General features: G+C 41.7%; 1 protein-coding gene across 1 annotated transcript; it reads left to right on the top strand.

Moving 5' to 3' along the window:
- Positions 1 to 25,313: 25,313 nt before the first annotated feature.
- Positions 25,314 to 65,710, top strand: LOC126144720 (dehydrogenase/reductase SDR family member 11-like). The gene is made up of 6 exons (XM_049915507.1): positions 25,314 to 25,546; positions 29,591 to 29,753; positions 38,827 to 38,956; positions 49,076 to 49,205; positions 52,721 to 52,864; positions 65,303 to 65,710. The coding sequence occupies exons 1-6, from the start codon at positions 25,409 to 25,411 to the stop codon at positions 65,342 to 65,344; spliced, it is 747 nt and encodes a 248-aa protein (XP_049771464.1). The 5' UTR covers positions 25,314 to 25,408; the 3' UTR covers positions 65,345 to 65,710.
- Positions 65,711 to 69,704: the final 3,994 nt, after the last annotated feature.

The following is a 69,704-nucleotide window of genomic DNA, read 5'->3' as shown; positions in this document are numbered from 1 at the left end:
ACTTTACAATTACAGAGAATATACAGATGTAAAACATGAAGTAAATATGGTGCACATGACCGAGTACAAAATATATCAGGCAAAGACTAATGAGTAACAAATGACGTAAGTGCATACGCACCGAAGTATTGAACATATCAGGAAATCACAAAATGTATACTGAATGAGTACAAATCATACTAACAAATGATGAAAGTGCACACGCACTGTAATACAGAACATATCAGCAAATCAAAAAATGTATAGACAATGAACACAAGTGCACATGCACTGTAGTTTAGAACATATCAGCAAATCAAAAATGTACATACAATGAGTAGAAATCATATTAGAAAACTGACAAAGGTGGACACGCACTGAAGTAGTGAACATATCAGGAAATCACAAAATGTAAAGGCAATGAATATAAATCATACTAACAAATAACACAAATGTACATGTACTGTATATACTTTTCTTTACTATGTTACAAGAATTAGGATAGGAAAGGGAAGGATTGCATCATGGTTGTAGCACTTTAGGTTGCACGCAGCTGCACTGAAAGTCCATATCTTTCTACTGTAGCATAACACCAAGTGAAACAATATGCAGTTCTTTTCCCAAAAGTATTTATCCGCGTACCCAAGACACTGAAATGTTATAGTAATATTCCATGTTGTCATTTTGGCAGTACATTAGGTTCACCAAACAGTGGGACCATAATAACATCTCCATCGCTTACAGTGGTGGACAGCATGTCGTGTCAACACCACGTTCTTGTAAGATACACCAACGTAGAATTAGTGCAAAAACCAAACATAGTGCTCCATGATCAAGAGGATATCCAGGACAAATGGATATTACAGTAATTCAGGGTAGTTAGGTCAGAAAGTGAAGGACATTAAGTCACATACTAGTCTTCATTGGGAATTACATTAGTCGTTTGCGGCATTCATAACCCAGTTATTGAACATTTCTGTACCATGTATGTAGTATTACAGAAAAATGTTCATTAATTGATTTACAGACAACATTGTCATTGGTCATTTCAATACCGTAATCAGTAGCGTTCATTTCCCAGTTACAAGGCATAATCAGTAGCATTCATTTCCATGTTGCAAAGCATTATTAATCATTGGTCATTTAAATACAGTAATCATCTCAATACAGTAATCAGTAGCATTCTCTTCCCAGTTACAAAGCATACTTAGTAGCATTCATTTCCTTGTTACAAAGTATTATCAGTAGCATTCATTTCCTAGTTACAAAGCATTATTAATCATTGGTCATTTAAATACCGTAATCATCTCAATACAGTAATCAGTAGCATTCTTTATTCAAGTGACATATTATTCATAGCTGATCAGCATTACTCAGAACTCTCTTAAACTGGTATCATTATTTGGGACTGGTAATACATTTTTTTTTGTTAGGAATGCATTGCTTTGGGTAATTATAGGGGAAAGCAAGAAAAAAAAATTGCTTCTGGGTTGTTGCTGTAAATGAAAATGTGTAACGTCATTCGTCATGCGTCCACTGTTGCAAGATTATGAAACAAGTAGAGTATATGTAATCACATTCATAAATGATATAGATTTAATGAACAACTGCTTATAGCACATTAATCTCATAAATAATTTCTCCTGCGAAAATATATAAAAAATGGATTATTAAGCTGAAAGAAGAAATGCATTTTATGCTGAAAAGTAGTGAACTTCGAATTAACAGGTAGTGAAATGTGTATAAAAATGTGTTCCATAGCTGTCCTTTTCAAAACCTTCCATCATTATACTATGCAATATAACACCTGCTGTCAAAGCAAACTGCAACAAATACTTAAATAACTACATAGCATAAATACATAACTTCAACAATATCCTCATCGGTAAAGAAAACTTCATTATCCATCACCTCATTATCATAACTCCATTATTATCATCACCTGTAAAGAAAAACTTCATTATTCATATCCTCATCTGCAAAGAAAAACTTCATTATCCATATTATCATATTCTTCATCATTATTCATCATCATTCATTATCACCTGCAAAAAATCACTTCATTACTCATTACACAACTATTCCTTATCTCTAGTATATTCCATCACTAAAACTAAGATGTGTAGTTCTGTCTGACAGCCTGCATCAATCGCCTCGTATTCTGAAAGAAAAAATTAGTTAAGACTGCTATTCTACGATGTGTATAGTATATTCTTGTTAATTCTGATCCATTTACTCTTCCTCATAAGGTTTTTTGCATCTTCTTTCGTCTATTCCGTAGGTTAAATTCCCATTTCTGTTTAATTTACTTCCTTTACACGTTATTTCTTTCTGAAAATGATGAACAAAGATTAATGTCTTGCATTTAAATCATATACCCAATAAATAACGACTGGTTTATGGTAACATAATTAAGCATACAGCATAACATGACAGAAAACGTAATATGTCAGAAACGTAGACAGTGTTCAAAAGCAAAATGTACACAGAATATCATAATACAGCAGCAAAAAATGTAAAAATAGTCACGATGTTGAGATATCTTAAGGCAAAAATGTCAAAGTCAACTGGTGTTTGCTATGTCTTAGCTATTTCATAATGCATACAAACAAAACAGGAAAACAATCATACATACAAAAAAATGGAAAATGTGCACGGTCTGATGTGTAACGACAAGTAAAGCGACCTGCTAACCTTATCTTGCCGGGCACTTGCCAAGAAAAAATACGATCATCAGTAAGTAGTCACATAAACATAATTGCATAAGTGGTCATAAAATGTGTAAGTACGTCTGGAAAAATATTCACGGTCTGATGTGTAACGACAAGAAAAGCGACCTGCCAACCTTACCTTGCCAGGCACTTGCCAAGAAAAAATACAATCATCAGTAAGTGTTCATGTGAGTATAATTGCATAAGTGGTCATAAATAAAAAAATTAGGAAATGGTATTACAGTGTGATAAATCATAAAGTATGTTCACTCAATAAAAGGTTTAATGTTTGAGACATGGTGATTGCCTTTACTTTTTCTCATTCTCAAAGTTTCGACGTGTACAACATTGGGGTGAGGAATGCTGCGAATCCGATATGGACCTGCGTATAAAAGTTCAAATATACTGCACCTACCTTTTATTTTGTTGGATAAATAGTGTGTTCGTACTAATATCTTCTGTCCAACGTGAAAGTCTCGGCGTGTACAAACCTGTTTTTGCTGTCTTCTCCGGCGCTCTGCGGCACGTTTGATGTTGTTCAGCGCAATGTCAATTATTTCATGGTGTCGTAATCGACGAGATGTAGGAAAAATTACTAATTCTGTAATTTTGTTAGGTGGTTCAATATTTTTTAGTATAACAGACGGAGATAGCATAGTAGATTCATTTGGTATGGAATTAATTACATCCTGGAATGAGTGTATGTGTGTGTCCCAATCAATATGTCTTTTATGGCAGTAAATTCTACACAGTTTACCAACTTCTTTCATTAATCGTTCACAGGGGTTCGAAGAAGCATGGTACCTGGATATATAGATCGGAGAAATGTTTCTAGCTCGTGAACACATACGTGTTTCATAACCCTCCACTGGGGGGGCAAAAATTTGGCAGCGATGGTGAGTCATTTGGACTTGCCATGAGCAACAAATTTTTTCATAATTAATTGACTTTACAATTAGAGAATATACAGATGTATAGGTGCATGAAGTAAATATGGTGCACATGCACCGAGTACAAAACATATCAGACAAAGACAAAATATATACAATGAGTACAAAACACATTTACAAATGGCAAAGGTGCACACGCACAGTAGTACAGAATATATCAGCAAATGACGAAATGTATATACAATGAGTAACAAATGACATAAGTGCATACGCACTGAAGTATTGAACATATCAGGAAATCATAAAATGTATACAGAATGAGTACAAATCTTACTAACAAATAGCGAAAGTGCACACGCACTGTAATACAGAACACATCAGCGAATCAAAAAATGTATAAACAATGGATACAAATCATATTAACAAAATGACACAAGTGGACATACACTGTAGTTTAGAACATATCATAAAAAATGTACATACAATGAGTAGAAATCATGTTGGAAAAATCAGCAAATCACAAATGTATATACAATAAGTAGAAATCATGTTGGAAAAATGACAAAAGTGCACATGCACTGAAATGCAGAATATATCAGCAAATCGAAAAAAATGTATACGCCATGAATATAAATCATGTTAGCAAAAAATGATTTCCATTATGTTACAAGAATTAGGATAGGAAAAGGAAGGATTGCATCATGGTTGTAGCACTTTAGGCTGCACGCAGCTGCACTGAAAGTCCATATCTTTCCACAGAAGTACAACACCAATCTGAAGTTCTTTTCCCATAAGTGTTTATCAGCGTAGCCAAGACACTAAAATGTCGTAGTAATATTCCATGTTATCATTTTGGCAGTACATCAGGTACACCAAACAGTGGGACCATAATAACGTCTCCATCGCTCACGGTGGTGGACAGCATGTCGTGTCAACACCACGCTTTTACAAGGCACACCAACGTAGAATTAGTGCGAAAACCAAATATAGTGCTCCATGATCAAGAGGATATACAGGACAAATGGATATTACAGTAATTCAGGGTAGTTATGTCAGAAGGTGAAGGACATTAAGTCACATACTAGTCTTCATTGGGAATTACATTAGTCGTTTGCGGCGTTCATAGCCCAGTTATTGAACATTTCTGTACCATGTATGTAGTATTATAGAAAAATGTTCATTAATTGATTTACAGACAACAATGTCATTGGTCATTTCAATACCGTAATCAGTAGCGTTCATTACCCAGTTACAAAGCATAATCAGTAGCATTGATTTCCTTGTTACAAAGCATAATTAGTAGCATTCATTTCCTAGTTACAAAGCATAATTAGTAGCATTCATTTCCTAGTTACAAAGCATTATTAATCATTGGTCTCAATACAGTAATCAGAAGTTTCCCAGTTACAAAGCATAATCAGTAGCATTCATTATTCAAGTGACATATTATTCATAGCTGATCAGCATTATTCAGAACTCTCTTAAACTGGTATCATTATTTGGGCCTGGTAATACATTTTTTTTGTTAGCAATGCATTGCTTTGGGTAATTATAGGGGAAAGCAAGAAAAAAAAATTGCTACTGGGTTGTTGCTGTAAATGAAAATGTGTAACGTCATGAGTCAGCTGTTGCAAGATTATGAAACAAGTAGAGTATATGTAATCACATTCATAAATGATATAGATTTAATGAACAACTGCTTATAGCACATTAATCTCATAAATAATTTCTCCTGCGAAAATATATAAAAAAATGGATTATTAAGCTGAAAGAAGAAATGCATTTTATGCTGAAAAGTAGTGAACTTCGAATTAACAGGTAGTGAAATGTGTATAAAATGTGTCCCCTAGCTGTCCTTTCCAAAACCTTCAGTCATCATACTATGCAATACAACACACACTGTCAAAACGAACTGCAACAAATACTTAAATAACTACATAGCATAAATACATAAACTTCAACGTCATCCTCATCTGTAAAGAAAAAACTTCATTATCCATCACTTCATTATCTATATTATCATAACTCCATTATCATCATCACCTGTAAAGAAAAACTAACCTCCCAGTTGACATTACTTAAGGTCAATAATATAGAAAGTATAACCTCCCAAGAAAAAATAAATAGAAAAGACTATGATAATGAAAACGTGCCAAAAGTTATTTCCCCACAAGATTACTGAATAATAATGACCCAAATGTTGTTGAGCTCCCACAAAACATCGTTAAATTGAAATAAAAGCGACTGTAACTTCGCTACAAAAATATTGAAAAATAATGGCCCAATGTAAACACGACACAAAAATTGAGAAATGAACATTCAATTGTAATGATTTTTTTTAATAACGATTGCTTTGAAAACAGAATTATTATTGGGGCATTTCTTGAACAAATTAATTACAATTACAATACATTATTAGCTGAGCGCAATGCTGCTTCATTACCTTATTTAACAATATACCTCGTCCTGAATCGTGACCAGAGACCCATGTCGACCCCCGCCGACTCCTCACACACTACTGTACTGACTGAATACTGCAGACAGACTGTAACTTGCAACAGAACTACATGCTCTCGCGACTCGGTACGTACAGCTACTCCTGCCGGCTCGCTACACGCAACTGAACTGAACTCTCGCGCGGTCAAGCGCAGACTAGCAACGATAAATAACTCTCTGGTCAGAGATTCTGTCATGCCTCGCCATCGCTGGTACTGAATACATACGTGTTTCACACTCTAATCACAAAACATCACCACACTGTAACACCACCTCCTCTGTACATGACTGTTGGCACTGCACTTGATGGCAGGCATTTGCCAAACCCAAGTCTTTTCATCGGATTGCCGCAGGATATAGTGTAGTTCCTCGAATCACTCGCTTCCAGTCACTCATTGCCCAATGGTTTCGCTCTTTACATCATTTCAAGTGTCGCTTAGCATTCATTACAGAAATGCGTGGCTTATCAACAGCTGCTCTACCACTGTACCCCATTCTTTTTAACTCCATAGATACAGTCACTGCGTTAGCTGAACGTTTTACAACCACCCTCCACCATTCTTGACGATTTCTGCCTGGTCTCGGTTTAGCTGTGGATGTTCCTTCGCATTTCCGCTGTACAATCATACCACCAACAGCTAACCTGCGGAGCTTTAGAAGGGTTGAATTGTCCCTACTGTATTTTTTACTCAGGTGACAGCCAATGGCTGCTCCACATTCGAATTGCTCTCCTAAGTGACTCATTATGCTGTTACTGCTTCTCTACTGACAATAAAATATCCCCGCCTCCTTTTACAATGGCGGCTTAGTGTCTGGTGGATGTCTTCCGATCAATCTCACTTTCAGTAGTGCCCACATACGTTTGATCAGACAGTGTAGTTACTCGTTCAGAAGCATGTAATTCGGAATCCAATCGCAAATATTTTGAAGGCATTTCCTCCAGTGTCAGTGGTAAGTTAAACATTTAAAACTCGTTAAATCTGAAAAAGTTATGAAAATCGTTAACTGTTTTACAAATCCCCGTAAATGAATAAGGAAAAGTTCACGTGCACAACAGCAGTCTATCAAGTTACTATCGAGGCCATTATGACTGCAAGATCATTTCGTGTCCATCAGGAGACCATGAAGGTCGTACACGTGACCTTCACATACACACACGACACCATTAATGTCGCTGAACGCATAATGTCATCACTTCCATCAATGATGTCATCATCCTTATCAATGACCTAATCAAGAATCAGCATTTACCCCCTCCCTCTACCTCACCCCTTTCCAGCCAGTCACAGCCCCCTGTTTAAGGAGCGATCAAAATCTAAGATAGGGAAATTAAACCCAGCTGTGCAGAATGGTAAATTTAAAACCTCCTCTCTCTCCAGCAAATCACATTTTAATGCTTGTCTGTGCTCAAAAATATCTGTGACATGAATTACTTATCAAAACATTACATATAAAATAGGTCATCAAAACACGCATACACTTATGAAATATGAAACCTCCACTGAATTGCGTAAAGTAGTGTCAAAAAATGTCGTCAACTATGTTTTCAATTTTAGAAAATGCAGTCATTGCTTACAGGGGAATAGTGATTAAAACTGCAGAGCACCCACAGATTGCATGTAACTTTTTCTTCTTTTCTTTATTTTACGACATGTGGCGGCTCTGCAATCTAAATTTTATGTTTTCATTCATGACCGCAGAAAGCTGTTTATGGACTGCTTTACCACTCACCTCTGTTAATTTCATTGGAGGTTACATATCATTCAGTACAGAATAGCAAAATGAGTATATAACATACTGTATTTAAATATCTGAAAACCAAAATTTGCTTATGCAAAGTAATTAACGAATTAGAAATACGTAGTTGTTGAAAATGAGTTTTACTTTAAGTACTGTCCCAAAAATGTCAAAATACGAAGTAAATATCAACTGCTGATTTATGCTCCTGTTGCCTGTCATCACAAACAGATCACTGCTCTTGAAACGTCCCAAGTTCGATTATTGTACCATAGTGCAAGGTACAACGAGTTAATTATTTTACACATCTATGTACTTGTAAAGTGTCACAATGTTAATTCAATGTTTAAAATGTCTGCAGATATACGTCACTGATGCAAAAAGTGCAATATTTATGTCAAGTATCACAATGTTATTTACCATATACACACATATATCCGTCATACTGGTGTTAAATCATGATTGTGAAATCAAAGTATATGCCCAATGCAATTTTCGAGCGTAAACACATGTGGCTAAGAAAATAATGTAATAAACATACAATTGACATTTCAAGTTTGGCCTAAAAGATCATGTAGTAAAACTAATGTGGCCAGGCAGAAAATACATGTTGGATAAAACACATTAACAAATAGACATTCTGAATGTAATTACTTTTGTATACATTATGGGAGTGACAGTGATCAATGTGTTACAAATATTTACTATCAAAAACAGTCTTGATCACAATATATTCGGCCACTACTGTGGTCATCTTCAGACCAATGAGTAAGAACCTCCTTCTGATGGAGAATCACTAATGATTCTCCACCTCCTGAGGCCGTGTGCTCAGCTAATGCGCTGCTAGCCACTGACCGCAACAAAATGTTTCGACTGCTGTGCTGATTGTAATGAATAAACTGGCTACTGTTTCGTCACTACTTCTATGACCTTATGGTAGCCGTCCACCTGGCTCGACGTGACTCCTGCGCAACATCCTGCATCGTCATCGCGACCTGCAAGGAGGTCAATAAAATATACAAGCCATCCTGACCTCGTTGCAGACCAGTCCGCTTATCCAAGTGGCGGTAAATAACGTTTCGACAATAAGTGCATCGGCTGCGGCTCGCCAATGGCTTGACATACCAGGTCTCCCAACTAGCACGCGTTGTACTTTTTTGAGTTGGGTTATTTGAGCGTTTTGATTTTTTCCAGCCAGGTTGATAGTGTCGATAACCTCTGGGAACGCATTGTGGATAGATGTCAACACAAAACTCGCCTGGGATTTTTTAAAATGTGGGGGCATCAATGAGGAGAGGTGCTGAAGCCCAGCTTCCTGTGAACGGTGCCTGCTTGGAATACTTGTTGTGTTTATCCTCGAGCGTATATCTACAGTTTGGTTCCTTGTCAACTGTGTTACAAAGTGTTCATATACTCAGTAATAACACGTCGTACCAGGGACACCGTTGTTTGTGGGACTATGTTTATTAGATTTATTTTTAAAATGTTGCGGTAACCACGAGCTTGATGGTGAAGTGATGACGGCCTAGATTAGCTAATAAACACATTTATTACAGAATAAATTTCCCAGAGAATAAACAGGATCTTTATTATTCCTTTATCTGATCATGTCCATAATGGACTTAAAAAAGCATTACAAAAAACTCAATCACAACTTCTCAAATAAATCTTGAACGCTCAATTAACTTTAAACTCCAGAACATCGCTGTGGCTACAAGGCAAAGAGTTCTTACAGTGACAAAATTTACTAGTAACCAAAATTGCAAGACACTTATAAAGCTGAAAACTAATTAAAATTTTAGACAACCTTCTATTAAATGAACTACTTTCTGACCCACTTAGAGAATTAAACTTCACACGCCATTAACGCTGCAAGTTGTCTCAAGAATTACAGTAATATCAGACTCAGGCATCATGCCCAGAACGAACGCGCGTAGCTACTGGCATCATGTGACGGAAAAACTACACGTAGCGGTAACAAGGAATCACAAGCCATGACACACATAACACTCGTCAGACAATAGTACAAGCTATAGGATTCACAAGCACATTATTATTAAGCTACCTGGAACACATGAAAGAAATACAAGCACAGGCTCAGAGCAAATGAGCACACACAGTTTAAAAGGAACCCGTTCAGATTTTCGCAAATGAACAAAATTTAACTGTACTTTGCCTTTAGCAGCTACCGTGCTGGTTAAGGAACCGAATGAAAATATCCAGTTAAATGAAACAACGGCTCCAACCAGTGTCTTACACAGGTTTCATTTAACCACTATGACAATCTCAGTCACCAAACTTGCCCGCTCTGAGCACACTTTACTTACTTCACAAGTATTAGGACAAATTTTATCACAGCCTGGATAACTGCACTCAGCTCATTCCCGGACTCTCTTCCTTCAACCCAGCACCAGTCTCGTTTTTCGTTCCTGCTCGCCCCCCCCCCCCCCCCCCGAGCGAGCGAGGATTACTGAGCATCCTTCCCCTCCATCATACCCTCTGGTCGCAATCAAAGAGTTAACCTCTCACGATATATGAGGCAAAGTGGATAATCGGAAAAGGTAAATCGAACTGCAGGGCCACGGCTCAGATTTGTTATTTCATTGGCCTTTACTCGACCTTTTCATTTGTAACCATTATAGTCAAGCCGCCGTATTTTCGCCGCGCGCGGTAGCCGCGTGGTCTACGGGCGCGCCGGCCGGAGTGGCCGAGTGGTTCTAGGTGCTACAGTCTGGAGCCGCGCGACCGCTAGGGTCGCAGGTTCGAATCCTGCCTCGGGCATGGATGTGTGTGATGTCCTTAGGTTAGGTAGGTTTAAGTAGTTCTAAGTTCTAGGGGACTGATGACCTCAGAAGTTAAGTCCCATAGTGCTCAGAGCCATTTGAACCATCTACTGGGGTCTTGCCACTGTCCGCGCGGCTCCCCCCGTCGGAGGTTCGAGTCCTCCCTCGGGCATGGGTGTGTGTGTCGCCCTTAGCGTAAGTTAGTATAAGTTAGATTAAGTAGTGTGTAATATTGAAACTTTTCTGAAAGATTTTAAGTTAAGGTTCAGAACAGGACCGAGGGACCGAGATGTAGTCCACCATGTGGCGGAGATCTCAGGGGCTCTTTGGAATAGGTTAACGACAATGGGCAAGGTATACATAGGCTTTCATGCCATAAATGTTAAAGACTTCCTGGTGGTACCTCGTTGCCACAACTGCGCAGATATCGACCACAATCACAAATACTGTACTAGGAAGCCGGTTTGCTCCAGGTGCGGTTCTGAAGATCACCTTAGAAAAAACTGCAGCAAAACAAGCATTTGTGTGCCATGTACATGTAGAGGTAAAAAGTCCTGCGGGGCATCTGGCAGGAACTGCCCAACTTACAAGATGGTGGAACAGCGCTTGATAGCCAGAACTAACTATGGCTGACGCTGTAAATCAAAGCAGAACAGCTACGAAAAGGAAATCCCCCAGTAAACAACGAAGAGACGCTGAAAGAGCACGTAAATTCAAAGAATTTATAAATCAAATACAGAACACCAAGAAACAAGAAATAACCGTGACAAGTGTAAATATTCTGACAGAACCAGCAGAAGAAGCAGATGAACAAAAAACATCCAAAATAGATATATCCATACAGACTGAACCCGTGAATCATGCTCCTCCAGTTGTCACCTCCACACTCAACCCTGAAGCGGCAAATTTTGTCGCCCGATCAGCAACAACAAGCCAAGCCTACCCCAACACCAAGCAGCCACACGCCGTTAATGACCCAGAATCCCATAACACAAACACCACAATCCCCACACAAGACGACACCTCCAAAGCAATCCTACAGGATAGCTCCGCCACAAGTACAACGCAACTGGAGGCAGCAACAACAAGACCCACGGGAGTAGACCCTAGGAGAATCTATCCCAATCTAGAATTCGCAATGCAGCTCTCCCGCCTGGAGCAGCCGGCTGTCCTCACTACAGCACTCAGGCACGTCGTACGTGTAGGGCATAAATACGGAAGAAGGGTCACCTTCTCCACAATGGAGGCTGTAGACAGAATACAGTTAAGGTCAATGAACCTCCCCACCGAATTCGGAGTCCTGCGTGACTTGCTCAAAAAAGTGTTTGAAAGGAGAGGGGAAAGATTCGAAATGGACGAAATATATGCACAGTCTGTCCTGGCTAATGAGCGAATAGCGTCAGACTGGAATAAACCCTGGCCTGAATGTACTTCCATACATACTTCCCATAATGTCACCGTAAGTAACAATTGGACAAATCAACACCCACAATAGCCGCCTTGTCATGCAGGAGCTGCGAAGGATAGTGGAGGAGTTGAGACTGGATGTAATCTGTCTGCAGGAGCCATATTCTCTGGCTGGGCAAATCCCCTTCATGTCAGCCTCCTGGCAAGTCATCTCCACTGGGGAAGAACCTCAAGCAGTTTTGATCATCACGAATAAAGGGCTGAGGGCAACAACAATAACGCAGTTGTCAAACAGCCACTGTAACGTCGTGGAATTACAGACGCCTCTTGGCTTGGTATACATAGTAAACATGTACTTCCAGTACGGAGGGAATTTTGAAGACCACTTAGATCATCTCGCAGAAACGACCACGGCGTTACAGGGAAAGAAGGTTATCATCACGGCAGACATGAACGCGAAATCCCCCCTATGGTACAGTGGCACCAGAGATGCAAATGTGGAAGAGGCTGAAGTGTTGATCATAGCCCAACAGCTTGTTGTGGCCAATAAACCAGGAAATCCCCCCACCTATACAGGTGGAGGTGGTTTAGGGACCAACATAGATGTCACCCTGGCCACATCTAACATCAATAGCAACATCCAAAATTGGGTAGTAAAAGATCAAGTCACTACAAGTGATCACAATCTGATCGTCTTTCAACTCAGTCAGGAAGAGTGCCGCTGGGACCGGGGGTGGGAAACACAGTACAACTTCAATAAAACCAACTGGGAACGCCTGGCTCGAGAGTGTTGTATTCCTCCATTGCCCGAGGGTGACCTGGACGTGGATAGGTACGCCGAGGAACTGGTGGGATCAGTAATTAGGGCGGTAAAAGCCGCTGCTCTGACTAGGAGAAGGGCCGTAGCGGCCTCCCCATCACCATGGACTGCCGACCTCGAACGTCTGCGCCAGTCTGTCCAACGGGCGAGGAAGTATTACCAGCGAAGTGCTGTCTGGCCGGAAAAACAACACTGGTTTCAGCAATACAGAGAAGCGAAGGAAGCATTCCAGAAAGAGTTAAAACAGGTAATGATGGAGAGCTGGGAGGACTACGTACTAAGACAACTTGAAACTGACCCGTGGGGAGTTCCCTACAATCTGGTCAGGGAAAAGATAAGGTCCCCAGCGGTCCTCTCCACTGTCAGAGAGGCTGGAAGAACAACAGAGTCCTGGCGGGAGACCGCCGAGGTCCTCCTGCGGACTCTACTGCCAGATGATGAGGAAAATGGAGAAACAGAGACCCAACAGGAAATCCGCAGGGCAGATCAGCAGGAGTACACCAACGACACCAGGGTGTACCCTTTTTCCGAAGAAGAAACTGCTGCACAGATAAAGTCATTAAAAAGGGGGAAAGCACCAGGGCCAGACGGTATAGTAGCGGAGGTGGTACAGTTCCTCGCCCCACAGCCAGTAGCACCTCTTACAGGTTTATATAACGAATGTCTAAGGACCGGTAAATTCCCGAAGATCTGGAAAAGGGCAAATATGGTCATCATCAAGAAAAGCAAGGACAAAGATCCCATGGAGCCAAAGTCTTATAGACCAATATGTCTCCTAGACATCATGGGGAAACTGTTAGAGAAGCTATTGGCTGACAGACTGACTGCACACAGGACTTTGTGCGGGATGAGCGACAGGCAGTTCGGCTTCCGGCCGGAGCGATCGGCGTCTGACGCAATCGCCCTAGCGGCTGAGGTGTGTGGCTCTGCCCCGTACAAATATGTGATCGGCATCATGGTGGACATCAGTGGCGCCTTTGACAACCTGTGGTGGCCTTCTCTCTTCTCCCGCTTGCGCGAGAAGGAGTGCCCAAGGCCCCTCTATGGCTGTCTCAGGAGCTATTGCATGGACAGGGAGGTCTGGTTATCATCGCCTAGCGATAAGATAAGCAAGACCATTACGAAGGGGTGTCCACAGGGCTCCGTACTGGGGCCACTCTTTTGGGACGTAAATGTAGAGCCACTGCTAGAAAAACTACAACTCAGCGAGGACGTGCTAGACGTGATAGCCTACGCTGACGACCTCCTCCTGTTGGTCGGCGGCCGTAGCCGTGAAGAACTTGAGCCAAAAGTAGAAAGAGCAATAAATATACTAACTGAGTGGTGTCAACAAGCCAAAATGAAAATCGCACCAAACAAATCAACATACCTTCTCCTAAAAGGCAGTCTGGTCAGGAACCCACGGTAAGAATAGATGGAACACCAGTTCTTCGGCGTCGCGAAGCGCGATATCTCGGAGTAATCATCGACGAAAAATGGAGCTACACATCTCATATCGAAACCATTACATTACGTGCCATAGAAACCCTGAACAATCTCATCAACATTGGTCATAAAAGATTTCACCTGCCACCCGCTGTCATCAAATTATACCATAACAGCATCCTGTCATCAGTAGTAGGTTATGCGTGTGGGGTCTGGGCTCACAGGCTCACGAGGGTAATGCCGGCCATGGCCGTGAGAAGGGTGCAAAGAAACATGATAATGCGGTCTGTAGGGGCCTATAGAACGACTCCTGGGGGCGGCTCTACTGGTGCTGATGGGATTATGTCCATTAGACATAAAAATAAGAGAACAAGTCGCATGGTACTGGATCACTAAAGGAAAGATAGATAAAACAAGGGACATTCTGGGGGTTCAGGTAGGAGATAAACCTGCCATAAAGAGAAGGGGGGAGGAGTTATGGCAAACATCTTGGGAGAATGAAGAAACTGGCAGAAGGGTCTTTCAGCTGCTAACGAATATCAAAGAGCGACTTGGGATGACACACTTCGAGCCAAGTAGGGGATTATTGAACTTTCTCACGGGACATGGGCCATACCCGACATATCTATGTCGGCTTGGGAAAAGAGCTACACCATCGTGCGACTGTAGCGCTCAAGACGGAACACCTGAGCACATCATCTATGACTGCCCGTTATACGATGATGTGGCGCATGACCTACGAGCACAATTACCCGACAACGACACTTATGCCCTAATACGACGTGCCGATACCTTCAGTATTCTTAACACACTGGCAAACGAGGTATCACAGAAGATCTTGCGAGACTGTTTAAAAACCCAAGAAAGATGACATCGAACCCGGATTAGACTGAGACGTACTCGCCATACCGCCGGGTGCGGAGCAGGCCAGTCTCTCTTGACTGGAATCCGCCGCACTACTGGACCAGGCCAGCGAGTGCATCACCCACCAGGCTACCACAACTGCACTCTACTTTAGACATAGGACTAATTAATTAGCAGTAGTAGTAGATTTAGAACACTAACAAATACTAACAAGTAGGGACTGCAGCGACAACACAGACTTGGCCAGCCCAGTGCCAGGGGCACGCTCACATGGGTTTAGCTCAGTGAGCAGGCCTTAAAGCAGTAGGTTTGTAACACCAACTGGCACACCTGTAATCGCTGTGCCGGCCGGAGTGGCCGAGCGGTTAAAGGCGCTACAGTCTGGAACGGCACGACCGCTACGGTCGCAGGTTCGAATCCTGCCTCGGGCATGGGTGTGTGTGATGTCCTTAGGTTAGTTAGGTTTAAGTAGTTCTAAGTTCTAGGGGACTTATGACCACAGCAGTTGAGTCCCATAGTGCTCAGAGCCATTTTTTTGTAGTCGCTGCAGAATAGACTAGAAAAGTACGATAGCCTAATAGATTAACTTTGTCCACAATTAAGCCAGTTAAAATAATGAATTGTAGAACTTGTTGTATTTTGTACTAGTATAATACATACACCCACTAATTATTGAGGTGGTGGGTTATTTTTGTATCTTCATGTAGTTGTTGATGTATTGTGTTAATAAAGATTTAAAAAAAAAAAGTTGTGTGTAAGCTTTCGGACCGATGACCTAAGCAGTTTGGCCCCATAAGACCTTACCACAAATTTCCAATTTTTCCGCCGTATATTTTCAGTATGCTCACTTGTGTTGAATCAGTTCTGGGCTTCTCTCCTGCTGTTAGTATAAGTCTTGTAGAAAAATATTTAGAGGTAACAAAAAATGTCGCGTGAGCTGGGCCTCCCATCGGGTAGACCGTTCGCCACGTGCAAGTCTTTCGATTTGACGCCACTACGGCGACTTGCGCGTCGATGGGGATGAAATGATGATGATTAGGACAACACAACACTCAGTCCCTGCGCGGAGAAAAACTCCGACCCACCCGGGTATCGAACCGGGGCCTCTAGGATTGACATGCTGTCGCGCTGACTACTCAGCTACCGGGGGCGTACTATTTAGAGGTTACTCATAGTCAGTGAGTACCAAACAAGGTAATTCACGCTCATTGCTCTGTTCCACAGTTTTGTTTACGCCTTACAATTCGACTTTCGTGCTATAACCACTTCCAAGGCCAGCCCGTTCCTTTGTGTAATTAAAATCCTTTTTTTTTTTCGCGTCGAGGACGCCATTGGCAAAGGATGGAACGGTGGCCGACCGCCATCGCGTGGTTCTGTGGACACGATCACAGAGTCACTTCTTCATTTTATATCTTACGCAGTCCCCCCTTGAACCACGGACATTGCCGTTGGTGGGGAGGCTTGCGTTTCTCATCGATACATGCAGCCGTACCGTAGGTGCAACCACAATGGAGGGAAACCTGTTGAGATGCCAGACAAACGTGCGGTTCCTGAAGGGGGGGCAGCAGCCGTTTCAGAAGTTGCAGGGGCAGCTTTGGCTTTGTAACTTCAACCAAAACGGCTTTGCTGTGCTGCTATTGCGAACGGCTGAAAGCAAGGCGAAGCTACAGCCGTAATTATTCCCGAGGGCATGCAGATATATTGTAAATGATGATGGCGTCCTCTTCGGCAAAATATTCCGGAAGTAAAACAGCCCCCCATTCGGATATCCAGGCGGGGGCTTTACGTCGTTATCAGGAGAAACAAAACTGGCGTTCTACGGATCGGAGCGTGGAATATCAGATCCCTTAATCGGGCAGGTAGGTTAGAAAATTTAAAAAGGGAAATGAGTAGGTTAAAATTAGATATAGTGGGAATCAGTGAAGTTCGGCAGCGGGAGGAACAAGACTTCTGGTCAGGTGAATACAGGGTCATAAATTCTAAATCAAATAGGGGTAATGCAGGAGTAGGTTTAACAATGAATAAAAATAAAAAAAACAGGAACGCGGATAAGCTACTACGAAGAGCGTAGTGAACACATTATTATAGCCAAGATAGACATGAAGCCCACGCCTAAGACAGTAGCAAAAATTTATATGCCAACAAGCTCCGCAGACGATGAAGAGACTCGAGGAATGTATGATGCGGTAAAGGAAATTAATCAGATAGTTAAGGGGGACGAAAATTTAATTGTCATGGGGGACTGGAATTCGAGAGTAGAATCAGGAAAAGAAGGAAAAGTAATGGGTGAATATTTACTAGGGTAAGGAGTGAAAGAGGGAGCCGACTGGTGGAATTTTGCACAGAGTATAGCTTAATCATAGCTAATATTTGGTTCAAGAATCATAAAAGAAGTATGTATGCATGGAAGAGGTCTGGAGGCACTAGAAAGTTTTAGACAGATTGTATAATGGTAAGATAGAAATTTAGGAACAAGGTTTTAAATTGTATGACATTTCCAGCGTTATGAACTGTAGATTAAAACTGAAGAAACTGCAAAAAGGTAGGAATTTAAGGAGATGGGACCTGGATAAACTGAAAGAACCAGAGGTTGTAGAGAGTTTCAGAGAGAGCATTAGGGAACGACTGACAAGCACAGGGGAAAGAAACACAGTAGAAGAAGAATGGGCAGCTTTGAGACGTGAAATTGTGAAGGCAGCAGAGGCTCAAGTAGGTAAAAAGACGAGGGCTCCTAGAAATCCTTGGATAACGGAAGAGATATTGAATTTAATTGATGAAAGGAGAAAATATAAAAATGCGGTAAATGAAGCAGCGAAAAAGAATACAAACGTCTCAAAAATGAGATCGACGTGAAGTGCAAAATGGCTAAGCAGGGATGACTAGAGGACAAATGTAAGGATGTAGAAGCGTATATCACTAGGGGTAAGTGATATGCTTTGCTTATAGCAAAATTAAACAGACCTTTAAAGAAAAGAGAATCATCTGCATGAATATCAACAGCTCAGATGGAAAACCAGTCCTAAGCAAAGAAGGGAAAGCAGAAAGGTGGAAAGAGTATGTAGAGGGTCTATATAAGGGCGATGTACTTGAGGGCAATATTATGGAAATGGAAGAGGACGTAGATGAAGATGAAATCGGAGATATGACACTGCGTGAAGAATTTCACACAGCACTGAAAAACCTAAATCGAAACAAGGCCCCGGGAGTAGACAACATTCCATTAGAACTTCTGATACCCTTGCGAGAGTTAGCCATGTCAAAACTCTTCCATCCAGCGAGATAGATGTATGAAATAAGAGAAATACCCTTAGACGTCAAGAAGAATATAATAATTACAATCCCAAAGCATGCAGGTGTTAACAGGTGTGAAAATTACCGATCTATCAGTTTAATAAGTCATGGGTGCAAAACACTAATACGAATCATTTACAGACGATTGGAAAAACGTAGAAGCTGACCTCGGGGAAGATCAATTTGGATTCCGTTGCAGTGCGAGGCAATACTGGCCCTAAGACTTATCTTAGAAGATAGGATAAGGGAGGGCGAACCCACGTTTCTAGCATTGGCAGACTTAGAGAAAGCTTTTGACAAAGTTGACTGGAATACTCTCTTTCAAATTCTGAAGGTGGCAGGGGTAAAATACAGGGAGTGAAAGGCTATTTACAATTTGTTCAGAAACCAGATGGCAATTGTAAGAGTCGAGGGGCACGAAAGGGAAGCAGTGGTTGGGAAGGGACTGAGACAGGATTGTAGCCTATCCCCGATGTCATTCAGTCTGTATATTGAGCAAGCGGTAAATAAACAACAGAAAAAATTGGAGTAGGAATTAAAATCCGTGGAGAAGAAATAAAAACTTTGATGTTTGACGACGACATTGTAATTCTGTCGGAGACAGCAAAGGACCTGGAAGAGCAGTTGAACGAAATGGACAGTATCTTGAAAGGAGGATGTAAGATGAATATCAAGAAAAGCAAAACGAAGATAATGGACTGTAGTCGAATTAAATCAGGCGATGTTGAGGAAATTAGATTAGGAAATGAGACACTTAAAGTAGTAGATGAGTTTTGCTATTTGGTGAGCAAAGTAACTGATGATGGTCGAAGTAGAGAGGATATAAAATGTAGACTGGCAACGGCAAGGAAAGCGTTTCTGAAGAAGAGAAATTTGTTAACATCGAGTATAGAAAAGCGTCAGGAAGTCTTTTATGAAAGTATTTGTATGGATTGTAGCCATGTATGGAAGTGAAACATGGACGATAAACAGATTAGACAAGAAGAGAGTAAAAGCTTTTGAAATGTGGTGCTACAGAAGAATACTGAAGATTAGATGGGTAGATCACGTAAATAATGAGGATGTACTGAGCAGAATTGGGGAGAAGAGATATTTGTGGAACAGTCTAACTAAAAGAAGGGATCGGTTGGTAGGACACATTCTGAAACATCAACGGATCACGAATTTAGTACGGGAAGGAAATGTGGAGGGTAAAAATCGTAGAAGGAGACCAAGAGATGAATACAATAAGCAAATGCAGTGGGATGTAGATTGCAGTAGTTACTTGGAGTGAACAGTCGTGCACAGGCTAGAGTAGCTTGGAGAGCTGCATCAAACCAGTCTCGGGACGGAAGACCAGAGCAACAACAACATCTTACGGAGAGGCGGCTGATATGTCTGCTAGGTGGTCCGTCTCCTTTCGAGTCACGGAGAATATTTTACAGCATTGTTCCAGTTTGTGGACTCTCGTCTTTCTCAGCAGACGTTGTGTAAACCGTTTTGCAAATTTGACTTATATTATCTTTTCTATCGCTTGCCAAGTGTGAACCCGTAAATGTACTCCATAATTTGTTGTTCTTCTATTGTTATCATCACTGAATAATTAAAATGCGCGTTTTCATTGTAATGCAGCTTGAGCTTGATGAATCATTTCTGAAAACAAACTATGCGTAATAGCAATTCTACTGTATAAAGAACGTGACTGGGAAACCGAACTTCCAATGCGCTGTAATATGAGATTCTTCTTGCTTTCAGATATCTGTTCTAGTACGCTCCCGCCGGATTTCACGTGAGAGTAATTAATAACATGTTCCTCATTAATATTTCGATCGACTGCACTTTTGAGACTCTTTGAAATAAGCGGATGATAGATGGTCGCGACTCTACGCCTCCTCTGCAAGAGTAGCCGCTCACACTAATGAGAATATTACTTAAGGGACACATCTGAATCAAGGGTGTCGTTCGATCGTGCTTGAGGGGTTGAACAGCAGTATTACGACAACTAATCGATTCTAGAGCTGGAGGATGGAAACTGCAACAAACGATCCACTGTGGGCTGGTCACGGGAACTAATTTGTAATCAGAGAAAGTCTGCTAAAAATTTGAATTTCATGTCTACAAGTTGTGATAAATAGCAATCAAAGTTCTTTAGAATGTGGGAGAAATCAGAGGCACAAATTCTTCAGGGTTTTGCTACTGATAGAGAGTTCACAGGCACACTGCGACGTGGATTGCAGCAACGAGATGAACCTCATTGGTGTGGGGTCTTTAGAGGCGGATGTGGACATTATCATCGTTGATAAAGAACGTCCGTCCTCAGAGACCAAAAACAGGAAAAGTTAACGTAATATTGGTAAACTGCAGGAGTATCCAGGGCAAGGTTCCTGAATTAGTATCTCTTATTGAAGGAAATAGTGCGCATATAGTATTAGGAACGGAAAGTTGGTTAAAACCGGAAGTGAACAGTAACGAAATCCTAGACACAGAATGGAATATATACCGCAAGGATAGGATAAACGCCAATGGTGGAGGAGTATTTATAGCAGTAAAGAATTCAATAATATCCAGTGAAGTTATTAGCGAATGCGAATGTGAAATAATCTGGGTTAAGCTAAGTATCAAAGGTGGGTCAGATATGATAGTCGGATGCTTCTATAGACCACCTGCATCAGCAACCGTAGTAGTTGAGCGCCTCAGAGAGAACCTGCAGAACGTCGTGAAGAAGTTTCGTGATCATACTATTGTAATAGGGGGAGACTTCAATCTACCAGGTATAGAATGGGATAGTCACACAATCAGAACTGGAGCCAGGGACAGAGACTCTTGTGACATTATCCTGACTGCCTTGTCCGAGAATTACTTCGAGCAGATAGTTAGAGAACCAACTCGTGAAGCTAACGTTTTAGACCTCATAGCAACAAATAGACCGGAACTTTTCGATTCCGTGAATGTAGAAGAGGGTATCAGTGATCATAAGTCAGTGGTTGCATCAATGACTACAAGTGTAATAAGAAATGCCAAGAAAGGAAGGAAAATATATTTGCTTAACAAGAGTGATAGGGCACAAATCGCAGAATATCTGAGTGACCACCATCAAACGTTCATTTCTGAGGAAGAGGATGTGGAACAAAAATGGAAAAAATTCAGAAACATCGTCCAGTACGCCTTAGATAAGTTCGTACCGACTAAGGTCCAAAGCGAGGGGAAAGATCCACCGTGGTATAACAATCATGTACGAAAGGTACTACGGAAACAAAGAAAGCTTCATCATAGGTTTAAGAGTAGTCGAATCATAGCTGATAAGGAAAAGCTGAACGAAGCGAAAAAGAGCGTAAAGAGAGCAATGAGAGAAGCATTCAACGAATTCGAACATAAAACACTGGCAAACAATCTAAACAAGAACCCTAAAAAGTTTTGGTCATATGTAAAATCAGTAAGCGGATCTAAATCCCCTATTCAGTCACTCGTTGACCACGATGGCACCGAAACAGAGGACGACCGAAGAAAGGCAGAAATACTGAATTCAGTGTTCCGAAACTGTTTCACTGCGGAAAATCGTAACACGGTCCCTGACTTCAGCCGTCGCACGGACGCCAAAATGGAAAATATTGAAATAAACGATATCGGAATTGAAAAACAACTGCTATCACTTAGTAGCGGAAAAGCATCCGGACCAGACGAGATACCCTTAAGATTCTACAGTGATTATGCTAAAGAACTTGCCCCCTTTCTATCAGCAATTTATCGTAGATCGCTGGAAGAACGTAAAGTACCTAGCGACTGGAAGAAAGCGCAGGTCGTTCCCATTTTCAAGAAGGGTTATAAATCAGATGCGAATAATTATAGGCCTATTTCGCTTACGTCAATCTGTTGTAGAATAATGGAACATGTTTTGTGTTCTCGTATTATGACGTTCTTAGATAATACAAATCTCCTTCATCATAACCAACATGGATTCCGCAAACAGAGATCATGTGAAACTCAGCTCGCCCTATTTGCCCAAGAAATTCACAGTGCCGTAGACACTGGCGAGCAGATTGATGCCGTATTCCTGGACTTCAGGAAGGCATTTGATACGGTTCCGCACTTACGTTTAGTGAAAAAAATACGAGCTTACGGAATATCGGACCAGGTTTGTGATTGGATTCAGGATTTCCTAGAAGAAAGAACACAACATGTCATTCTTAACGGTTCAAAATCTGCAGATGTAGAGGTAATTTCGGGAGTACCGCAAGGAAACGTGATAGGACCTTTATTGTTTACAATATACATAAATGACTTAGTTGACAACATCGGTAGCTCCGTGAGGCTATTTGCAGATGACACGGTTGTCTACAAGAAAGTAGCAACATCAGAAGACTCGTACGTACTCCAGGAAGACCTGCAGAGGATTAATGCATGGTGCGACAGCTGGCAGCTTTCCCTAAACGTAGATAAATGTAATATAATGCGCATACATAGGGGCAGAAATCCATTCCAGTACGATTATGCCATAGGTGGTAAATCATTGGAAGCGGTAACGACCGTAAAATACTTAGGAGTTACTATCCGGAGCGATCTGAAGTGGAATGATCACATAAAACAAATAGTGGGAAAAGCAGGCGCCAGGTTGAGATTCATAGGAAGAATTCTAAGAAAATGTGACTCATCGACGAAAGAAGTAGCTTACAAAACGCTTGTTCGTCCGATTCTTGAGTATTGCTCATCAGTATGGGACCCTTACCAGGTTGGATTAATAGAAGAGATAGACATGATCCAGCGAAAAGCAGCGCGATTCGTCATGGGGACATTTAGTCAGCGCGAGAGCGTTACGGAGGTGCTGAACAAGCTCCAGTGGCGGACACTTCAAGAAAGGCGTTACGCAATACGGAGAGGTTTATTATCGAAATTACGAGAGAGCACATTCCGGGAAGAGATGGGCAACATATTACTACCGCCCACATATATCTCTCGTAATGATCACAACGAAAAGATCCGAGAAATTAGAGCAAATACGGAGACTTACAAGCAGTCGTTCTTCCCACGCACAATTCGTGAATGGAACAGGGAAGGGGGGATCAGATAGTGGTACAATAAGTACCCTCCGCCACACACCGTAAGGTGGCTCGCGGAGTATAGATGTAGATGTAGATGTAGATGTTATAAGAATTCCGGGAAGTGTTTATGGCAGTTTCACAAATCATTATGGGAAGACTACTGAACGGTATCTACTACGTGTTTGAAGTTATGATCAATTTGAATACCTTCTCAAGCAAAGGCTCGTCATTCTCGGAGAAGTAGTTAATGACGCGCCTGTTCCCTAACATTGGTCGTGTAGTAGTGCCTCTTCTTCGACCACTAAAACCGTTGGCCGTTTCTCAGCGGTTCGCTTCTGAAAGTGTCCTTCAGTCGCATCCTTCCGTGTTGACAAGCCGGTTGTTGTGTATAGGCTCGTCCCCCCACAGCTCTTACTGTAGAAAAACTTGTCTCCCTTAGATTTTCTGGTAAAATTGATTTTTGAACGAGGCATGTGACTAATACAATCTTTGTCTTTCGCCTTCACATCCTAGCCCAAAATGCAGTCATTATAGAAAATCGTCCCAACACGCAACCAAGAGCCATGTCGTCAAACGTGTACCATTTAATTCTACTGTTATTATATGTCTCTAACTCACGTCGCAGCCAGTATTAAAACTGTATCTATAAATGGGTAGTGTTGCCTTATACACGCCTTATATACGCCTACGTATGTAACGCTTCAAAAAGTTCGTATCACCACATAACAGCTACAGTGAGGGTATGATTTTCCTATTCTGTGCTGAAGATCGCTGGATAAATGACTCACGCTTCCTCCGGCAACAAGGTTATTTTAACAAGTGTTGCAAGTCAGGCTTTGAGTATGATCACTGATGCACCCCGTACTGGCACTGATAAGAAGCGGATCTTGTACCTGGTAATGGCACTGATAAGAAACGGACGCAGCTAGGAGATTTGAAATGTAAGAAAACAATTCATCTGGACCCTTACTGTGTCTTACATCGAAACGTATAGAATCAGATTTCCAGGCGAAGGAAATAAATGACAGGTTACCCCTCAAATCTCACATGCACAACTGTCAAACAGCTGAACACGAAGACACAAAGAACAAAGTTTAAACAATCTTACCGGTAGAAGAGCGTACTGGAAGCATAGTGGGTATCAGACTAGGTACACCTTCTGTAACTTCAGACAATGCTGGGAATAGCAAGTAGGACAGTGTTGCGAGGCTACATTAATACTTTAGACAGCCTATAACCGGCTGGTTATAAGATCAAAAGTTGGACGCAATAGAACCATGTCTAGTAAAGTACTACGGCGTTCAAACAGCCTTCAGGTTGACGACTGCTTCACTTTTACTACTTCCTTTGCCATCTTAGATTAAAGTATGTTTGTAAAGAACAGGGAATAGGATGGGGTTCATGATCTAGCTGTAAAGAGGGAAAAGAAGAAAGATTAATGTCCCGTCGACATCGAAGTCATTAGAGACGGATTTAGCAGCATACACACCGCAGCGGTATCAGACTCACGAAAAAGTCCTCATGTTCTTGTACTGACTTATGGAAGTCGCGAATAGCAGAAGGCAGAATGCGGGGAAAGACGAAATGAATCTCATTTCTTCCTGGTCCAGTGTCTTAGACTATGCTTCTCGTTGCACAGTAAAATGAAAATATAGTGACAGGCACAGCATTTGGCATGGAAGTAATTAATTTTTTTATGGGTGTTCTTCAATGATGTGCCAGTCTCAAATAAGAGGGAACAAGGGCAAAGAAGGAATAAGCTGGCCGCGACAAAAGCCGTAAACGGAACGCAAGTGAAGTGGGCGGCAAAGTTGTCTGCTAAGGATGACTCAGCAGTGTTCCTGTAGCAGCAGCTGTTGCGCAATAGCAAGCCGCGTCGCGCTGGCAGCAGCGATAGCGAGAACACGGACGCTTAAAAAGGCGTGAGTGTCGTTTGCGGACCGCAGAACTCCGTTGATGTAGCGGACGCCAGAGTGTGAAATCGGCGATTATGGGGATCGAAAAATACGCCGGTCGTGTTGCCATGGTGACGGGTGCAAACTCAGGCATCGGCTACGCGATCACGCAGGCGCTGCTCGGCCATGGAATCATAGTCGTCGGCTTCGACAAGGCTGTCGATAAACTCCAGGTAAACACAGACCACACTATCTATACTAATCGGCACTCCCGGATGTTGCTCCATTCTCTTGAGACAGTCATGAGCCTCATTTTAACTCAGCTTAGTCTTTAGCATGGTAGCCAATCCTAATATATATATATATATATATATATATATATATATTTTCTTTTTGACATGAAACCATGTCAGTCAGTCTTCTGGCAGAGTATAGGAACTTGGCCCTTTTTCTCGCTTATGCTGTACTATGTCTACAGTGATTGTTTACAAGTAAAAGGATCTGGCGTTTAATAGCTCAAGCAACTTCACGGACTGATGCGCACCGTATCAGCTGCACATAGTGCCTGATTTGATATCTTAGACAACAAGTATAGTGCCAATACTTCAATACTTCATTGCCTGCGAATGAAGGCGAAAATAGTGAATCTGCCCCGTCCAAAACTACAGAACGTTTGCTGTTGTTTATATTTTTTTTATTTTCATTAACCTCATTAAAACCACACAGCCACTATTTTTAACGGCAAACGTAAAACGTATTAATGATACTCACTGTTAGTGCGGTATGAAGGAAGACACCAGTAGCAGCAACACCGACTGATCTCTACTCAGGGCATGGATGTGTGTGATGTCCTTAGGTTAGTTAGGTTTAAGTAGTTCTAAGTCTAGGGGACTGATGACCTCAGATGTTAAGTCTGAATAGTGCTTAGAGCCATTTGATTTCTACTGCGGGCGGGTTTAAGGCCTAAACAACGCAAGCCGCCGCTTTCGGCGCCACCTGGCAGAGGCACAACAGTCCAAGATTGTACATGACGTATCACAACGATTAGTAGCCGCCGTTTAGGACTCCAAGATGAGAGGGGCGCCCAAGTGCAAGATTTGTTTACGGTGAATATCACAATTAGTAGCGAAAACCGACAGGGGGAAAGTGTACTTTGTAAAAGGTAGAGGGGGTGGGTGTGCCAAATGATAAGCAGTTTGTGTGTGGAAAAATGTTCTCGAACAGGTCCTGTCTCTACGATTACGACAATCAACTCATTTACTATAGAGTGTAGTGAAATGTAGGCATCACTTACCCACAAATACGTACAGTTTTGTACCAACTTATGACTTAGTGACATACGAAAACATACTGAACTTTTTAGCAATTGGGCAAATGGCAATACAAATTTTAGGCATTTTTTAAGCTAGATTGGATATTCTATATGTTAAAAAGGCTGCAAGACAGGGATTAGTCTTTTGCTCCTACTGTTCAATCCACACATCGAAGAAGCAATGACAGGAATAAAAGAAAGGTTCAATAGGGGAATTAAAATTCAAGAAGAAAGGATATCAACGATAATATTCGCCGATTATTGCTATCCTCAGTGAAAGTGAAGAAGAATTACAGATCTGTTCAATGGAATGGAGAAAGTAATAATTCAATGGAATGGAGAAGGTAATAAGTACAGATTGTGGACTAATGGTAAACCGAAGAAAGACGAAAGTAAAGTGAAGTAGCAGAAATGAGAACAGCGACAAACATAACGTCATAATTGGTGGTTACGAAGTAGATGAAGATTAAGAATTCTGCTACCTGGGCAGCGAAATATCCCATGACGGACGGAGCAAGAAGGGCATAAATAGCAGACTTGCAATGGCAGAAAGGGCCCCCCTGGTCAAAATAATGTCTACTGATATCGCCGGACGGAGTGGCAGAGCGGTTCTAGGCGCTACAGTCTGGAACCCGCGACCGCTCCGGTCGAGGTTCGAATCCTGCCTCGGGCATGGATGTGTGTGATGTCCTTAGGTTGGTTAGGTTTAAGCAGTTCTAAGTTCTAGGGGACTGATGACCACAGCAGTTAAGTCCCATAGTGCTCAGAGCCATTTGAACCATTTTCTACTGATATCAAAGGGAAACAGTGACAAGATGGAGGGACAGGATGATAGGACATCTGTTAAGACATCAGCAATCGCTTCCATGCTACTTGAGAGAGCTGTAGAGGGTAAAAACTGTAGAGTAGGACAGAGACTGGAATACAGTACATCTAGCAAATAACTGAGGTCGTGGTTTGTAATCTGAGATGAAGAGGTTGCTACAGGAGAGGAATTCGTAGCGGGTCTCATCATATTAGTCAGAAGACTGATGACTCAAACAATGTGTTTGTCGCTGTTCTCATTTCTGCTACTTCTCTTTACTTTCGTCTTTCTTCGGTTTACCATTAGTCATTTGTGTGTGTGTGTGTGTGTGTGTGTGTGTTGGGTGGAAAGGGGGGGGGGTAGAGGAGAGGGAGGCGACGAGGGGGGAATCGAGCGCACGTGCGAACAAATAGAGAACTTGAACTAGAATTGAAATTGTATTATACACTATTTTCGATTTTTATCTTTCAGAAACTGTTCAGATGGATGACGTACGAAGCAAAATATAAAATTGAAACGAAAAAAAGTTTCTTCATTGTACTTATTGCATTACGTTTTTTATTATGTGGGTGTTAAAGGATCTACCATAGATTTTCTTGTTGCTACGTGCATGTTGATGAAGTATCAGTTTCCTTTTTTATTTACATCGACGGGTGTGAATACTCGAAGTTGCTACAATAAACTTATATCCACTAAGGCATTTTACAGAAAACTAAAAGTAATACGAGGTGCATTCCAGTTCTAAGGCCTCCGATTTTTTTTCTCCGGACTGGAAAGAGATAGAAACATGCGCATTGTTTTAAAATGAGGCCGCGTTCATTGTCAATACGGTCCAGAGATGGCAGCACCGTACGGCAGATGGAATTTTACCGCCAGCGGCGAGAATGAGAACTGTTTTAAATACTTAAAATGGCGACGTTTTCCTTACTTGAACAGCGTGCAATCATTCGTTTTCTGAATTTGCGTGGTGTGAAACCAATTGAAATTCATCGACAGTTGAAGGAGACATGTGGTGATGGAGTTATGGATGTGTCAAAAGTGCGTTCGTGGGTGCGACAGTTTAATGAAGGCAGAACATCGTGTGACAACAAACCGAAACAACCTCGGGATCGCACAAGCCGGTCTGACAACATGATCGAAAAAGTGGAGAGAATTGTTTTGGGGGATCGCCGAATGACTGTTGAACAGATCGCCTACAGAGTTGGCATTTCTGTGGGATCTGTGCACACAATCCTGCATGACGACCTGAAAATGCGAAAAGTGTCATCCAGGTGGGTGCCACGAATGCTGACGGACGACCACATGGCTGCCCGTGTGGCATGTTGCCAAGCAATGTTGACGCGCAACGACAGCATGAATGGGACTTTCTTTTCGTCGGTTGTGACACTGGATGAGACGTGGATGCCATTTTTCAATCCAGAAACAAAGCGCCAGTCAGCTCAATGGAAGCACACAGATTCACCGCCACCAAAAAAATTTCGGGTTACTGCCAGTGCTGAAAAAATGATGGTGTCCATGTTCTGGGACAGCGAGGGCGTAATCCTTACCCATTGCGTTCCAAAGGGCACTACGGTAACAGGTGCATCCTACGAAAATGTTTTGAAGAACAAATTCCTTCCTGCACTGCAACAAAAACGTCTGGGAAGGGCTGTGCGTGTGCTGTTTCACCAAGACAACACACGCACACATTGAGCTAACGTTACGCAACAGTTTCTTCGTGATAACAACTTTGATGTGATTCCTCATGCTCCCTACTCACCTGACCTGGGTCCTAGTGACTTTTGGCTTTTTCCAACAATGAAAGACACTCTCCGTGGCCGCACATTCACCAGCCGTGCTGCTATTGCCTCAGCGATTTTCCAGTGGTCAAAACAGACTCCTAAAGAAGCCTTCGCCGCTGCCATGGAATCATGGCGTCAGCGTTGTGAAAAAAGTGTACGTCTGCAGGGCGATTATGTCAAGAAGTAACGCCAGTTTCATCGATTTCGTGAGAGTAGTTAATTAGAAAAAAAAAATCAGAGGCCTTAGAACTTGAATGCACCTCGTATGACTTGAAAATACTTTTTTTCAGTTCTCCATTTGACTGCTTTCTTAACAATTGCTTGCTCTTTAACAAGTGTATTGAAAACAGAAGAATCATGTAAATCTATTGTTCAACAGTCACTCAAACTGAAAACCACCGCCAGCAATTTGCACGTTGTGGAGGGAGACTTGACGGATGAGGACAGCATTCTGGCAGCTTTCAAATGGATACGTGACCACCTGCCTGGCGTCGACATCATGATCAACAACGCTGGCACCTGCAGCACCTTCGATCTGTCATGTAAGTACTAGTAGAAAATTTTTTAAGTCAGTAGACCAGAAAAGTAGCTGCATATTTGGAAGGCCGCCGAAACGGCTGTTCATACTCTGTGTTACACTTGGACTCAAAAACGTACGTAAACGGTTACATTCCAGTGAATTTTAAGGCATTCCTTAGCAAGACGACAAGTGTACGTTATGTACAAGCACGTTCAAACTACCTTGTGTTAGATAATAATTGCTAATAGTGTAAGATATGTACAAGCACGTTCAAACTACCTTGTGTTAGATAATAATTTCTAGTACTGATAGTTTGAAAGATCAGTAACGAACACTTGCGTAACTTGTTGAAAATAACTGTAACATTCAATAGTTTTCTTTCTCTTCCTGATTACACTCCAATGAACCAAAACAAAAAATCTGGTGTGAGACAACAACAATACAAATGAAAACACGACAGATCACTACAAGAGTGGTTTTATGTTGTCGTGAGATATTGCTAGCCATGTTGCCGTGATGCAAGTCGGCAGTTCACTTTCACTAACTTTCGAAATTTCTTAGTGATATTTGAGTATCTGTAGCGATTTTAAAAACGCCAGTAATAACATTCGAGTTGCGCTAACACGAATCAGTTCATGTAATTAGCAAATAGTTGTTAAAAACTTCTTCATAAAAATCAGATAAAATCATTGCCATCGTGGAGACTTACCACAGAGTAATGCGAGTTTGGAGTTACCATGACGTTGCAGTTCATGGTCTGTTTCAAAATCGCAGCGGCAATTGTTATTCGGTAGGTAACAAATATTGGTAAGAAAACTGTTTCTAGGGTTACTCTGGCACTCGACATCGTTTATGTGGAAAAACGAGTTTCTCGTAATTGAGGCTTGGTCAACAAGTGTACAACTGAAACATTTTACACGTCACTAACGAGGCATTTCGATTTAAATAACTGAAAAAAAGAAATGTAAGAGATTAAAATAAAATTAATGTGGGATAGCATATGATAGAAGTTGTTTAAAGTGGTAATGTGACATTAAATTGCTTTTGCAAGGCTAATGGTACCCACAATGACAGGAGTTCACGATACAGAGAAGAAGCACATTAGTTCTTTTGTCATATCTAATTTGGTGAAAAAAATTCTACAGGAAAGAGAAAGTTTGCTATGGGGGAAAATGACACGAGGAGAGAATTGGAGAGTAGATCTTCATGAACAAATTTGCACCTTGCCTTTACTTGCCTGTCTGATGTGAACTGTACTAAATTTGTAGTGTTTATGATCTTTGTTGTTATATTAACTAAACGAAATACTTTTTCGTCTTATTTCATAAACTTACCATCATTTCGCCACATGATCCACTGTCTCCTTTTTATGTCCATGTCCCAAAAAGATTATGGCCAGAAACTTCATACAATAAAAACAATAGTTACAAATAATTAACTAGCATACAACATTATTAGCAAACAACTAAAGAAGAAAGCCAGATCCCTACTGTATCTACTGAACAACGTAGATAGACCGAAAAAGAAATGATTTAGTTTACATTTTATGTGTGAAATTTTTAATACAATAAGCCAAGTTTTAAAGGTGTTTATCTTTTGAATTGAGGAAACATCTACCTAATCTCTATGGGACTAAGGAAAACACAGAGCAATCCGAGGCCATGACCTACGAGAGCGACAGAAGCGAGCGACTGCGTGCGACAGCTTCAGGCGACAAAACACAACCGCTGGTGTAGTTAGAGAAGTGGCCTACGTGAGTGACATCTGTGTTGCTGCCTGTGTCCGGATGCAACTGGTGACGTTTGAATTCAAACGTGTTTGAATCTTGTCGCTGCAGCACACGCGACACAGAGCGACAGCCACGTGTCTTCTTGGCAAAGTAGTGGAGCGGACGCGACGGCAGCTATGAATTACTTAACATCCCATTTTAAGAAAATTATGTGGTGAAAAAATTTGATTCATCAGCAACCTCTGGCTTAATATCCTTAAATGATAGAGGTCAGAATTTATTTTCGTTATTTGTCATAGTTACTGTGCTGCACGAAATTGAGTACATGGCTGCGCGAAATTTTTAAGAATTTGCAGAGGTAAAATCACGTTGTATAGAGTTTCGGTATTGTTCAATTAAGGCCATACATTATTGCGTATGAAATGTAACCAATATATCTAAATTGTATTTAAAGTTGAGACCGGAGTGATATCTCTTTTCATTCTTGAGATATTGGTTGTTATATCCATGGACGGGTCGCTCGCGGAGCGTCCGAACCTTTCCTGCGCTTCGGGAATCAAGTGGTCGTAAAAATCGTCGTATCTCATAAAAGGTTCAAGATATCGAAAAGACGAATTTTATGACAGCACGCAGAAAGGACTATTTTATCATGTGATTAACACTCGATACGTTTCTGAAAACGCGTGAGCAGAGCGAAAACAAGACTCCCTATAACTTACACCATAAGGTTTTGTCCAAATTTTCATATCCAAACAAAGAGAGAGAAACAGGTAAACGGGGTATCAAAGTGACCAGCATGAGGTCTAGTTTGGCGTGCAAATGTTTAACTGCTTGAAAGTAATCAGAGCAATGAACGAAAACTTAATTAATAAGCTGAGGAAAAATTGAAATATTTCAGGAAAAGCTGCTGTAAATGAAGTGTCAAGAATGTCATCTGTTCAAGACCTAGATATTTTGCACATAAAAAGACACATTGGTGCAGTATTTAAATGTCCAAAAGGTTTCATTCGAATCAAGTACGTTAGGAAGGCAAACAAGGAGTTAGTAAGATCATGCTTTCTGAATAAAACTTGAAATTCAAAGATGGAAGAAATTATCCAAATATTTTATGAAATGATTTGTGTAAAAGAAATAAGTAGATCAAAGAAACGTTCTACGTGCCTTTGAATGATGCTCGAAATTATGAACAGAAAACGAGGTGCACCAAACGTTTCCCTAATATTTTTTATTTCATACTTTTAGACAAATTATTACTCAAAACGTTTGACTTTCTTTTCAAAAATTTTGTAAGCCTTACTTTTACAGACTATCTAGAGTAATTGAAACGCTTGGCCTTAACACTGACTGCTGATGAATTACGTTCGCAACATCAAATATCTGTAAAATTTCATGGATAATTGTAATTTATTAGGAATTAAAAGTGTGTGATATACTGGGATAGGTGTGAAGATCAATTTCTTTGGCAAGACCTTAAAAATATACTTAGCAATGAAGTGTAAACAGTACACATAAAACTTAATTTACAGAATCATAGTAAAAATCTAAGAGCAGGCGGGAATTGAATCCAGGACCCTCCCCTCACATGTAGTTATGAACTGCAAACGGTACTATTGCGCCACAGCTAGCTATTTGCTCATTGTGATCAATCTGTATTCTTATGTTTGTATTTAGCGTATTTAGTCATTTAATAATCATTCCTCCACATTTATTGGCTGTTAAAAGTTTTGATTGTGTAAAAAACATTCGTATTTAATTTATTCATGAGATAGTCGAATGCTCCTCTGCTCATTCACGTGTATTCGAAGAACTTGTCTGATGATCTTCTTAGTTGACGATACTTATGAAATTCTCCATGGAGATTCCTCCCTTTGTAAATTTCATGCACAGCATTCCTTTTCGCTTTATTTTCTTAAGTAAATCTAATTCTGTAGCCTTACTCTCCAGCTACAGTATTCTACAGGTTAAGGACGCCGTTTTATAGAAACAGCTGGTTGGCTCTCAGCAGCCATCTTGCAGTGCGAAATGGTCGCTCGCACTCAGGACACCCAAGGTTTTCGCCCGGTGTTGCTGCTCGTCGCTGGAGTGTCATGTATCCAGAAGTCGCTCGCTGTCGCTCGCTTCTGTCGCCCACGTGGGACACGGCCTCAGATTGCTCAGTGTTTTCCTTAGTCCCACAGACTTTAGGTAGATGTTTCTTCAATTCAAAAGATAAACAAACGGCCATCATTAAATAAGAGGTTAATAAGATCATCTGCCAAGAGTATCAATCCTGCTGTACAGTGCAGACAAGGAGGTAAATCTGTATTAGGCTCAGAGGACACACAGAAGTTGTAGATTAAAGAAGCCAGATTCATCCTTTACCGAACATTGCTTAAACCAGACCCACAAATACACGATAGATGTAGATGCCCTACAAATACAGGGAAACCGTTAAAAACTCACTCAGTCAGAATAAAAAAGTACAAATGTGTGCATCCTCACATCTCAGTTCCATTATTTTCCCCTTTCAAACAATATTACAACCTTTTGTGGCGTCTTCATTTATAAATAGATAACAACACAAATTCCCGTTCCTGTGAACTTAGCTCTACTCTTTATTCATATTACTGTAAATGCTGTCTTAACGAATGTTGTAGAATACAATTGTAAGAATGTAAAAATTGTGAACGGAGATAACTTTTTTAGTTTAAGACAAGATTCGGTAGATGAAGTAATTGACGTGATTACCTTTGCTTGGTTGCCGTCTTTTTGGATCAGTTGTGTGCTAGAAAATGGGCTTGTGACCCGTAATCTCATTCATATAATAATAATAATAACGTTTGTGGAACAAGGCAAAAAAGTGTAAGGGGCGGTCCAAAAGTTTCCGTTCGAAGCCATGCAATCCAGGACCGGTAAGCAAATCAGGCAAAATTACCGCGAGCAATCAAGATAGCCTTTTAGTAACACACCGTGTCCTGCTGCGTGAAGAAGTCCTTAACTGCGTGCTACACATGCTCGTGCGACAGGAATCGTCGGCCATTCAAGGCATTTTTCAAGGGACTGAAGGTGTGGTAATTGCATGGCTTAATGGACGAATCTGGTCTCCAAAATCAAACGGCGACTTGTATCGAATCGCGACCACCACTATTCCACAACGGTGTTTTTCGACAGACATAATGCTCCATACATGTTCTTCATTTTACAATGGATGTCTACCGGTATTTGACCCCCAACAGCCAAGAAGGAAATAACAGACAGGTGCTGTTTGGGCGCATTTGGTAATAACGTCACCGCAGTTCATGCTTCCGCATTTTTCGCACACACGACGGGAGTACACAAATATCACACTAATCCCTTCCGTAATAGTTGGTGCTTGTATACCTGCACCTGAGTCGCACTACGTTGCATGTATGCTGTAGCGACGCCCTCAAACGGAAACTTTTGATCACCTATTATATTTCTTTTAGTTCATACAATATAGAATGTTCCACCAGGAACACACACTTGATCGATTAAATCCTGTATTGTTGTTTATTGTGACCATGTAAAAGGAATATTACTTTACTGATTGTTAATTAAAGTGAAGAAACTGATCACAGCACTAGAGGTAACATCACTTCGCAGTACTGACAGGAGAGATACTTATGGACTTATTGGTCTTAATACTTACAAATACATTGGAAAAAAAAATGGCTCTGAGCACTATGGGACATAACTTCTGAGGTCATCAGTTCCCTATAACTTAGAACTACTTAAACCTAACTAACCTAAGGACATCACAAACATCCATGCCCGAGGCAGGATTCGAACCTGCGACCGTAGCGGTCGCGCGGTTCCAGACTATAGCGCCTAGAACCGCACGGCCACTTCGGCCGGCCACTGAAAAAAAATTTAAAGTGTTACACCACTGCGAACGCTACCAAACCGATGGACCAGTATATACATGAATGCGAGGTACATTGTTTAAAATTTAATTCTTATGTCGTCTTACACTGAAGAGCCAAAGACTGGTACACCTGCATAACATCGTGCAGGACCCCCGCGAGCATGCACAAGTGTCGCAACACGATGTGGCACGGACTCGACTAATGTCTGAAGTAGTGCTGGAGCGAATTGACACCATGAATCCTGCAGGGCTGTCCATAAATCCGTAAGAGTTCGAGGGGGTGGAGATCTCTTCCGAACAACACGTTGCAAGGCATCCCAGATATGGTCAATAACGTTCATGTAGGGGCGGTTTGGTGGCCAGCAGAAATGTTTAGACTCAGAAGAGTGTTCCTGGAGCCACTCTGTAGAAAATCTGGACGTGTGGGGTGTCGCATTGTCTTGTTGGAATTGCCCAAGTTCGTCGGAATGCACAACGGACATGAATGGATGCAGGTCATCAGACAGGATGCTGTCCTGTCGGCGTATGGGATGAATCGGCTTCTATGGCTTAATAGGGTGCGCACGGGAAGAAAGCGGACTACCTGTGCAGGGGGACCTGTGTGAGGAGGTTTGACCCAGCGACCTGCAATCTCTTTCAAACGATTTTACAGGAACTAATCAGTAACATATCAGCTTCTTGATGAATTGCCTTAAATTTCAGGATTCGTCATATTTAACATGATATTCGGGATTTAGTATGACACTAGAAAAAATTCGAAAAGTCTGCAATGAAAAATGTCGCTGTGACTTTGCGTTTGTCGCTGTGAATGAAGTTTAGCTAAGATAGTGAATTTTTCTTTAAACTTGGGAGGAGGTCTCTATCCATCTCCAATCTCGAGAAAACGGAATTTATGCAACGCTTTCACTTTTAAAAAATTACAGAACTGGATTGAAAAATATTAAATAAAAACTATAGTGTTGGCCATATCGATATAGATTCCGTAAGTTCCGCACGTTAACCATGAGGCAAAGAACTCTCCTTGTTGTAAGCTATCAATTTTCCAAAATCTCGTTTCGATATCTCAGTTAGTTAAAGAGATATGAATGTTTCAATCTCGTCTGCTTGCCGTCAGAATTGAACATGCTACAGAAGTTATTCCATTTTCTTGAGAGTGGAGACAGAGACCTCACAAGTCTAAAGAAAAATTCACTATCTTAGGTAAATTTCGTTCATAGCAACATATGGTGTAATATGCACCATACGCAAAATCATAGCGACCTACATTTTTCATTGCAAACTTTTTCGAATTTCACAAAGCGTCTCACTTCAAAGCGAACATCACAATAGGTATGACCATAAGAGAGGTGATGGGCACTTCACAATGAAGCTAGCATATACGAGGTGCATTCAAGTTCTAAGGCCTCCGATTTTTTTTTCTGGACTGGAAAGAGATAGAAACATGCGCATTGTTTTAAAATGAGGCCGCGTTCATTGTCAATACGTCCCAGAGATGGCAGCACCATATGGCAGATGGAATTTTACCGCCAGCGGCGAGAATGAGAACTGTTTTAAATACTTAAAATGGCGACGTTTTCCTTACTTGAACAGTGTGCAATCATTCGTTTTCTGAATTTGCGTGGTGTGAAACCAATTGAAATTCATCGACAGTTGAAGGAGACATGTGGTGATGGAGTTATGGATGTGTCAAAAGTGCGTTCGTGGGTGCGACAGTTTAATGAAGGCAGAACATCGTGTGACAACAAACCGAAACAACCTCGGGCTCGCACAAGCCGGTCTGACGACATGATCGAGAAAGTGGAGAGAATTGTTTTGGGGGATCGCCGAATGACTGTTGAACAGATCGCCTCCAGAGTTGGCATTTCTGTGGGTTCTGTGCACACAATCCTGCACGACGACCTGAAAATGCGAAAAGTGTCATCCAGGTGGGTGCCACGAATGCTGACGGACGACCACATGGCTGCCCGTGTGGCATGTTGCCAAGCAATGTTGACGCGCAACGACAGCATGAATGGGACTTTCTTTTCGTCGGTTGTGGCAATGGATGAGACGTGGATGCCATTTTTCAATCCAGAAACAAAGCGCCAGTCAGCTCAATGGAAGCACACAGATTCACCGGCACCGAAAAAATTTCGGGTAACCGCCAGTGCTGAAAAAATGATGGTGTCCATGTTCTGGGACAGCGAGGGCGTAATCCTTACCCATTGAGTTCCAAAGGGCACTACGGTAACAGGTGCATCCTACGAAAATGTTTTGAAGAACAAATTCCTTCCTGCACTGCAACAAAAACGTTCGGGAAGGGCTGCGCGTGTGCTGTTTCACCAAGACAACGCACCTGCACATCGAGCTAACGTTAAGCAACAGTTTCTTCGTGATAACAACTTTGAAGTGATTCCTCATGCTCGCTACTCACCTGACCTGGCTCCTAGTGACTTTTGGCTTTTTCCAACAATGAAAGACACTCTCCGTGGCCGCACATTCACCAGCTGTGCTGCTATTGCCTCAGCGATTTTCCAGTGGTCAAAACAGACTCCTAAAGAAGCCTTCGCCGCTGCCATGGAATCATGGCGTCAGCGTTGTGAAAAATGTGTACGTCTGCAGGGCGATTACGTCGAGAAGTAACGCCAATTTAATCGATTTCGGGTGAGTAGTTAACTAGAAAAAAAATCGGCGGCCTTAGAACTTGAATGCACCTCGTAAAGTTATACATAACATAAAAATAAAATTTTTTGATGAACAGATTTTATAAAATCATGTGAGAAAGATGACAGAGAGAATGAGTGCACCAACGTTCTACGCCTACGCAAGCAGTGCCATTAGTGCGTGCACCTGTGAAGTGATTGCACAGTCCTCAAAACCAACTTAGATGCTTCCACAAATGCCGGAGTTCTTGGCCTCTGTGGTGTGTGAACAAAGCTACAGTCATGTGTCAGGACCTCAAAGCGAAGGGGTAACTTTACATGGTACGTAAAGCTGCTCAGAGATTTTGTTGGCCAGTAGCGAGTGATTACACTGTAACTCATCTGTCCATTGTTACAATCCACAACAGTCAAAGCGAGCCCTGACAGCATTAAGTTCGCACATTGGCACTTAAAAATCCTGGAAATGTCACAACCCCTGAAATGGTGTGTCGTAAGCTTTTTGCACCCACAACATGGGCGTCGTGAAATATGCTGGCAGCTTGCACCGTGATCTCGACTCTCACAGTGGCAGTGGCTCTAAGGCATGATGACACCCCAGTCCCGTGGCACATCGAATTTCTTTCGCAATCAGCATGAGAGCCCCCTCTACAGGGCAGAGGTGTCTTTTTTTCAACTGCTCACGAGTACCTAAACAGTTATTTTTCTTTGTTTTATAAATACTACAATACCGTTAAATAGTCCACTAACATACAGTAATATTATTCGATTTTAATTGTGTGTTAACGCTGCAGAGCAACCACTATCAGAGCAACGTCGTACTCACATAGGATATAATAAGTATTTCTTTTATTGTGACCAGCTGGACCAACAGACAAGTGGCGGGAACTCCTGTATATCAACGTCCTGGGCCTAAGCATCTGCACCAGGGAGGCCGTACAGGACATGCTGAGCAGGGGTGTCGACGACGGCTTCATCATCCATACGTGCAGGTACTGTGACATCCACAGTAAATACTCTGGTCAGCTGGTAGAAAAACGGTGATGCGCTCGCTTTATTGTTTCACAACATTGAGCGACTCAGCTTAAACTGAAGACAGACTTGCGCAGTCTGTTACAGATACACGCACCAAAGTAATGTAATAAAAAAGTGGTATTTTCAATTGTTTGCCCTCGTGGCATGGTAATTCTCTCCAGCTTTTCTACTTCTACCTATCCCCGTCTCACTATGCAAATAAAATACATGGTCTCACAAGCGCTGTTTTCGACATTGCGAAGAAAACCAGTACCTCCCCTAGGCAAGCATCGATCACAGCGTGATGCAACGGCCTGTTACTCAGATTATGTGGCAGATGGCATATTGGTTTCAGCTGATTCGCAACCGTCTCTCTTTAAGGTTTCAGTCTGAGTCTCTCTCAGAGCAGCATTTGCACCAAACTTTCTCAATTGTTTTTTGGAAATATGCCAGTCCCAGTCTTCCCCTGCAGTTTTACTCTCTAAGCTCTGTCTTGCAACATGGAAGTTATTCGCTGACGTCTTGACACATGTCCTATCGTTCTGTCCCTTCTTCTTATCAGTAATTTCCATACCCTCCTTTCTTCGCCGATACTACTGATTATTTCCTCATTCCACACGTTATTAAGGCACCTAATTTTCAACATGCTTCTATAACACTACATGTGAAACGCTTCGAGTTTCTCCTTTTTTAGTTTTCTTACGATGCAATTCTTTGTTCCAAATGTACTTTCTGAGAAATTTCTTCCTCAAGATAAGGGCGATGGTCGTTACCAGTAAACTTCTTTTGGTCAGAAATACCCTCTTTGCCTGTGCTAACCTGCTTTTTAAGTCATCATTGCATCGTCCATCTTGCGTTATTTTGCTTCCAAGGTAGCAGAATTCTTTCACTTGGTCTACATCGTACTGATGTTAACTTTTTTGATAATCTCATTACTGCTACTCCTTACTTTCGTCTTTCTTCCGTTTACTCCCAATCCATATTCTCTACTAATGACTGTTGATTCTAGTCAACAGGTCCTTCACTGAGGATAGCTGTGTCAAATGCGAATCTTGATATACTTTCATCCTGAACTCTAATGCCACTGCTGTACCTTTTATTTCCGTCATTTCTTCGTCGAGTTGTAGACTGAACAGTAGCGGCGAAAGACGGCATCGATGTCTCATACCCCTTTTAATCTGAGCAATCTTTTTATCTATCCCATTCCCTTAAATGGCACAAAATGCATATATTATAGCTATAGATTTATTTATTCCTATTCAAGAATTCATCTATGGTATAGAAGGAGTTGTCAAGGAGATATGATTACAGTTTATTTTTGAAACTATCACCGCTGTCTGTCATACATTTTATTTTATCTGGTAATTTATCTAAAAGTTTTACAGGAGCATATTTTGCCCCTTTCTGTGCCACAGACAGGTTAAGTAGAGGACAGTGTAGGTCGTCGTTTCTTCTGACATTATAATCATGAATGTCATTGTTGTTTTTAAACTGACCCATGTTGTTGAGAAAAAATTTCATTATTGAGTAACTGTACTGTGAGGCTGCTGTAAGAATTCCTAACCTTTTTAACAGATGCCTACAAGACGCGACTATGAGCCCCGCACATTATTCTAACCACTTTCTTTTGAACAGTGAATTCTTTTTGCCTAAGTGTTGAGTTACCTCAAAATATTATTCCGTATGGCGTCAGAGAATGAAAGTATGCTAAGTATGTTAGCTTACTAATTTCTATATCCTCAAAAAGGCAATTATTCTGACTGCAAAAGTTGCTGAATCTAGTTGCTTTAGGAGTTCCAAAACATGAATTTTCCAATTAAGATTCTCAGCTATATATACACCCAAAAACTTAGTATTCTTTACCTGGCTACTGACCTCTGTTGATATGTTATATTTATTGAAGGAACTGTACTCCTTGCAGCAGGAAATTGGATGCATTGTGTTTTGTCAAAGTTCAGATCAAGCCGATTCACAGGAAACCAACTTCTCCAAAGACATTATTTGTATCATTTTCTATTGGAGTTTCTTTTACTGGATTAATAATGATGCTTGTATCATCAGCAAACAGTGTCAGCTTAGCTTCTTGTTTCAGATAAGAAAGGAGGTCTTTCATATACATCAAGAAGAGAAGGGGACCCATGATCGAACCCTGTGGAACACCTGATGTAATTTTACCCCAGTTAGATGAAGTGGAAACTTTTTGCTTCCTGTTCTGTAGATATGACTTAAACCACTCATACGTTGTTCTATTTATACCATAGAATTGTAATTTCTGTAACATAATATCATGCTTCACACAATCATATGCTCTGGATAAGTCACAGAAAATTCCTATTGCTAACATTTTACTATTGAAAGACTCTATTATGTGAGGAGTGAAACTGTATATTGTCCCAGTGGAACAGCATTTTTGAAACCCCAACTGTGATTTACTAAGCATCCCATTACTGTTGAGATGGCTAAGCACTCTTGAGTACATTACTTTCTCAGCAATTTTTGAAAATGCTGTAAGCAAGGATACTGGCCAGCAGTTATTGACACCTGTGGCGTCCCCTTTTTGTAGAGAGGCTTGACAATGGCATATTTTGACCTGTCTGGGAAAATGCCTTGAGTTAGTGATGCATTACATATATGACTCAGAACATCAGCTGTAATTGCCCCACATTGTTTTAATATCTCGTTAGAAATATCACCTACTCCAACAGAACATTTATTTTTCAAAGATTTAATGATTTTCCTTATTTTGCGAGAGGTTGTTAGGTTGACTAGGTTTTCTCAAAACTGAATCTTCCATGTACTGCTTGGCTTTTTCTTTTGAACTGTTCTTACCAATTTTTCTCCTACAGTTAAGAACTGGTTGTTATATACATTTGTACTGTAGGTTAAGATGGTCTCATTCTCTTTAACAGTAATACTACCTATCACAGTGGCTACTTTTCCTGGCTCACTTCTAACAACATTCCATACTGATTTGATTTTCTTGCCCGAGTTTTTAATTTCATCTCTAATATACATATTTCTTGATTCTCTGACAACTTTTCTCAGTATGTTACAATAATATTTATAGTGTAAAATTACTTCTGGGTCTTTACTAATTCTTGCTGTCTCATACAATTTACTTTTTCTGTCGGCAGACACTTTAATACCTGTAGTAATCCAAGGTTTCTTTGAAAGCTGTTTGGTGTTAGATTTAGTAATTCTTTTGAGGCAACAATGTTCAAAGACAGATATGAATTTATCAAGAAATATGTTGCATTTATCACTCGCATTTGGCTCATTATATACATCTCCCCAATTAACATTTCTTAAACTTTCTTTGAATTGCTCTATAGATACCGGGTTGAGCAACCTTACACTTTTACTTGATGGTTTGTGAACTGTACACCTTGCTAGGTTTTTTAAGTTAATCAATTGTGCATCATGGCCGACAATCCATTTACCACAGGGAAAGAATGTATTACTTTTACATCCTCTTGCTGTACAAATACGTCATCAACTAGAGTGCTACTGTCTTTAGGTATACATATAGGGAAATTAATAATTGATTCTAAGTTATATGTCATTAATAACACTTCTAGTTCACTTTTTCTATCAGAATTGCTTAGAGAGTTTATATTGAAATCACCACAGATTAATAACTTCTTATTTTTGTGTGACAGACAGCATAATAGGGAGTAAAACGTTTTTATGAATAGCTCCCAATCTCCTAATGGACCTGTACACTACTGCTAATATCAGCACTACGTTATCTAGCTGTAGTTCACATGAACAAACTGCAAAGTGCTGATCGACACAGAATTTGATTACTTCTACTTCTGATGATATGTCTCCAGTCTCATAGATTATACAAACCAACTTCAGTACTCATTTGGATGACCCTCTTTCCCCCACGTCACCCCATTGATATTAAAAATTTTATCTTATTTGATGGCAAGTCTTCCAAGGCCTGTTAAGCTCAACTCTTTTGTTGGATCCTCTTTGTCGTCCCTCTCAACTCCTATTTCTTCTTCTATCACGTCATCGGATAAGTCCTCCCAAGCGTAGAATCGTTCAATATACTCATTTCACCCATACGCTCCCTCCTCTTTCTTTGGCAGTGGAGTTCCAGTTGCACTCTTCATGTTGACGGCCTGGCCTTTATTTCACCAAAAAACTGCTGTGGTTGTTCTACACTGATGAACCAAAACATTACGACCAGCTGTTTAATATCTTGTTTGTCCTTCATTGGAACGAAATACATCACTGATTCTGCTTATCAGGGATCGGCCAGTTTGTTGGTAGGTTTGTGGAAGTATGTGGCATTAGATGTCTACGCACAGTTCAAGTAGTTCGCGTAAATAATGGGCTGCTGATGTGTGTACGCTTTGATGGCGCCCGATAGCGACCCAGATGGGTTCCAAAGAATTTACATGAGGCGAATTTCGTCACGGAGGCACCAACCTGAGAACACTATAATGCTGCTCAAACCACTGTAGCACGGTTCTGGTTCCGAGACACGGATGCTTATACTGCTGAAGGATGACATTGCCGTTGGAGAAGAATCAAGAGTGAAGGGATATAAGTGGCTCGCAGTTGTCAGCGTGTCTTTGATTACTACCACAGGTCCTAGGCAAGCGCACAGAGCCTAACTCTGCCCCCACCAGCCTACGTCCGTGGCACGCCGCACGTTTAGAGCCGCAGTTTACGTCGATGAGGGCGTGTGTGGAGATGACCAACGACTTAATGTAGCAAAAATGTGATTCACCGGAAGAGCCGATACGTTTCTATTGATCGACGGTTGAATCCCGAGGGTCCCGTGCCCACTGCAATCATAATTGACGATGTCGTTGGCTCAACATGTGAACACCACCCAGGCGGCGTCCAACGTCGCGGTGTGCAGTGGTCATAATGTTTTGGTTTGTTAGAGTATATGCCGTATCAGTCCTTCAGACGACCATTTTTTTCCAATTTATTGAGATTTATTCTGCATCTTTTCGTCCTACGCTTCCTTTTTATTTCATTCCTAAGTGACTTATATTGCTGAATTGCTGTCTTTCCTTGAACATTTTTGTATTTCCTCCTTTCGTCGATCAACTGAAGTATTTCTTCCCAGTTACCTTCCTTGTGTCTATGTTTGTCTGTCCAACTTCTGAGGTTACCCTGTTTAGAGGTGTCCATTCCTCTTCAGTTGAACTGTTTACTCATACTCTCTGCAATCTTAGGGAACTTCAAATACATCTCTCCACTCCTCAGTACATCAGTATCGCTCTTCTTTCCACATTGCTTCTTAAGGACGGCTCTCGTAAACTTCAGCTTACCCTTGATACTAAATTGTGATCTGAGTCTATGACTGTTCGTAGATATGCGTTCCAATACAGTCTCTTATTTCGGAATCTCTGTCTGAGCCTGATGTAATCCCGCTGGAATCATCCATTGTCTCCTTGCCTGTTCCAATTATACTTCCTGCTCTTGTAATATTTGACTAGCGTATTTGCTGTTACTAACTGATATTTATTACAGGATTCGGCTATTCTTTTTCCTCTCTCATTCCTACAACCAAGCCCATATTTTCGCTTAACTCTGTCTTCTACTCCAGCCCAACTATAGCTTTCCGGTTTCGCAAAATTATTAGAAGTTCATCTCCGATTACATACTGTATTACCCATCCAGTGTCCTCATATACACTTAAACGCGAAAAAACTGGTATAGGCAAGCATTAACCAAATACAGAGATATGTAAACAGGCAGAACACGGCGCTCTCGTCGGCAACGCCTATATAAGACAACAAGTGTCTGGCGCAGTTGTGAGATCGGTTTTTGCTGCTATAATGCAGGTTATCAAGATTTAAGTGTATCCATTTCACGAGTGTACCGTGAATATCAGGAATCCAGTAAAATATCAAATCACCGACATCGCTGCTGCCGAAAAATATACTGCAAGAACGGCACCAACGACGACTGAAGAGAATCGTTGAACTTGACAGAAGTGCAACCCTTCTGCAAACTGCTGCAACTTTCAGTGCTGGGCCATCAACAAATCTCATCGTGCGAACCATTCAACGAAACATCGCAGCTTTGGGCTTTCGGAGCCGAAGGTCCACTCGTGTAACCTTGATGACCGCACGACACAAAGTTTTACGCCTCACCTGGGCCTGTAAACATCGACAATGGACTGTTTATGACGGGGAACATGTTGCCCGGTCGGACGAGTCTCGTTTCAAATTGTATCGAGCTGGTGGACATGTACGGGTATGAAGACAACCTCATGAATCCATGAACCCTACATGTCAGCAGGGGACTGTTCAGGATGGTGGAGGCTCTGTAATGGTATGGGGCGTGTGCAGTTGGAGTGATATGGGACCCTTCATACGTGTAGATACGGCTCTCGCATGTGAAACGTACGTAAGCATCCTGTCTGATCACCTGCATCCACTCATGTCCATTGTGCATTCCGACGGACTTAGGCAATTCTAGCACGACAATGCGACACCCCACACGTCCAGAATTGCTACAGGGTGGCTCCAGAAACATTCTGAGATTAAACACTTCCGCTGGCCACCAAACTCCCCAGACATGAACAAGATTGAGCATATCTGGGCTGCCTTGCAACGTGCTGTTCAGAAGAGATCTCCACCCCTCGTACTCGTACGGATTTATGGACAGCCATGCAGGATTCATGGTGTCAGCTCCCACCAGCACTACTTCAGACATTAGTGAAGTCCATGCCACATCGTGTTGCTGCACTCCTGCGCTACACGACATTAGGCAGGTGTAGTTTGTCTGTCGCTTCGTCCTCTGCTGGATACTTCGGCATGTGAACTTGAACTATTGTTGTTGGCGTTCGTTTGCTATCGATTCTGATGAGAACAGTGCTAATCACTGAACTGTTCACAGTAAAACGCTCTCTGCCTTACCTTCCTACCCATAAAGAATACTACTTCTATTATGCCATTTTCCAGTGCTTCTATATTCGCTTGGTCTGAAATCATGGTCTTCTTTCCATTTTACTTCGGTGATTTGTGCAATATCAAGCCTGAGCCTTTCTGTTTCCCTTTTCAGATTTTCTAGCTTTCCTTCCAAATTAAAACTTCTAACATTCCCCTCTGAGACTTATAGAATGAGTTCTTTTCGATGGTTATCGAGTTTTTTTGTCATGGTTACCGTCCCCTTGGCAGTCCCCTTCCGGATATCCAAATGGAGGCCTGATCCGGAATCTCTTGGCTACATCATTACACATTTTCCAATTACAGTCCGCATGTCCAGTGGAATCATATTAAGCATATTTAATGTAGTGGTTTCCATTGCCTTCTGTGTCCTGAAGCCGCTGATCGTTGAAGTTTCTTTCGCCTCCAAGGGCAAGATATTGCTCTGAAACTTCGTCTGCTCCTCCGCCCTATATGTCATTGCTGTTAGCAGAACGAGTGTCCTTACACCAGAAGTATTCGGCCGTTATTGCCAATGACTTTTATTCAACAATTAAGCAGTGGGGGGCTTAGAATCCTGGAGCCTCCCTGATTACTAGTCAGGGACGCTACCCCTAGGCAACGGACGCTAACTGTTGTTATTACGGCCACTCTAATCTTTCATTGATAGAGCTGACCTCAAGTAGTAATCATACGTATTCATACAACCAGTTGATGAGTTGCCGCGTATAGGGCAGCTGAAGAACAACTGGAACAACTGAAACTGTTGTGTACATAGTTCCGCGTAGTCAGCGCGTACACAACTTTCCCACTAGAGCGCGCCCCGCTAAACCCAAAAGCGCAGGCACAGCGCTCGTCCGTCTCTGCACTACGAGATGGCGCTGCCATAGAGAGGGCCCAAATTCTGCTTCCAACGATCCACGTATTAATATGTAACGCAGCCAATGAGATTGCTGCTAACATGGAACCTTTTCTCCTCACGGATCACACTCGCGCAGTGATACATGAACATGCGAGGTATTATAACGAGTGTACAGACCTCCGATTAGTCAGTCTGCATTTTCTGCACCAGTCTGTATGAGTTCTACATTTGTCTGTACCAGTCTATAGTCAAGTTTCAGTCTGCGCCCAATAAGATTACCATATTCCTGTACATAGCCATGAAGATAAATGTATAGACACTTTTGTCAATTATGAGAGATATTTGTGATAATAAGATTAACGTACCAATACCAAAGGAACTTCAGACTGTCAATTGTAAATAGCATCCAGAACCAAGTTAAGTACACTCCTGGAAATTGAAATAAGAACACCGTGAATTCATTGTCCCAGGAAGGGGAAACTTTATTGACACATTCCTGGGGTCAGATACATCACATGATCACACTGATAGAACCACAGGCACATAGACACAGGCAACAGAGCATGCACAATGTCGGCACTAGTACAGTGTATATCCACCTTTCGCAGCAATGCAGGCTGCTATTCTCCCATGGAGACGATCGTAGAGATGCTGGATGTAGTCCTGTGGAACGGCTTGCCATGCCATTTCCACCTGGCGCCTCAGTTGGACCAGCGTTCGTGCTGGACGTGCAGACCGCGTGAGACGACGCTTCATCCAGTCCCAAACATGCTCAATGGGGGACAGATCCGGAGATCTTGCTGGCCAGGGTAGTTGACTTACACCTTCTAGAGCACGTTGGGTGGCACGGGATACATGCGGACGTGCATTGTCCTGTTGGAACAGCAAGTTCCCTTGCCGGTCTAGGAATGGTAGAACGATGGGTTCGATGACGGTTTGGATGTACCGTGCACTATTCAGTGTCCCCTCGACGATCACCAGTGGTGTACGGCCAGTGTAGGAGATCGCTCCCCACACCATGATGCCGGGTGTTGGCCCTGTGTGCCTCGGTCGTATGCAGTCCTGATTGTGGCGCTCACCTGCACGGCGCCAAACACGCATACGACCATCATTGGCACCAAGGCAGAAGCGACTCTCATCGCTGAAGACGACACGTCTCCATTCGTCCCTCCATTCACGCCTGTCGCGACACCGCTGGAGGCGGGCTGCACGATGTTGGGGCGTGAGCGGAAGACGGCCTAACGGTGTGCGGGACCGTAGCCCAGCTTCATGGAGACGGTTGCGAATGGTCCTCGCCGATACCCCAGGAGCAACAGTGTCCCTAATTTGCTGGGAAGTGGCGGTGCGGTCCCCTACGGCACTGCGTAGGATCCTACGGTCTTGGCGTGCATCCGTGCGTCGCTGCGGTCCGGTCCCAGGTCGACGGGCACGTGCACCTTCCGCCGACCACTGGCGACAACATCGATGTACTGTGGAGACCTCACGCCCCACGTGTTGAGCAATTCGGCGGTACGTCCACCCGGCCTCCCGCATGCCCACTATACGCCCTCGCTCAAAGTCCGTCAACTGCACATACGGTTCACGTCCACGCTGTCGCGGCATGCTACCAGTGTTAAAGACTGCGATGGAGCTCCGTATGCCACGGCAAACTGGCTGACACTGACGGCGGCGGTGCACAAATGCTGCGCAGCTAGCGCCATTCGACGGCCAACACCGCGGTTCCTGGTGTGTCCGCTGTGCCGTGCGTGTGATCATTGCTTGTACAGCCCTCTCGCAGTGTCCGGAGCAAGTATGGTGGGTCTGACACACCGGTGTCAATGTGTTCTTTTTTCCATTTCCAGGAGTGTAATTTTTATGCTTGTTATTATTTTAATAAATGTGTGTGAAAATTAATCGAGTTCTGTTTAAAGTTGGTCACCGTCAATCTGCTACTCTAAGCGTGCAAGTGGCATTTCTATAGTCTGACCTAACGGCAGAAGATAAACACGCCACGATACGACCATGAGACATATTATGACACTTGCCTACTTCGTTAGAGCGACAAGTCAAATAATCTGATGGTGTGGGTACCGAAGGTCTTACAGTACGCACACCACAGTAACTATCTGAGAAACGGGCGTCAATGTCAATTCGATCAAGTGCTTTATCGTAGCTGGCTTTGTCTCTGACGAAGCGAGAATGGCACCCAGGTTGAGATGTCCACATGCGTTGCAAGATAATTTTCGAAAAAGTTCAATTACTTCCAGTACTTCGGACACAAATATTATAGACATTTTTCAGTCGATGATACTGGTTGTATTTGTGACATAAAATTATATTTTTCGTGTTCACAGCATATGGGGACACATTACACCAAATCAGAGCGGCATCGCAATGTACTGCGCCAGCAAGCAGGCTGTCAAGACGCTACTGGAGGGCCTCCGGAAAGATCTCGTCGCCAGAAAAAGCAAGATTCGAGTCGGTGTGAGTTCCTAATTATTCATACCTTACATCCTAAAATTCATTCCTTCAAATACTAAACTATTTACATGTCTGTTTGTAGAAAAGTGTGTGAGATAATGTGGGTGCTTAAATTCGAATCGAAAATCCGTTTCGCCCATGTGATGTAAGTGCACTGAATTGTTGTAATTGTATTACGAAGATGGTGTGAAATCCGAACTCTAGATCAAAAAGATACATCACACACGATTCCCGAATCCCTCCACTCACCACAACTGAGTCTTATTTTCCAAAGGGCAATGAGCATTATTTTGAGAAATACAGATGAGCGTTCTAAGACACAACTTGCAAATTCCATTCTGAATGTAACAAAGACAAGATGACGAAAATTCTATAGAAACTGGTGAATGAATAAAGTAAAGGGATATTGTAGCTTTCCGGCGATTATTTCATCCTTTCTTAAGTTCCTTTCTTAAAAAGTTTTCACAACTCAACGTTAAAAATATAAGGGATCAATGTTGCCTTGTGTTTACAACAGACGTTCTCTGTCAACCACATGCAACAGTTTTGATGACAATCTGAACTTCAGAACGTGCTAATCACAGGACGATAAGCTAGTCACATTGTTGTATGTCTCAAGCCCGTCACACCCCAGAAGGGGGAAAAAATCTTTCTCATTTCTTTCTGTGGCAGTTTTATAGAGTCCATCAAATTTAAAAATATGTGTCGCTAATCATGTTTGCTACTTGTGTGCTTACTTGGTATAAAGTGGATCATTTGTAGTTTGCGAATAATACACTTTTCTCTTTATGCTGAACATATATATATCTGAATTCTTATTCTGGAAGCATCCACCAGACTGTGGCTAAGCCATGTCTCCGCAATATCCTTTTTTCCAGGAGTGCTATTTCCGCAAGGTTCACAGGAGAGCTTCTGTGAAGTTTGGAAAGTAGGAGACGAGGTACCTGCGGAAGTAAAGCTGTGAGGACCGGGCGTGAGTCGTGCGTGGGTAGCTCAGATGGTAGAACACTTGCGCGCGAAAGATAAAGGTCCCGAGTTCGAGTCTCGGTCTGGCACACAGTTTTAATCTGCCAGGAAGTTATATACAGGGTGAGTCACCTAACGTTACCGCTAGATATATTTCGTAAACCACATCAAATACTGACGAATCGATTCCACAGACCGAACGTGAGGAGAGGGGCTAGTGTAATTGTTTAATACAAACCATACAAAAATGCACGGAAGTATTCTTTTAACACAAACCTACTTTTTTTAAATGGAACCACGTTAGTTTTGTTAGCACATCTGAACATATAAACAAATATGTAATCAGTGCCGTTTGTTGCATTGTAAAATGTTAATTACATCCGGAGATATTGTAACCTAAAGTTGACGCTTGAAACCTCCGACGTTCAGTTGCGTGTTGTAACAAATACGGGCCACGGTCGGCGAGCAGCATCTGCAGGGACATGTTTACGATGACGACCGTGTTTACGAGTGTGGCTGTAGTGCACTGTTGTGGTTTGGTCTAGCTGTCGCAGTGTCCGCATGTAGCGCTTGCTGCTATTGTTATTCTGCAATCGTCTCGGCACGCAGACCAACTGTAGTACACCGTGTTACCAGACGTCTGTGATAGTGTAGTGTTGTAGGAACTGTGACCATGGTGTATTCAAACTGTGAAAACGCGGAGATGATACTCATCTATGGCGAGTGTCGACGAAATGCAGCTGAAGCCTGCATGGTGTATGCAGAACGGTACCCGGACAGAGAGCATCCAACGTGCCGCACATTGCAAAACATCTACCGCCAACTGTATGCAACAGGTATGGTCGTAGCACGCAAACGGGTCCGTAACAGGCCCGTCACAGGAGAAGCGGGTGCAGTTGGTGTGTTAGCTGCTGTTGCCATGAACCCACACATGAGTACACGGGACATTGCGAGAGCCGGTGGACTGAGTCAAAGTAGTGTCATGCGCATACTGCATCGTCACCGCTTTCACCCGTTTCATGTGTCGCTACATCAGCAATTACGAGTACATGGTGATGACTTTAATCATCGAGTGCTATTCTGTCAATGGGCATTAACAGAGAATGCGTTGCAGTTCTACCTGTTTACCGATGAAGCGGGTTTCACAAACCACGGAGCAGTGAATCTACGGAACATGCATTACTGGTCCGTGGACAATCCTCGCTGGCTCAGACAGGTAGAGCGACAGCGACCGTGGACTGTAAATGTATGGTGAGGAATCATTGGCGACCACCTCATTGGTCCTCACTTCATTGCCGGGGCCCAAACAGCTGCAACATACATCGCGTTTCTACAGAATGATCTGCCAACGTTGCTCGAAAATGTCCCACTGGAAACGCGTCGACGTATGTGGTATCAAGCATGATGGTGCGCCTGCACATTCCGCAATTAACACTAGGCTGACCCTTGACAGGATGTTCGACGGGCGTTTCATAGGACGTGAAGGACGCATAAATTGGCCAGCCCGTTCTCCTGATCTTACACCTCTGGACTTCTTTCTGTGGGGTACGTTAAAGGAGAATGTGTACCGTGATGTGCCTACAACCCCAGAGGATATGAAACATCGTATTGTGGCAGCCTGCGGCGACATTACACCAGATGTACTGCGGCGTGTACGACATTCATTACGCCAGAGATTGCAATTGTGTGCAGCAAATGATGGCCACCACATTGAACATCTATTGGCCTGACATGTCGGGACACACTCTATTCCACTCCGTAATTGAAAACGGAAACCACGAGTGTACGTGTACCTCACGCCTCATGGTAATGTACATGAGCGTCAGTGAAAAAGACCAATAAAAAGGTGTTAGCATGTGGACGTAATGTGCTGTTCCAGTCTCTTCTGTACCTAAGGTCCATCACCGTTCCCTTTGGATCCCTACGTAATTCGGTGCTCTCCGATACACACGATCGAACAGCGGAGGAGTGGTACTCAAGCGTCAACTTTAGGTTACAATATCTCCGGATGTAATTAACATTTTACAATGAAACAAACGGCACTGATTACGTAGTTGTTTATATGTTCAGATGTGTTAACAGAACTAACGGGGTTCCATTTAAAAAAACGTAGGTTTGTGTTAAAAAAACATACTTCCGTGCATTTTTTTATGGTTTGTATTAACCAATTACACTAGCCCCTCTCCTCACGTTCGGTCTGTGGAATCGATTCGTCAGTATTTGATGTGGTTTACGAAATATATCCAGCGGTAATGTTAGGTGACTCACCCTATATATATATATACTTTAACCAGTGTTAAGAGGAAATTTTAATAACTTACAATTCGACGTTTTTACAACAATTCGAAGTTTTTACAACTGTTAATTTTTCTGTCAGCATTTTCAGTTTTCTAGTTACGTAGTTGGGTATTTTTATGACGCTTAACTATGCTATCGCTTTCCAGGACTATGACCGGTATATCGACCTGCGTTCAGTATTTAGATCTGAGGTTCTAAGTCTGGAACTTTGAGTACTAGAAACATAATTTTTACTTGAATTTTTGTCCTTACAGGAGGTTTCTCCAGGATTTACCAGAACGGCGCTCGCGAAGAACGCAGGTGCAACAGAGGCGGTATACGATATGTTCCCCTGCATGGAACCCGAAGACGTTGCAGGTGCTGTTGTTTACATGTTGTCCCAGCACCCTCGCGTACAGGTAAGTACATCTTTTATAACGAGGTTTACAATAGGCTCAATCGAGTGGCAGGAACAGAACTCGTATCTATACAGACTACCGAAGCACGTAATGTGCCATAAGTTCAGTTTGCACAATTTTGTACTCAAAAGAATATTCTTAATCATGATCAAAGGCAGGAGCTTCCTGTTACTATTGATAAATGGGAAAGTTGTAACAGAAATATGTTTTTTCCCTCGCCCGGGTTCCCGGGTTCGATTCCCGGCGGGGTCAGGGATTTTCTCTGCCTCGTGTTGACTGGGTGTTGTGTGATGTCCTTACGTTAGTTAGGTTTAAGTAGTTCTAAGTTCTAGGGGACTGATGACCATAGCTGTTAAGTCCCATAGTGCTCAGAGCCATTTGAACCATTTTTAGAAATACGTTTTAAAGTTCGACGAAGTATTGAAGCGATATTTGATACTAATTTTTTACCTTTGTGTTGAGGACATTGCGTTTTATACCACTGCATGATAAATCTGTATTATTTTCTTTATTTTTACAACATACCTATGTTTCACGTTAAAAATCAACTATGTTCGAATAAAACCAGAATTACTCATTGACAGTTTCAAATCTGATACAAATACTGTTTACTTTTAAGTAGCAGACAGGAGGATAAGTATGTAAAACAAAAATGTTCCGTAGGTTACCCGGTCCTTTATATAACCACACTCAGTTTCTAGACCGCACAGTTTCCGGTTTTCAGGGGAATCTAGTAAGACACCGATTAAAAACATAAAGAAAGCGAACATTATTTGGTAACACCCGATAGGTACGCAACACGCCTAACGTTCAGTTAAAGCGGATACGACCTTAATTGACAAACGCTACTAGGAAGGCTACCGTAGCCTATGCTTGTGTATTAAACCGGGGACCTACAAACGACGGAGAGGCTTCGTCCCGTCGTAGCCTTCAGTGGTTCACAACCCTACAGCAGGCCACCCACCCCAACGTCGCCCCACACCGAAGCTAGGGTTATTGTGGACTTCCCCTGGGAACGTATCATAGCGGACGAGTGTAACCCCAAATGTTTGCATGGTAGAGTAATGGTGGTGTAGGCGTTCGTGGAGACAGTGTTTGCGCAGCAATCGCCGACGTAGTGTAACTGAGACGGAATAAGGGGAACTACCCCGCATTCGTCGAGGTAGATGGAAAACCGGCTTAAAAAACTATCCACAGGCTAGCCAGCACACCGGATGTCGACACTAATCCGCCGGGTGGACTCGTGCCAGGGTCTGGCACGCATTTCCGCTGGGGAAGCAGTGCAGAAGACCGCGCGGCTAGCCAGGCGGGCTTAGCCTATGCTTACTTATGACAGTCTATAGTAGCCTACAGTAGTTTTACAACTCAAATCAGAAACTCACAGTATTGCTGTTGTACCCTTTGGTCTGGAGACTGGTTCGATGCAGCTCTTCAAGCTAGTCTATCCTGTACAAACTACTTGTGAGGTAACGGGCGAGTTGTGGCGCCCTGAAAATATTCTAAGTTCGGAGTTGGCGTGGCCGCACGGCCCGCTCGGCAAGCCGGGGCTCGTCAGCAACCACGTGGTGCCGAACGTTAGCCAGAACAAGAGGGGTAGTAGCCCCAGCGTGTGGTCCAGGCCGACCGCGCGGCTGGAAATTCCATGTTGACGCTGTGTCAAGGACTGTGCTTTGTGTCGATGAAGGAGATTTGTGTGCCAGGAGTGCCAAAGATTGCGGACTTTGTGAAACCATAGTAGCAGACATTTCTCAGTTCATCTCGAAATTAATAGTAGTCAGATGAATCATGATACCTCAAAAGGACACATGTACATTACCGTTTTTGCATGATGATTCTGATGGTGTAATCAGATTTTCTATATCTTTATTAGTTTAAAGTTTAGTATCTGTAAATTGTACAAGTAACACCCAGCAACGAATTTCCAAGATCTAAACGGTTCATCTGATTTTGTCGATGGACATGTCTTTAGAAGCTATTAGTGTAAACATAAACTGGTATTAATTATGTGCATTTAACTTGAATAGTGCATGAGTTATTGGAGGTCAAAATGGCCGATTACTATTGATCGCATCAGACCATATGAAGTCCACAGTTACACGAAAAAACGGTAGCAGTGTGCTTGTAAATATATTTATTCGTCTATGTCTCTGTTTGTATCCGATAGATACTATTCATGAATAGATAGAAATATTTCGTAGTGCCGACTTGTGCACTTGTGAGAATTCCGTGGATTCTGCAGTGAAGACGTGGTATGCGTTTAGAAGTGAATATCTCGCAAGCTATGTTGTTGTTCATAACTAATGACGTGAAGTAGGAATCTAAAAAAATGGTTCTAATGCCTCTGAGCATGGGACTTAACATCTGAGGTCATCAGTCCCCTAGAACTTAGAACTACTTAAACCTAACTAACCTAAGGACAGCACACACATCCATGCCCGAGGCAGGATTCGAACCTGCGACCGTAGCACTCTCGCGGTTTCGGACTGAAGCGCCTAGAACCGCTCGACCACCGCGGCCGGCAAGTAGCAATCTATTGTTTCCCTGTTATTCAACTTATATTTTATTTAATTGCAGGACCATCGACACCAATAAGTGTTTTGCAGTAATAAATCGCCTTCATCAAGGTAGTTCTGTTATCGTACTCATTATTTAAAGTCGTTGAAATAGTACCCGCAGATTTTATTTAATTGCAAATTTAATTTATAAATTTCTATGTTACACTCAAAATTCGCAATGTGTATATTCGTATTGTACACTGTAGATTCAGCAGTATTTGGCTTGTAACACGGCAACTATGTATCCCAGCCCATAGACAACGAAACCAGGCAAAACTTTTAATATTTCAACTCTGAGTCCGAGGGTACGTAGCTGAAGGCCACCCCACATTTAAAAAAAAATTTTTTTTTAGAGCCCGCACACTTCATCTCTGCATTGCTACTGCAACCTACATCCATTTCAATTTGCTTACTGTATTCAAACGGTCCCTCTATAATTTTTACCCCCTCCCCTCCTCTCACACTTCCTTCCTTTACCACAGTGACGATTCCTAGATGCCTAAGGATATATCCCATCAACTGATTCCTTCTTTTAGTGAAGTAAATTTATTTCTTCCCCGATTCGATTCTGTACTTACTCATTAGTTAGTCACCGGCACGGTAGCTCAGCGTCTTCGGTCAGAGGGCTGGCTGCCTTCTGTAATAAAAAAAAAGTGAGTGAAGTGTTCAACGATGAACTTGAAGATGTGTCATGTGACGTCCGCCCAGACCGAATGACGAGAACAATGACGAAGAAGGTCACTAACGTACGCTTTTGCGGTAGCGCTCGACTCGGAGGTTGGCCAGTTCGAATCCTAGTGGTGGATGAAATTTTCACTGCAAGTATTCGGCCAGCACGGGGTGGAGAGGTGGTGGCATAAAGTTTCTGCCTCAATGCCCTGGTTTAATATCTATACCCCTCCGCAGTGTCTCATGAAGTGAGGGCATTTGACATGCTTGATGGTGGAACGTCCGTCAGATGGTGACATTAAGCTTGGGTCCCCTTGGTGTTCCGACAGTAGTAAGCTAAGTGCCGGCGCTGGGAGCCACACTCTCCCTTCTCTCCAACACAAACATAACACTATACCACACTACACATTACACACACACACAGAAGAGTTATCTACACTTAACAGCTACACTTCTGCACACAGATCACACTTCGCGAACCCAATGCGTCTGTGGGCGCGAAGGATGGGAAAAATCTTTCCAATTAAGCGGATGAGCCTGCCCTTCAGGGTCTCCCAGCCAGTCGTTCATACGACTTTAATTTCGTTATTCGATCCACTCTTCCAATTATCACCGTCTTTTGTGTTACATTCACTAACGGAAAAAAATTGCATCACCAAGAAATAATTAATACAGAGTAACCAAATGTCGGGGGTACCTTTGTCTAGGTAACCATGTAAGTGATTAGCATTGGAAGATTACAGATTAATGTAAGCGTGAGATGCCGGCCGCGGTGGTCTCGCGGTTCTAGGCGCTCACTCCGGAACCGCGTGGCTGCTACGGTCGCAGGTTCGAATCCTGCCTCGGGCATGGATGTGTGTGATGTCCTTAGGTTAGTTAGGTTTAACTAGCTCTAAGTTCTAGGGGACTGATGACCACAGATGTTAAGTCCCATAGTGCTCAGAGCCATTTGAGCCATTTAAGCGTGAGATAAGGCATTGCAAATGTGAAATGCTGTTACATAACCGGTGTAAGTGCCAGAATGTTGAATGGAAGCATGCAAACGTGCATGCATTGTGTTGTACAGGTGCCGGATGTCAGGTTCTGCACTTGGTCGGTCACTACAGGGTCGGTTAATGGTGTTTGTGGATGACGCTTGAGTTGTCGTCCGACAGTGTCCCATATGTACTCGACTGGAGACAGATCTGGTGACCATGCACGCCAAGGCAACATGTCGACACCCTATAGAGCATGTTGGGTTACAACAGCGCTATGCAGGCGAGCGTTATCCTGTTGGAAAATACCCCCTGAAACGCTGTCCGTGAATGGCAGTACAACAGGTCGAATCACTCTAAATGAGAGGAAAAATGCTAATGAAACTGGTGGAAATTAATTTTGAAAAGGGGTAAAGTTAATAAAGAAAGTAAATGTGCGGCCGTTACGTTAACAATCAACTAGCGGTAATTAGATATTTGAGATTTGGGGGAAATTACGGTCGCCAGTCCTAAGGACAATTACTATAGTAACTGAAAAAGAAAGATTATTACACATATAATTAGCACTAGAAGCGTGGCAACTGAAGGTTGACAAGTGTAGTGTGAAAACTGAAAGTTTGTCAGAAGTAATAAATTTCGCTACACTCTGACTTAATTTAGCAAAAGAATTAATAAAACCGGAAAATCGAAAGTTAATTTAGTGACTGAAGTTAATAGTGAGCTTTCTTTCTGAAGCACATCGAAATTCAGTAAATTGGACTACCTCAAGAATCATTTCAAAAGCTACTTGAATCTACGCAATTTAGAAATAAGAGATTTAACTTTGAACTTGAATTAAATGATTCTGAATAATTAACAATAGTAAAATTTAGTACGTACCAAGCTGAGCTGCAGTCACAGGTAAGCTAAAATACGGTAACAAAACTCGCACTCTTAATTTGTGCTTGTGTAATCTGAATATTGTAGCCAGCTATGAATACTTTAACTGAACTTTGAATTTAAAGTAGTGAAGTGGAATGATGCTGGCGTTTGAATTTCAACGACAGTCGGGTTCATTCCGGAAAAGGAAGGGACCCTGCTTGGTAATGCAATTGGGACAATGAGCAACAAACGTTCATGCTAAGTTGCTGTAATTTTGTGATGCAACAATTTTAAAAGTTTGAAAAGCTGAGGTCTGCCATACAGTTCTAAAACTTTACGTGCTTCCAGTCTTCCTTGTTGGTTGATTGAAGGTTTGAAGCCGTCGATCGAGGAGGTGGCGACAGTCACTCATTGTCGGCCGTCGCTGTTGCAGAAGCTGGATGTTGGCGCGCCTTCTTCTCGACACGGTCACCAGACGAGGCGGGCTCTTGATCTGCGCCAGCTAATGCTTCCCGTCCGCGACACCATGTCAGAAACTATCATCGCAAGTCGAGCGCAATTACATGCTGCCAAACCCCGAAAGCGCGGCAACTCGCGGGAGCTTCACACAACACACCTCTCCAATCGCTACTCCAGCCAGACTCTCTCTCTGCTCAGCCCGTGCTCCACGCGACAGAGTTAACACTACCAAAGATCCTACACACTTTGATTCTTCACACGACCTATCGATGTAATCGTTCGATAGCAGTTTTCCCTAGGCAAGACCCAGCGTAAAAATACAAATAATATTTACGAAACAAACCAATTATACATCGACATAAATGCATAAATATATATATATATATATATACAAACAGTAAAACAATTACAATATATAAAGAGACAGAAATGTCATATCTTGAGGTAACAAAACAAGGAAAACAAATTTATAGTACAATAGATGGAAATAGGAGGATATGCATTTCCGGCGTTACAAGACGACGAACAATTTTGCAGTCAGGGTGCGTGGGATAACCACGAGAGTGCTGCTTCTGCCATACGAAGCCACACCCCAGACCATACCTCCAGGTATAGTTCCAGCGTGTCTAGCACTCAGACAGGTTTATTGCAGAGCTTCAACTTGTCTCCATCTAATCAACACATGGCCATCACAGGCACTGAGGCAGAACCAACTTAAATACGAAAACGCAACAGTCCTCCACCCTGCCCTCCAGTGAGCTCCCTCTTGACACAAGTGAAGTCGCAAACTGCGTTTGGTTGGGGTCAGTAGAATGCATGCTACAGGGCATCAGGCTCTGAGCTGTCATTGAAGTATCCGATTAGTAACAGTTCGTTGTGGCACTGTGTTGCCAACAACTGCTCAGATTGCTGTTGCAGATGCAGTACGATACACCAGAGCCATACGCCGAACATGATGCATTGTCTTCCCTCTCGGTAGTGCCACGTGGCCGTCCGGAGTCTAGTCTTCTTGCGACCTTACATTTTCGTGTCCTCCGCTGATAGCAATCGTATACAGTGGCGTTATTCCTGCCAAGTCTTTTTGCAGCATCGTGTAAGGAACATCCAACTTCTCGAAGCCCTATTACACGACCTCGTTCAAACTCAGTGAGGCGCTGTTAATGGCGTCTTTATGGCCTTAAAAGGCGTTCTTCACTAACATCAACTCATCACGTCAAGTCCCAAAGGTAACTAACGCTCACGACCGTTAGAGAGCGTATTTAAAGAAAACCGGACTGGCGTCCTCGTATTGGCGCTACTAGCGAGTGGCACGAAATTTGAACAGACATCATCTTTCAGAAACACGCCTACCAACTTCCTTTTATGTCGCACAACTCATTCTTGGTGTCGTGATATTTTTTGCGTCAGTGTATTTCAAAAGATTCTGTTCCCTTCTTGTGTGAACTGCTCATCGTCCACGTTTCACTTCGTACAAGGACTCTCTAGAGAAATACTTTCAGAAAAAAACTTCTTAACACATAAATTTATGTTCCATGTTAACAAATTTCTCTTTCTCGGAAACCCTTTTCTTCCTATTTACAATCTCTATACTGTCTACCTCGATAGTTTACAGTTATTTTATTGCCCAAATAGCATAACTCACTGACCGCTTTTAATGTCTCATTTCCTAATCTAATTCTATCAACATCGGCCGATTTAATTCGACTACGTTCCCAATATCCTTGTTTTACTGTTTTCAAGATGCTAACCAAATTCGTTCAACTTCTCTTGCAAGTCCTTTGCCGTCTCTGATAAAATTACAACGTCATCGCCAGAACTCAAAGTTTTTATTTCTTCTCTCTGAATTTTTGGTTCCCTTCCCGAATTTCTGCTTGGTTTCTTTCACTGCTTGCATAATGTGCAGATTGAATAAGATCGGAGGGAGGCTGAACTCATGTTCTACACCTCAGAAAGGCGCCGTATGGTCCGTGGCGGAGGGCACCCTACACCACAATTAGTCATGTCATTTACAGTTCCACTGCAAACAGAGCGAGCGAAAAATGACTTTCTATATGCCCTGTACGAGCCCTAATTTCTCTTATGTTATCATCCTAGTCCTTACGTGAAATAAACGTTGTCGACAGTAAAATCGTTCTGCAGTCAGCTTGAAATACCCGTTCTCTAAATTTTCTCACTAGTGTTCTTCGAAAAGAAAGTCGCCTTCCCTCCAGGGATCTTCATTTCGGTTTCCGAAACATCTGCGTAATAGTTGCGTGTTCTTCGAACCTACCGATAACAAATCTAGCAGCCCGCCTCTGAATTAGTTCGGTATCTTCCTTTAATACACTATGGAGGGGACCTCAAGCACTCGGGGAGTGCTGTCCATTTCATATCGCTTTGCAGCGTTACACCTGAATATTTAATCGACGTGCCTGTGTCAAGCAGCACACTACTAATTATGTATTCAACATTACGGGATTATTTTTTTTTTACTCATCTCCATCAACTTATATTGTTCCACATTTAGAGAAACTTGCCATTCATCACACCAAATAGAAACTCCTCCTACAGTCACCCAACAGCTACACATTCCCAAACACTACGGTGTCATCAGCAAACAGTCGCAGATTAATACTTACCCTATCCGTCAGAAAGTTTTTGTATATGAAGGACAAGAAAGATCTTATCCTGACGAGACCCTTGTCTCTAGCGTATACTCGCCGCCCAGGACAACGTACTGGGCTCTATTGTTTAAAAACGCTTCGTGAAACTCAAGTATCTAAGAAACTATTCTGTATGCTCGGACCTTCGCTAAGAGCCTGCAGTGAGGCACTGTGCAAAACGCTTTCCGGAAAGCTAGGATTGTGGAAACTTCCTGTTGCCTTTAATCCATGGTTCGCAGGATATCTTGCGAGAAAAGAACAAACTGAGTTTCGCGCGACCGGCGCTTTCTGTGTCTGTACAAACTGGAGCACTCTCTGCTGAGGCAGACAGTTCAGCTCTGTGTGTGCTTCCGTCTGTAACCGGTAAACGTGATTCAGTCAGAAGCGTTAGATCTTTTTGACGACCGTACTGTCGTAATTCCTACTTGATTGCAAGCTCGATGTCTCAATACAGGGTGCGTCAAAAAAATCTATACACACTTTGGAGCGTCATAGAAAATTTAATTCCCGTCCTAAAATGTTAAATTTCTGGAAATGGAAAGCTTAAAGTCCAGTTGGAAAAATAAATGTACTTTTCAAATGTGATTAATGTTCAAACTGGTGGGCTTCAGCATCAATACATTTCTGAGTACGACTCACCACTGATTCCGTACATCGCACCAAAGTGTCCAATGAGATTTCTGCGCACACCGCCTGAATCTCATTCCGAAGTGTGTCCAGGTTACGTGGTTTACATTTTACACCTCATCTTTTACTGTGCCCCATAAGAAGAAATCCAGCGGCCTGAGGTCTGGAGAGCGTGCAGGAAACTCGAATGGTCCCCTGCATCCTAACCACTGGCCTGGCACATTGTGATCCAGGTATGCTCGTACGTCCCTATGATAGTGTGGCGGGGCGCCATCTTGTTGGAAATAAAACTCATTATTACCGTATAATGCACGAATGGCAGGGAATATGGAGTCAGCAAGCACTGTTAGGTACGTTTCTCCGGTAACAGTACCTTCAAAGCGGAAAGGCCCAATGAGTCCCCTTGCAGACAAACCACACCACACATTTACACCAGGCAAATTCACAGCCTTTTCAACTGTAATGTGAGGACTATCTTCAGCCCAGTGCACACAATTGTGCCTATTGACAGTTCCATTGAGTTTGAATTGCGCTTCGTCCGACCAAATTATGCTACCCATAAATCCCAGTTCACATCTCACCATCTCCTGAACCCATTCACAAAATTCTAACCTTCGATCTGGATCGTCTTCACATAGCTGTTGCACCAGCCTTAGAATGTACACACGAAACTTGCCTTTCTTCAAAATGCGTAATACACTACTAACACTTACATTACTCTCACGTGCCGCTTGCCTTGAAGATTTTTGAGGCGAACGATGAAACAGTTCCGAGACCACAGTTGTTGAATCATCACTTGTAGCTGTACGAGGTCGCCCTGATCGACCTTTATGCACATCACACACTGTTCCATGAACTTCGAATTTGTCTCGTAGACGTGTAATTGTTAACCTTGAAGGTGGTCCTGTACCATACTCACTGCTCCACTGTCTTCGAACCGCAGCTACATTCTCAAACTTCCAGTACTACTTAATTATCTGTTTCCTCGCTTCAAAGCTCAAACGCACGTCCGCCATGTTGCAGTTACTTCCTTGCCACTGCTGCCACCTGTTGAAAAAACATAACATAACTTTCTCACAGATATTTAACCTTGTAGAACGGGAAATAAATTGTCTATGACAGTTCAAAGTGTGTATACATTTTTTGACGCACCCTGTATATTCATAAAAAAGTAGCTTCTCATCAGTCTGCGACTCCAAATCCTTTGTCACAATGCGTCTCTTAATCCAACTGTTACTTTCTTTCCTTATAGTTGGATTTCTTGTCCTTGACAGTTTGAGAGCAATACATACTAATATAATTGCTGCTGTTTCTAATTCGTTTCCTGAATGTGAAGCCGGAAGTGGTGTCACTACAAACAGAATATTTTCTTCTAACTCTGGTCTACAGCTGCGAGTTATTACTATCATTAGCTCGTCAGAGTGTGTGATGCACCGTCCTGTTTACAGTAGTTCACTTACTATCTGTAACTGACTTTCCAGGATAATGTCTCAGAACTCTGCTCCTAATACAGAGCCCTATGAATGTTCTTTAGTTAAATGTTTTTCGACCACTCTCCTGTACTTAGTTGTTTTATGTCATCCTCTACGGACAAACCGATTTAGCTACCTTTTCTGCAGAATATTACTGAAGGATCGGGAAATGATGTGGGAGTTTCTTGGTCTTTTTATGTGTCCCATTGTAGACAACAAGGTAAGGCACAAGATGTTATCATAAGCCCTGACTATGTCTGTTTTTGTTCTGATTACGTACTTCTCGTCTGATGTGTTGGTCACTTGATTCATAACGTATTCTGCGGCTTTGCCTTTTCTGAATCTAGATTGTGTTTCCTTCACATGGACAAAGTTTTGTATGTTATTGCAGTTTACTGCATAGTAGTTCTTTTTATAGTTTGGCTAATGTGTTTAATAAACATATTGGACTGCAACGCTTTGTTTATCTTGTGTCTGTCTTCTCTTTTGGTTTGAAAATTGCTGCTGTTTTTAGGGTTCCGAGCCTCAATCTGTAAAAACGGAATCTGTAGGCCCTATACGATCTCTTTGTTGTCCGTCTGTCCGTCTGTCTGTCCGACTGTTAAGAACCCTTTTCCTCTGGAAAGGGTAGTCGTATCACGTTCAGATTTATGTCACATGTTAAGGTCCATAGTCCGCCGGCAGCGTAAACATTTTAAGCGTATACTTCAAAACCATCAAAAGAATTACGTCACATATTGTGACACCCATAAACACAGTCATCACCTGTAGGATACTTCCCGTTAACCTTGAATGAAGTAATACGGAAAGATCCAACATTTCAAAGTAAAGGTAAAGGGAAAAAATCAAAAAATTGTTAATTTGTAATCATACAAAACGAACAAATATTTTTTTATTATTTTCTTATCCGTCTGCCTCTTTGACCATCTGTTAAGCCCGTTTATTCTTTGGAACGTATTTATGTTTTAGCTTTCACGCATTCTTAATTATTGTTGTGATTAACATTTTCGACACAAGCGGCTTATCATTTACGCCCCCCCCCCCCCCCGCCCCCGTTTCACTCGTTCACTTTCACCCATGTCAGCAGTTTCTGCTACTAAGTGTGACAAGCAATAAATACAAACCTTGTACTTGGGCACCCCTGGCGCCCAACTCAGATTCCCGCTTCAAGCGGTAGCTATCAATTGTTATACGACTCGAACAGAAATCGCATAGTTGTGGCACCTCTGACAACCCAAGCTGTAGCTCATATCGCTAGGGCCTTAAACTGGAACTGATTATTGTTAAACTTAGTCGTAGCATAATTTACCGCCACGCGCTGCTCACGAGAGAGTGCAGTTACGAGAGTGTTGTGAGCACTTGTTGTGAGAGAGAATCGCTAATGTACCGTGATATTTCCTCAGAAAATCCGTTATTATTAAAAAGCGTAATATAAATTTTTAATTAGACACTTGCTCGGTTATTAGAGGTAGGTGTATTGGTTTGTTAATTACGTATGACCCTAGTTCTTGTGTCTGGTTGGTCCAAACCCGTTCCATCTCTTTTTCCACTACGCCACACCTTGTTTGCCGTTAGTATACAGAACAAAAATCTCGTGTCCCACGTGCCAATACTGTTACTTTCTTCAGATGTATGTCATGAAAGTGTATTGTTGTATCGTCTAAAATTTTTACGTTTAAGGCACGTTCAACACAAACATTATAAATTTTCACCGATGTAATTCCGCTGTCTAACACGATGATAGCAGCTACTGAGAGCTTAACTTGACGGGTATGAAGAAAATTTACCTTTATTGCTGTATGGCTCTAGAATGAAGATCCATTTATACAGTGAGATTTCTCAATTCTTTGCTTTTAGAGTTCCTTGCATTATCCAAGTATCATTATCACTTTAAACGCTCAGGTGATTAATATTTTCGAATCCAAACATGTCTAACACAGCTGTTTTTAAACGTAATAGACAAGACACTTTAGTGGTAATGTTTGATACTGATTGGGGGACGTTTTTGTTTCTTGAGGACACATGCTCCTTTAGAGGTTTTCAATTGTAGCACAGTTCTTCTGTGTAAACTGACGTGTCAGGAATTAACTTGAACCAAATTGTCTTCATCTTCCTTCAAATTTATACGCTCTCTGTTATTTCAATTAGTTTTAATCAAAAAAATTTATTTTTGTTTCAGATCCATGACATAATCATCCGCCCAACTGGTTTTGATTACTGAAGGCCTCTACATCGATGAGAAACATATACATATTTATTACTCAGTTGCTCCCAGTTGTGCCGAAACATGATAGCAGTTATCATCACAACTGAAGAAATTAAACAATACAATCGAATATGTAGAAAAGCTTCTAATTTCTCCACGGAGAAGTATTATTAGACTGCGTTCTGTGATAAACTCGAGATTTTTGTTAGCTTCGAAACAAGTTCAACGCCGCCCTTATGAGTATGTTAATAATTCCAGTATCTCAAAACGTTAAATGTAGCACATAGGCACATGTTGCACTGGAAAATAGTTCTAACATTTTTATGTAAAACTTACACGTTATCTGGCATAGGTGATGTAACAATAAAACAAAAGCTTTTATGTTTTATGTACTTTTATTCGACAGTATGATGCAGTAATAAGAATATTATTTGTGCAGCGATTTCAAGAATATCCTTCAAAAACCTCTATTAAATATTTAGCCCTTGAACTTTGCTTCTAAGTTTTTGCCATAAATTTTGTACCTTGTCCATTTACCGAATCGATAGTCCAGTTCACAATATCTATACAAGTAATCAATGCAATATTCATGGAAACTCGGAATCGCTCATGTCTATAAGAGTGCCTAATATTCAGGAAGATACATTTTCCATCACTTGCGAGCAGCCATAAAATATTTAATCGCTAATAAAGTTCAGTTGAAGGAATGTATCTGGGCATAATATTCCTTCTACTGAGCCAACGAATTTTTTAGCAGACGAATATATTTTATGAGTGAGGTATTTATCCTTCCCACATGCTAAGAGGGTCAGTGTCAATTAATTGCGTGAACTCTTCTTTTTGTTGTATTTGGTTAAAATAATTGTTATTCATTTGTTATGAATCTTTCAGACTGTAGTATCAATTTTGAAATGAAAATGTTTATGGATATGTTTTATGCGTTCTGCATCTGTGAGACTATGGTTGTACTTTGACACCTCTGTGATACCATAAATGTCTGAATCCGTTGACCTATACAGTGAATTAGACTGTTTCCTACAAGATCATGTGAAATGTTAAGACAAGGGCGCGCAATGGATATTTTTGATCATCTGAAAAAGGGATTCAGGTATGTATTTTTCAAAAGTACAACATTAGCCTAATGTGAATGCTTTTAAGAAAACTTATAGTAATATTTAATGCATGTTTCAACAGATCACATTTTGAAATATCGCTTGTACATCTTGAGGCAAAATCAGCATATTGACACAACGGATCATAAGGTCCTTCAACCTGGCCATGCATATATGGTATATGATAAAGATTCTAGTCTCTCTGAAAAGTCAGAGAAGCACTTCAAACGTGTATTTGTTCCCAAAGACGGAATGGATATAGTGAAGCAAGTCAGCTGAAAAATTTTCGTACTGGAAATGAAAACAAACTTTCTTTCAATTACAGCCAGGGATGCAATAGCAAAGGATTAAGTTACTAAAGACACAGAAGGAAACAAAATACAGCGGAGGAATCCCAGGTGGCCGTGACTCAGAAAAGAAGATTTCTGACAACGTACATCAAATATTCACTAAAGTGTGACCTTGAGTCTATAGAAGTGTACTGCAGGAGGTCCAATACTGATCCCCCAGCATTACCTCTTCTGCTGCCTTTTGCAGAAGAAGGGTTTGAAACAAAATTTGAGAAATGCAAAAATCTTCAGGATACGATGAACCACAACCCTTCACTTTAGCATGAGTTCTATAACAGTTTATCCCATTACAGACAGCAGTTACCGAGGGTGTAAGAAGTGGTGTGGAGAAAGGAGAGGACATGGTCAAAGAAGAGGATGAGAAAGACTGAAAAATGAATAACACAATCGTACAACACGAGTGCTGCCCAGGAAGAACATTCTTCAAGAAATAGCACAGAAGCACATGATTTAGATTCTACGGACACTGACTGTGAGGGGACTGTAGAAATGACTATGAATAATCTCTCGTTTTTGTTGGAACCACATCAATACATTTTCGTTTTGATATTTTAATTTTATTCGTTACTTCATTATTGTTTCTCAACATATTATATTAATATCGATTTTAACTGATCATTAGGAAAAAATATCTAATATTTGGATAGTAACTTACGTAATTTACAAATAGCCATTAAGTTTTGGTAGTCATTTACTTAGTTTGCTTCAGCAAGCACATGTATCATTTGTACTCTCAGCCCCTCAATTCTGATGAGCCAATTCTGCGATCCTTTACAAAACTTATGACTCAATTACTTTTGACCTCCTTTGCATCCAGCAGATTTTTCTCACGCTCTGTGTCTCATGTTTTCCCATCCCCTTACAGAACACTGTCTTTTTAGAAAGCATTCTTTTTGCTGCACCTCACTATGCCAGTTTACTACTTATCAGGTTGCAGTGGTTGATACCATAGTGCTGTGGCCGTCTCGAGAGCGGCCATCACCCAGTGTATACCTGTCAGTGGCTCTGCTTTTAGTGAAGGAACAGTTTTACGATCCGGTTTACGATTCTATCCCTGCTGCCGTCACTTTCTCGCAGTCAGCTGGAGGACTCAGCTCACAGAAAAATTACGCATTGTCTTTCACCACCAGATAGAAATGAAATGAAAAAGTACTGACTACATTTAAAGTCATTGGTGTTTGTTCCAGCTACTTGCATACTTTCACGATTCGCTTGTGATTTTAATTAAGTTGATAGTCTAATTTGAGCAGTAGGTTATTAATCAGATTACAGATTAATTTTGTAAGAAATGTCCCATAACATCATCCCTTCCTCAGTTTTAAAATTAATGCTGATGTGTTTGTGCTGGAATTTGTCTCTAGCACAACTACGTCAAAGAAACTTTACTTTTTCTTTGGGTTCTACTTTCTCGTTCACATTTTTGGTTTTGTCGGCACTGGGATGATGTGCTTCACGGTATGGATTGTGGGACTGGGGTGGATATCCTGTCGCCAACGCAACAATTTCCTATTCACACTTAAACATAAGCCTCCACACAAATATTCTCATTAACTCGAGTTACGGTAAACTGTTATTTGGACACATATAAAGAAGAGAGCACTAGCTTACACAATTCCATTCACATATACTTCAAATTCAAATCACACGTTTGAAACTTTTCTTATTAATCAAAAGTCAGTCACATTCGTCATTTAATAAACAATTATTGAATAGACATTCACTCTTAATGTGTCACAATGAATAATCACTTATACTTTTCCTCACGACAAAAATAATTAAGAACAGAATACACTTAAATACATCGATACATCATAAAAAATTTCATGCATCACTACGAAAGTTCATACGAATACAGAACAACAATTATCGAAATATGGTTAAATTCGTGAGTACCTAGACTTGTGTCTCTGTATGATTAGGTTATGTACAAGTTGGTAAATCTTATGCAAGTGTTGCCAAAACTAACCTACAACGTATAGTTAAATAGATCCACAAGGAGTCCTATGATCTTCAAGTACGAATAACATACGTATGATGAGAGAGAAAACATTACAAGTTTATGACAAGAACAAAATTCAACACTTCTGATGCATGCTTAAACGTTTCGGCATTAAAGGGGCAGCTCGTATTAGAACAGTTAAATAATTCGTCAAAACTAAAATACAAGTCAGTCTGTAACGATATGATGTAACATGTTTAAACTTAATATATATTGCCCCTGAAAATAAAAGTTGAGGAAGCACATTTAATACTTTAAAAATATATATGATTTCCCCAAAAACACAGTGTTTGGGAATCACAAATACACTTCACAGGTTCAGATAATACTATTTATCACATCAATAATCCCGACTGCTGTTCTGGTACTAGAAACGAAGTAGTACTAAAGTTACATATTGCTGACATGTGAAATATCAATTTGTGTAAGTGCAATACAACTTGCGAGCAGGAATTTAAAGTTTTTATAAGTAGCATCTCCACACATCTGTATCTAATTATTAAGGGTTAGTCATTACGGTTGCGCATGTCCATAGCCTGTCTGACGTAAACACTCATACCATTCAGAACCACGGTTCATCTCACTCGATATATAGCACAGTATTTTTCCTGTTCAAATTCGTGATACTAGGATCATTTGGCAATGAAACATAGAAATGCCTCTCACTGATCAGAGAAATGAGGCTATAGCGAGGTGCATTAAAAGTTTCATTCTCACAGCGTAGCAAATGAAGTAGAAATTGCAATGTTCACATCTAATTGGACAGAGTCGCACTTGCATTACACGTAGATTGTCACTCTATATGATGTGTTTATCAATGTTAGAGTTCTGAAATAGTTTATGGAAATGAGAGACTCATGATTTACATATTTGTGTTGTTTTGCATCGGCAGCACGTTAGTTAATTCTTTTATA

This window comes from Schistocerca cancellata, chromosome 2 (assembly GCF_023864275.1).
Source record: "Schistocerca cancellata isolate TAMUIC-IGC-003103 chromosome 2, iqSchCanc2.1, whole genome shotgun sequence".
NCBI lineage: Eukaryota > Metazoa > Arthropoda > Insecta > Orthoptera > Acrididae > Schistocerca > Schistocerca cancellata.
This window is presented reverse-complemented; position numbering and strand designations above follow the sequence as displayed.

Excerpts from the sequence above, each read along its gene's own strand:
- LOC126144720 (XM_049915507.1), top strand. The coding sequence starts at position 25,409 with ATGGGGATCGAAAAATACGCCGGTCGTGTTGCCATGGTGACGGGTGCA. Across the intron at positions 25,547-29,590 it reads AGGCTGTCGATAAACTCCAG|TCACTCAAACTGAAAACCAC; the intron begins GTAAACACAGAC and ends ATTGTTCAACAG. Across the intron at positions 49,206-52,720 it reads AAAGCAAGATTCGAGTCGGT|GAGGTTTCTCCAGGATTTAC; the intron begins GTGAGTTCCTAA and ends TTGTCCTTACAG.